The sequence below is a fragment of the Ambystoma mexicanum genome, chromosome 1p, assembly GCF_040938575.1.
Source record: "Ambystoma mexicanum isolate Mex_15411 chromosome 1p, UKY_AmexF1_1, whole genome shotgun sequence".
NCBI classification, from domain to species: Eukaryota; Metazoa; Chordata; class Amphibia; order Caudata; family Ambystomatidae; genus Ambystoma; species Ambystoma mexicanum.
Window position 1 is genome coordinate 758,634,249 of NC_090921.1, and position 72,089 is coordinate 758,706,337.

Below are 72,089 nucleotides of genomic sequence, written 5' to 3' on the forward strand. Positions count from 1 at the left end.
ATAACATGTACACGTCTGGCCTGCTCATAGAAACACCTGTGCAGTCCCTCTACACTCGCTCAGGCCCAGAGATATTTAGCCTCACCTTGTCCTCACTGGTCACCTCTGAACCCCAGCAGTCCTTTATGACGCCGGTGGCCCTGCCTTTCTCTTGTGACGTCACTGGCCGCAGGCCTATATATCCTGGGCACTGAGACAGGGCCTTGAACACCAGCCGAGATGAAGCAACGACTCAACGGAGTGGGCCTCTGTGTATGGGGCAGAAGGAGGTGGCAGACAGAGAGGTGGATCCCGCAGGCCCCGCACCGCACTCATTATACACATTGCTCTAACAACAAGCTTGTGTCTAGAGGGACAGATTGGACCATCGGGCATAGCTCCCTGCGCTGCTCCTGAGATCCCCAATCCACCCTGTGGAACCCTCCTCCTGACGCTGCACTGTGGTTGGCGTCACCATGTCACTAGGCCATGTGTGTGCGCCACCCACTGGCCTGCACAAGCTCCTCACAACATCGTAGGGAACGTGTACCATGTGCAAATGGTGGATTTTTAGGGGTCATTACGAGTTGAGTGTATTTTTTTTTTGTAGAGTTACTGCGGTGGTAAATACCACCTCAGCTTGTGCTATATCTGCACATCTACCTCTACATCAATCCTACAATAACACTACTACCAGTGGTACATTTTGAATGTAGTGTTATTGTAGGATTGATGCCACAATAGCACCACTGCCAGTAATGGGTCATTCCTGACCCTTTGTGCATTACATGGGAAAGGTGGTGAACGGGTGGGACATAGGAGATTCTATACAGTTGGGTAAAGTCACACAAAAGGTAGGTGAGCAGCCTGGCTTTCAACTGCAACTCTGAATCTTCTATCTTACAAACTTAATACAACCCAACTCGTCTTAACCCCAGTGTGGGCCATGAATGGTGTGAATGAGGAGTGACTGCACCTGGAATTACTCAAGAATCCAGCAGGATGTCTGCCCGAGACCGTTCTTTTCTTTCTCTGACGTAATCAGTGGTCTTCTAGTAGTTGTGCGTCGGGTTAGATTATACCAAGACCTCTGCATTGCGGTCAGTGCTTGAGAACTGAGCTGGACTCGTCTTTCAGTGCACGGGAAGCCTGGCCGGCATCCCTGATGAGTGAGGTGTGAATGGTGTGAATGTCCAGTAGCAGATGGTCAAACCTTGTCGTGGTGCTACTGCTCACAAGGGATATCCTTGTGCCAATTGACCAGTGTGCATGCATGAAGGAAAGAATGTGTGTTTCTGGGTACTCTTTCACATCAGGGGCTTGGTTAACCCTAAGAGGGTGCACTGGGCTATCACCCTCTCAGTAGTGGCAGCAGAGTTGTGTCCCAAAGGTGAGTAGTCTAATAAGATCCTACACCAGAGACCAAACAGCTATTCTGTAGTAAGTGCCTCAATAAAGATTACTTTCTTATCCACTTGGTCAGATCTTGCTTTGCCAGATGAGCGTCTGCACCATATGAGGGTTCTACCTGCAAAACGAAGCTCCCTGTGCCTACAATACCCAGGACTCTGCAAGTGTTGAATCCATCTGGAGCACTGGATTGGCTCTGCAATATCCTACTCATTGCTTGGGTGAAGCAGGCAGGTGACATCACAGAACTCCCAGGCTGTGACTACTTAACGAGTGTTCCATGATACTCCAGCCAAACCTACAGCCATCCACCCTGGCCTGGGGAGAGGACTTCTCAGTCAGGAGAGCCCATCAGCTACCAGGGAAAGGAGATCAACCTGAAAGGGGCAGACCAGAAGGAGCCAGAGAGCAAGTGACGGAAAAAGCTGAAAATATGAAGCTAGTTACCATCACCTGCAGTGAACCTAAAGCAAGGAGAGGAGCCTGAAGGTACAGCGCTGCACAACTCTACAAAAGGCATTAGTACAAAGATAGCAAGAGGGTTCATCGCATGGCAAGTAGATGTAATTGAGATGTCATTGGGTTGGCTCTTGTTATGTGCTCACCCTAAGCATGTGGAAGTTGTGCCAATCTCACCTGTTGAACATCTTTCAAAATGAGCAGGCAACATGTAACCCAGAGCGTGGAAAATTAGTCTGAAACTCCCCGAACAAGTGAAAGCTTATTATGGGGAGGGGTCACATGAGTAGCTGAACCATGCCCAAGTCCTGGTAACTCTTTAAAAGACATGGATCTTAGGCGCAGGAAGAGTAAAACCTCACGCCTCACGCCTCTAGTCTTCAAAACAAAGGGTATCACAAATAAGACTATGCAGACCGCATAGGAGGTCAGAGACAAAGAGGCAGATTGATGGGACTAAACCATGAGATTGGATCATATGATTGAGTTTATCCCCTTGATACACATTGACAGATTACTTTAAAATTACCACACTGGAGGCAAATGTTAAGTCATGTAGTAATTTTGAGGGACTCGAGCAGTGTGTACTTACAGTGGCTTTGATATTTGCAAGGCTGGCTAAGTAAAGTCTGCATATGCTCCTGCGAATGCATGGTAAGTAAAGCCTTTACATGGGTTATCAAAGTAAACCAGAGACAGCAATTCAATTCATATAGAAATGGACAAGTCTTGTCCTGTTAATTCTATATCAATTGTCTCTTTGGATTACTTTTGATAACCCATGTAGAGGCACTACTTACCAAGCATTGACGTTAGCATATGCAGATACAGTGTATGAGCTTGCAAGCCAAGTATGGTCCTGTTTATTAGCTTGCAAGCCAAAGATCTTTAGCATCCCATCCAAACCTGCTACTCGAGCCAACCCCACCCAACAACTCACCTTCCCTTATACAATCCACTGCCCCATGACGCAGTTCCACTAAGAGTGCCTCGTTGAGGGGTCCAGTTCAATCCGAAGATGGCAGGAAGGTGGCATTCACCCAACGGCCCAGAGAGTCCCAAAAACAGCTAATCCTTGCACTTTGTATGGCATGTCGCTCCATTGACTCTTGGGGACAAGTATTGGTTCAAGCAGTAGTTCATGGAATACCTTAACAAATGTCAGGAGTTAAAGGAAAAGAATACAAATCTCGGGATCTTGAATATACTGATCGTGCAGGTATCCAACACCTGGGACATCGATCTGTAATAGATTCCCATTATTCCAGCTCATGTCCCTTGCCCTCAAACGTTCGATGCAGACTGTGTGACCTCACATATGTACAATCTTGTCATTGCCCAGGGGCTGTTGCGGTTTAGACCCCCTTTTGTGCTCACTACGCAACTAACTTTCTCTGCCCATCTCTTTTCCCCAATATTGCCATAGAATTCTACTCTCTTTGTCCTCACTATCTGCCTGTTTTTCCTTCCTGCTGGATAATCAACTGCATCTACGTGTTATCAATTATTAGTGGACTTCTTAGTACAGTATGAACAAACCTCAGTGGTGCCTCCTGCGTTTCAGTGACTGATTCAGTTCTTGCTCCAGCATCCCGGTCTCCTGCCGGACTTTAGCAATGTGAATGAGGTATAGTTATCTGGGGCTGAGCAAAGGGGAGGTGAGGTGGAGGGTCCAGTCTTAAATAACTACGGATTCTTGTCTGTTACTGCACCGCCTGCAGCAGGACTGTAGGAGTAGGGGCTCTGAATTTTAGCAGTAGACTCTACATTTCAACAGGTAGGTTCATCTTGTTAGCATGCACATGTTAGTGTGGATTTGAACTGCAATAGGGGCCCACAGGGTGAAATTCATTTCTGGAATCAGGAACGTGATTCTCTGACAGAATTAAATAGATGCCAATGCACAGAGCACATGCTTGAAATTGCACGTCACCTCAGGATGATATTTCTATGGACTGAGCTGTACTAAACATCATACTAATATACATTAACATACTATTCTAACCCAACTCCAATTAACATGTAACTGAATCCCTTAATAATATTTAGTGCAAATTAGTCCATTATGAAATAGGCTGAATGCAGATTGGGAAAATTCATGAACGTGCAGGTTGAAGTTGCGCTGGGTGATAAAATGTGAAGATCTGTTCCACTGAAAACAGGGCATTGTTAGAACAGGCAGCTCAAGGAGAGATGTATCCTTTGCTCTCGCAATGAAATCACATACCATTTCAGTGGAATGATCTGCTCAAGGGGAGGTGTTTCCCTTGAGTGACAGCGATTTGATTAAAAAAAAGGGTTTTGAGATGGAGTACCTCAGTCATCTTCGGGCAATGGGAGATGAAGTAACAAGAGGGCTGGCTAGAGATGGAATTCAGAGCTGACTGATGCTGAAGCGGTCCTTATCTGAGTGACCCTGGGCGAGACAGGCAGAAAGATTGGGAAAGATCTAATTCCGAACTGAATCAGAAATATAGCCAACATATTTAGGTAAATATGAGGTTAATTGAGGGGCTGCTGTTTTGAAAGAGGTCAGGTAGTCGAGATTAAGTAGGTCACTTCACATTAGGTGCTGTCTATTTTTAACGTTCACGTAATTCTGTGATGTTTTGAAAAGCCGTGCTGTGTTTTTGTTTTTAAGTGTATTTCTCTTGCCAAGTTCCATGTTGCCAAAGGCAGTTGACAAGACTTGGCACAGACAAAACACTGAAAGCTATTGAAATGTATTTGCACTGAAATAAAATGTGAGCATAACTTTTATTTTGTGTAATTTGCATATTTCTACTGTATGATAAAATAACAGATTTCAAAGTAACCTTTAGTCTTATTACATTTTCTTCATGTAGTCCATTTTATTTGACATGCATAAAAAGACAGAAGTGTGGTAAGAGATATCTCAAAGTAGCTGCCGTGAGCTATTTAGTTAGCGAGATTGAATGAATGCAAAGTATTTCCATTGCATGCTTTACAATTGTTAACTCAGCCAAAAGGGCGTAGTGTGGTATTGTACATAAGGTACCACAAAGGGCATGAACCATTCATCCAGAGTGTATTAAGTGCAGTAATTTGCTTGTTGTTAGTGACCCTGGTAAAAACAATTAGGCAATATTCTGAAATTAGTCTCACTGCTATAATACCCAGAGTTACCACAATATATTACCAAGAAATATAAAATACCACCATATGAAAAATAGCACAAAATAATAGGTATAACCCAAAATATATCCAACATTTGGTGAGTTGGCCGGTAAAATTTAAAACATTACTGGTCGTGGCATTGCATTCTAAAGCACAACCATCTTGTGCACTCATTAATTGAATTAGTGCTGTGAGGTACTGCAGCACTGTGTGCTCATTTGACTCACACAATAGTGTCACCATGTCCCAAATCCAGGTGGGAGTTTTCTGAATTGGTAAACTATCTTGAGGCAAAGCTTTATGCCCATGCAGTTTGGTCCTCTGATAATGCGACAATATGGAAAGACAGAATTACCACCAATGTAGAACGGGAGGCATTTGAAAACATTTTTGATGAAGGAAGCCTCGTGCAGGTGTGCCTCCTTAGGCTATTCCAAGCACCAGAACGCAAAGAGAAGAAAAACTGCATCAGATTATTTGCAAAATTGTGGTTCCTGCTACATAGGTCCATAAGGATGCAAAGGAATGTGTCACGGTCCATGCCCCTGACCCCCTCAGGTATAACAGCCCCCTGGCAGCAGTGGGGCTAAAGCCCTTCACACTGGCCCCAAGGGCCTTAAAACTCCATCAGAAACATACATGGAGTCAGACCTGGCGCCTTGGCGCCAGGCTCATTATCAGGAATAAGCAATACCAGTTTGGACCTTAATCCAACATGGAGGCCTATTACACAGCTCAGTTCAGTTTTTTAGAACCAAGCCATGCGGTCTAGTGTTTTGGGTGTGGCTGGGCCTGGAAGTACTTGGCCTGTAACTACTTTACCTAGGCTATTTAAAGCACACCCAAACAGCAGAACACGATTTGCGTTATTCTGCACTCCTGCAGCGTAATGCTCACCGTGTCCAGCTCCTCCTCTTCTGCTTCTCCGGCAGCCCGATCCTGAAGCCCTAGATCCGGATTACATTAATAACCTGGAAGAACAAGAACAGCATTAGCGAGCAAGAACACTGACCTGTGAAGTAACCGGTCTTGATTCTATCCTGCACTTTGCCTACCTCGCCCATCTCCGGAGTTCGCTGAAACCTGCAAGAGTAAAGAAACAAGGACAGCATTAATAATAATTCTTACCTGGCAGGCAGCGAGTCCTGGCAGCACCCTGCGCGTCTCTTACCTCACCCATCTCCCGTGTTTCACCACAACCTGCAAGGGAGAAGGAACAAGGTCAGCATTAACAAAGCACTTACCTGGGCAAGCAGCGCTTCAATCGCTCATCACTCCAAAACATCACCGCCACCTGTACAAAGAGTAGAGAACAGGTTAGCAGTTAACACCAATAAACAGTTCAGCGCTCCGCGCATCAATAACTCACTGTGGTCTTGGCCATCGGCGCGGCAACTCCGAGATTGCAACCATCCCTGTGAAAACAAAAAGAAACATTGTTAGGGAACAGCAGAGAGGAGCAAGACGCCGAGAAGACAGAGAAAACGGATCGAAGGAAAGAGACAGAATAAAGACGGAAAAGACATTATAACTCACACTTACCTGGGCAAGCAGCGCTTCAATCGCTCATTACTCCAAAACATCACCGCCACCTGTACAAAGAGTAGAGAACAGGTTAGCAGTTAACACCAATAAACAGTGCAGCGCTCTGCGCATCAATAACTCACCGTGGTCTTGGCCATCGGCGCGGCAACTCCGAGATTGCAACCATCCCTGTGAAAACAAAAAGAGACATTGTTAGGGAACAGCAGAGAGGAGCAAGACCCCGAGAAGACAGAGAAAACGGAGGGAAGGAAAGAGACAGAATAAAGACGGAAAAGATATTATAACTCACCTGAAAGACAGCAAGCAGAGTCGGAGTCACAGCCGGTCTGGACCCGACATAAGGGCACACGGACCAGTGAAGCAACTAGGTCCACGGAATGCCCGCACCAACCACGCGTCCCTGCACAGAGACGCAGGACAGAGAGTTCAACGCACAAAAACCTAAGGTGAGTAATACCCCCAAGGGAGGGAATTTAGAACAGAGGGAGGTGGGAGTCCACCCACCACAGAACCAGTATCTTAACCCTCCATTCTCCTGTTATAGGTGCTACCCAAAGTCTGGCACATAACCAAGCAGAGAGGGGTCCGGGATAGCGCTTAGATCTCCATCCAGTATCGTGTGGCACCCCTGTGGATACCAGGTGAGCGTAACAGAATGACAGTGAAGTTATTGCCAAGTTGCAATGCAGTTTGGACGATGAATGTGATTATGTCAGGAATAAGGGCTGGAGCACACGTGGGGTGCTAAAATTCACTTATTGAAGGACAGGGAGCTGTGGGAGGACAAACAACTACATTTCCCAGCAGCCTTATGGTACATTGTAGTTCTGCTTACACGCACATTGCCAGCTGTCTCTGATTGAGGGCATCTTATTAGCAGGCAACGGCGCGAGGCAGGTGTGGCTTATTTTGAGCATGGAGCAGTTGGCATCAGAGGAAAAAGAAGTTTTCTGCACGTTTCACGGCTTGATGGGTTCCTGACTTTCCAGATCGATCACGCAGGTTGGAGGGGCAAAGTCGCTGCCGGGCTGACTAATTGCAGTGTGCTCTTCGTCCGGTGAAGTCCCGCGGGGCTTCCCGGACTTCATATAAGTACCAGGAGGGCTTGGCTGTACTTGTGCTAGTGGGATTGATTATTACACGGTCCGAGGATCAGGGCCGGCTTTATTTGTTTAATATTATATACTGGAACGCTTTTGCAAACATGAAACGTACAAACTGTTAAGTGCTAAATCATGCAGTTTCAGGCAGATAAATAAGCAATCCGCACTGCAGAGGTGTATGTGTGCTAAAAAGACAAGTGGGCATCGATTCAACTCCAACTAGTGCTGCAAACTAGTTTTTGGTTATTAATGCTATTTATGTTCCTTGTATGTTGTTTATGCCTGCCCAAGGGGCTATGTGTTGTCCTATCATATTGGGAAGTTTGCCATTTGTTTTCATGACGCGTCTTGCAATATATTCATCGTTGTTGTAATGGTCTAGTACACATATTAAGGTGTGCTTCATCAGACACAGGGCAGGGAACAGGTCTATGGTGTACGTTTATCTCTGGATTACATGCATTCCAGTATTTGTGTATAAGCAAGGGTATCAATGCATTCATATGTTTAGACAGGTTAAGGATGTCTTCCCTGTGCTTCCCCTTCCCTATCCAACTTAGGTGTTTCCTTAACCTTATTCCGGTGTTCCTAATTTCCCCAACCCCATCCACAACCTCTCCCGAACCCTTCTTCCCACCATTGGCTGCCACGTGGTGACCTGTTGTGTACTATCATGTACCTGTGCCTACCACGGTGGGAGAGTCGAATTCATTCGGCTTCTGTGGTTCGGGGGGGAGTATTTATCTCTCTCCCCCACCTAGAAGTTGTGATTGTGACAGATCAGGTGCAGCAGTTAGAAGCATAATTGATACAAAGGGAGCTAGACACTGGATTGCAAGCCAAATGCAGCAATATGGCTACTCAATTGGCTCAGAAATAATTTAATGAGAGTGAGCAAGCATTAACCCACTTAAAAGCAGTTTTAGATGAATTAAGACAAGACAAAGATGTTGCTATTTTGGAAATACAAACACTTAGAAAAGATAACAGGGAGAAAGACAGAATTCCATGCTATGGAACAGGAGACATTCAAATTACTGGAAGCAAATGACAAAAAGGACAAAGCGTTTAATCAGTGTCAAACACAAATCAATGCATTGCAAGGAATAATAAGGTCAGGGATGAGAATTCTGATCTCGGTCATGAGAAAAATATTTAGTCTCAAGTCTCAGGAAAGGCGACAAGGCACTACATTAAATGGAACTGAACTCAATCACAGCTGTGGACAAGGAAACAATGTACCAACAGCTGTTCCTGTTGCCAGACCTGGTTATAGCCCAATGTTAGGCAGAATTATATGCCATATCCTTTGGGAACACTACACACAATTAGTACTACAAGTGACAGTACAATTTCATCTTTGGTACAAGCCTGTACTACACTGTTATAGTGGTAGCAGTAGCCGAGCAGCCAAACATAGCAGTACAAATAGTTACACAAAGGACAGCAATCACTATGATTCATGTAAACACTGACTCAAGGTTTCTAAGTAAACGAATATATATTTATTTACTCAACAGTTATATAACATTTCACTATTCTAAGCAAGTTAAGAAATCACAATCATAAATACACCTCACCACTTCCCTTAAATTCCAGACAAGTTAGGCTCACAAAATGAAGTGGGAGCAAAATGGCACTCCAGCAATTTAAAAGGGAGGGAAAGACAAAGGGAGGGAAAGACAACGTTATTAGAAATTAGGCAAAACCAACAGGTAAGTAATAAGAGCAAGGGAACAAGAGGGACTACAAGGTTAAAATCAGGTAGAAAAGGCTTAGGGCCAAAGTCAATGTTTCAAAAGTCTTTTGCTCAAGATAATAGCTTCAATGTAGTTTGCGGTAAAGTTCATGGCACAGATTGGAGGCGAGGTTGGTTGGTACAAAAGTTAGTTCAAAGAGAGGAGAAGGACAAGCCCTCAGATTGGAGAAAGATATGAAACACTTTCACTGCGGCTGAGCGAAACGCACATCCGGATTGGCACAGTACCTTAAAACGGAGAGGGAGCTGTAGCTGAGGCGGACTTCCTGGTGGTTCCTGCAGGCTCACGGTTCCTGAAGCGACTGTCAGACTGACACAAAGTAGGAAGACTGGGGGGTCCTGCAGCACCCAGGGAAGAAACCAGTAGCAGAGCAAAACAACGAATGAAAGGTGCGCTCCTTAAAGCCCAAGCAGTGTCCGATCTTCCTAGCTATCCGGCCCACTGTAGATCTGTACAGCAAATTCGACCAGAGGAGGGGTCCTGGCTTGTAGTTTGGGCGAATTGGTTGGCCCCACCAGCTCAAGGGAAGAAGTTTCCTGGAGGAGCTTCTCTGTCGTCGGATTTGGAGATTCGGACCTGCAGCAGGGCTTCACCGGGCGGTTCAGTCGTTGTAGGGGTCCTCTTCTTCAGTTCCTCGGTGGTTCTTTCGTTCCAGTGGCGAATCTGCTCGTCCAGTCCCAGAGACCTGCTTTTTATGCAGTTTTCCCCCATTCATACAGCCTAGCTGTCAATCACACACCAGGGTGGCTGGCCTGGCAAGGCCAGTCCCCTTAGCCAATCAGACAAGAGTGCGACTTGGGTTACTAAGGCAACCCATGGCAGGGGTCCAAAGATCCCTCCCTCACATCCTTCCTCTCTAGACTATCAGGCGCCTTAAGGAGGGCTTCTGTGCAGAAGCCCGCGAAGAGACAGCGAACAAAGGAATCATCCCCGGTTTGGCGCGCAGAGAAAAACATGAGAAAGACTTTAACAAAAAGAAATGGCGAATAAACCCAGCCGGAACCAAAATAAAATGTATTTGATCAAGCGGGTTTATGTTCGAGGCTACTATAATAGCCTGGAACAATACCACTTTTATATAATATAATCGCAGTAGGAAAGTTAGGGTAGATACCACTGCCAAGAGCCAAGTCTTAAAGTTAAGAGAGCGAAACAAGGCTCCAAGAGGCACAGACAAAAAGGGATAGGAGTTAACCCTTTCCAGTACTCCATGTAAGATGGGGTGTACTGGGTCTGCAGTTTAAAGTGACTATATAAAGTTAATGTTACGCTCACCACAGAGGCGTCGATCTGAACTGGACAGCTGCGGTCCCCTCCAATGTGACGCGTAGGGCCGAGATGATGGACTGGACTGGCCCACCTAGCTTCGTTTGCTTGGCCCATAGGAATATTCTTCTGCAAATGGAGAAAGGGGATTAACCACCTGTGGAGTTGAGCGTAAATCCCCCCACCCCTGCTGTTCTCCCCACAGATCACTTTTGATGTCCCCTCTTATAGTCTCACCTGATGGTTTGAAAAGATGAGCTCTCCATCCTGCATTGAGCGCAGGGGTGCGTTGATAACCAGTTACTTCACTGGCTCGAAGGAATTGGTGAGTTCCAGAACAATATTGACTCGGAAAAGTATGTAGTTCGTAAGAGTTCACATGTCTGACTTTCACTCTTGTCCGATTCCTTGCAGTTTGCAGCTACTTCTTCCTCGTGGTAGCTGACGAAGTTCAGGTAAGGATTTGGCTTATCCTACACAGTTCAGTAAAATAAGGCCAGAATGTAACCTGTTGCTTGCTCCTTTATTCAGGTGTGGAGAGAAAATATGAAGTTCGGGGAATAATACCTTCGGCGGTAAAATTAGGTAAGTCTATTGTGGTGAGAAGAGTTCCCCTTGTTTGTCCCTTTGTCTCACCTTGTTGTCCTTTTGTTCCCCTTACAGGCCGGGGTACGGCGAGGATGCAATGGAGACTGCGCCGACCCGGAAAGAGCAATAGTACCCCCGGCGGTAATCAGGTAAGTCTATGGGGGTAGTTACTATTGCCTCTGTTTATTCCCTTGGCTCACCTTTGCTGTTCTTGTGTTCCCCTTGTGCAGAAGGATGCGATGGATCGTGAGGATGCTGCGAAGGCCGTGAAAGGGGCCCCTAGGGGTCCCTCGCGATATGAAAACAAGGCAATAACCATACACGAAAGGATGCGCCAGACACGAGGTTCAAATTCCCAATGCTAGGGTTTATTGCAAGCAAAAATAGTCCCAATTGGCCAACTGTGGTCTCACGCCCCGCGATGTGTATTTTCTAGACCTCGAGAGACGCAAGAGAGCGAATTACGTACATCAGTTACATATATAAAAAATGCATATCATACAATCAACTATGTCATGTTTAACACCCCCCTTTTATTAAGTTTCTTTGAACTTGGGATGATGATGGACATTTCCGACGAGTATGACAATTATGACACTTTTGATGTCTATTCTAGTAACAATGTGCAATTAAGAAAGTGCGGAGGCATCTTCTAGTTGTTGAACAGAACACGGTGCTTCTGTTCTTGGAAGCATGCTGCACACGGGGGAAGAGCCACATTCCAAGCTTTGCTATCTTTGAGGTGCTATTCGTGTCCTGGGAGCCAACACGCTCTAAAGGGTTTTGTGGGGGGGGGCGTAAGAAGAGCATAATTCAAGCCCTTAGCTGCTTTATACTAACATATTCTACCACAGTACGAGACTGGCTGGCAGCTGTGAAATGATTAAATGTCCTGCAGCTCTCCCTCAAGGCTACAGAGAGGGAGCATGGGCATTCCTTTCTGGGCTACTCATGAGGAGTTTCAACAAACTCCTCAGTCCCGCGACCTTGCCCTTTCATATTCAGACAACAATGTTAACAGAGCAGAGTAAGCAGAATTCGCAAGAATTGCAAGCTGCAAAGCAGTTTAGACAGAAAGCAATGAGCAATGGTTAACAAGCAAAATGGCAATTCTTGCTACGTTTAAAATGGCTGCTTGTTCGTCGAGCATAGCAGTCTGTATTTCTATAATTCTGTGCATAAGACGGTTGGCCTTCGGCCATCAAGATGCGTCTATCATTCAAATGAAGGGTATTCGCTTTTCCAGATTGACAAACCCTCCTTTTGGCCGTATGCCAAACGTCTTATTCATTCATTGTATCCTCCTCTGATGAGGATAAGTCTGGGGTATCTATGTCTGAACCTTTCATGCTATCATGAGCATCATCTTCATCATTAACGTCTATTGCCATGAATTGTTTTACTGTTTTTGTTTCATCACTGTCTCTGTTATTTCGGCCATGCGTTTGTTTTCCTCTCGACACCATGTGCATACATCCCTCAGTTGTCTCAGTGCAAACTATTGGTAGGCATTGTATGCAACAGCAACATGTTATGAATATACCAAGTACCACCATTAGTATCAAAATTAGCTTCCATCCCCAGGACCGCAATAGTCCCCACAACCAGGATCCTATCCCTCAACCCCCTTCTTCAGTATAGAGTGTGGAACTTAGGACATGTAATTTCCGGATTGCTTTAAATATCGTAGGGGAGTAATCATTTATAAACACACAGCATGCAGTTTTCACGAGTTTGCAAACTCCCCCACGATCAACTAATATTATATCCACAGCCATCCTGTTTTGTAGTGACATTAGTCTTATTCCTTTCTCTTCTAACGTCATATTGAATAAAATATCCGTTGTTGAATCTATTGTATTTTTTAAATATTCTAGACAATTTTCTTATATTATAGGAATTTTCTATTTGGGCCAAGAATGGTATAAACGATTTGGCTATATCTATTGCTATCATTCCAGCTTCACTACTCCTTTGAGTTCTACCTTTTGTTCGTCTGGCTACTTCTGCTGTCTCCAAGAGGAACACTCCTGGAAACAGTAGACCTAGGTAGCATGTACCTCCCCAGTTCCTAGGTAACCATGGATATGCTTTTTCCCCACATATAAAGTAAACAGGATCCCCTACGTACACGGGTTCTATTTCATGCTTTAAAACCACTGTGTTCAAGCAGCTGCTAAACGTTCCTTCTTTATAGGAACCTTTTTTCTTTAAACATAGGGGAGCAGTTTTGGGGCTGTGATCCACTGTATAGGCAGGAGGCACAGCATCTTTATTCCATTCATCCCTCATTCGAAATGTCATTACTGATGTTTCTTCTGTTGGCGGGGTCGGTCTATTCTGCCTATGTAATCTATCTAGTCTTGTTGTCTTTCGTGTATTTTTACTCATGGGATCTGGTGAAAACACGCAAGCTTTGTGGAATATGGAACAACCCTCAGGTCTCATGATCACTTCCTCAAATTCATTCATATTGGTCTCATCTAGCTGACCCGTATTACTCTTGTTCCATTTCCCAAAGAACATTGCACTCAACGATACTTTACATGAATAAACCAATGATAACGGTTGTACATACCAGCCTATCCCTTTCCCACCGTGCTGTGGTAAATGGGCACAAACCCAGCAATCTTTTTTCTTAAAAACCGCATGGGTCATGTTCATGATGAGCAAGAATGTATTGTTGCCATATCCTTCTCTATGTCTTTCTACCATTGGGGACAAAGTACCAGTGATTACATGAACCGGGCTTTCAGTAGCTGCTTTTGGCAAAAGTGTTTCTAATGGGTGCGCGGACTCCAGGAACCATAGTGTAATAGCTGTTATTGTTGGTACTACCATACTTAAGAAACACAGGACCAATGTCCAAATCAGTACCTTATTCCTTTTACCATGCTTTTTCCCTAAATTTACAGTCTCTAAAACTAACATCTTTTCAGCAGGGGTGCAGGAGGAGGCTGAAACCGGTCTTGATTTGTTCTTCATCGTCCTTCTTCTTGCTGGCAAAGTTCGTCGCAAATGTCTCTCGTTCTTGATGCCAGAAAAGTTCAACGAAAATGTCACAGTTCAATTCTGCCAACCCTTTCACAGCCTAGATCACTTATCCACTCCGAGCAAGATTAGTTGTTGTTTCTCCCACTGCTAAACTATTTCTGAACAATTCTTTATTGATAGAGTACTATGTGCATCCAGCTTGTCCTGCTCTGGTTTAGGACACATGTACTCTATCAGCCTTAGTACTTATGTGCATCCAGCTTGTCCTGCTCTGGCTCCTGACACATGTACTTTATTATAAGCACACAGAGGAGCCGTGAGTCTTGAATTGTCCGACTTGCACAACTCTCACACTTCTCTCCTCTACGCCCCTGGCTCCTACTCCGTCCGTGAGTGGAACCAAGGGCAAAAGAAAAGCACCAAAGATCTGTGGATCACTTTGCCTGTCGAGGCCGCAAATTATACCGTTTCACTCCTGGTATTGTATGATCCGTGAATAGTGCCGTTGCACTTCCAGTATCAGGCTCAGTGTCAACCTGTGGCACAATGATGGGTAGCGATGAGCGCCATGGCAATGATGTAGTTTCTTTCTTTGGCTTTGGTGCTTTTGCAGAAACTGGTGGGTGCCAAAGGGGTACACACGTTGTTTCTGCTGGTGTTTGCAATGCAGAGTTTGTGTCGCTCGACAGTGATGTTGTTTCTGCTGAGCAACGTTGGGGCACTTTTCGCCCTTTCCCCTTTCTGGCAGCCTCCTCGGGCTCTGTTTTGAGTTTCACTTCTCGCTTAGGCTTTGTTTCAACTTTCACTTCTCGCTCAGGCTGATGCTGTGGCAGTGGACTGGCAACAATTTCTTTGTTTCCGAGACCGTTTCCTTTCTCTGGTCGTCGGGAGTTGTCAGCAGTCCTGGGAATCTTTTGGCATGTGTCGCATGGATCCATGCCTTGCGTCCGTCCACTCGAATGGCCGTTTGCGTCGCCAAAAGTACTTGGTAGGGGCCGCGCCACCTGGGTGCTAATGCTGTCTTCCGCTCAAAGTTCTTAATCAGGACCCAGCTTCCAGGCTCCAGCGAGTGCCCCGGTCCGGTGTATCGCACTGGTAACACCTCCTGCACCTGCTGATGAATCAAACACTACTTCTGCATTAAAAGGCCACAGTACGTGCTTAACACAGGATGCTCGACCTCACATAATCTTTTGGGCTGCGGTGCGCACTATACATTTGCCGGTCTCCCCATTATAATTTCATACGGGGAGAGCCCAGTTTTAGCCTGCACAGACGTGCACATGCACAATAGCGCTAGGGGTAATGCATCCACCCAACTCAACTTGCTCCCAGCACAGATTTTAGCTATCTTTGACTTTAAGATACCGTTATGTCTCTCAACAAGCCCGGCAGAACTGGGATGCCTGGAACTGTGGAATCGTTTCTCTATCTGTAGACCTGCACAGATCTGTAGTACTACTGCGCCCACATAGTGTCGGCCGTTATCTGACCACAGGACACGGGGCAGCCCGAACCGGGAGAAATACTCTTTCAACATTACTTTTGCCGTTGACATGGCAGTACAGTCTTTTAAAGGATATGCCTCCACCCACTTGCTAAATGCACAAATCACCACTGACACATATTTGTAGTTCTGGCACCTTTTCATTTCTATGAAATCAAAATGGATCACCTCGAATGGCATGGAGGGTGGGCCAAAACTACCTACTGGAGTCACTGTTCCCTTCCCTACATTGTGTTGCAGGCATGTAATATAATTCTGCACTAGCCTTTCTGCATTCTTTTTTATGCGCTTATTTTTCCATACTGTGGATAAATGCTGTACCATCTTCTTCGCGCAAATGTGGGTAGGGCTATGCGCCATTGTAACCATTGCGGTTATGTAACAATTTGGCAACATCCAGTTCTTGGTCTCTTTGTCCATCCAACATCCTTCCAAATCTAACTCAGCAGAGCCCTCAACCCACCCCTGAATCTCTTCGGTCGTGGCCTCAGCCTGCATTTCTTTGACTGTGGCAACTCCATTCTCTATCATACAAGGTACTTCCTCTGTTTGTACTGTCATCATTCTAGTACTCAAATCAGTGGCTGTTTGTTTCGCAATCCTGTCTGCAAATGCGCTTCCCTCTCCCACTTTACATGTTACTTTTTTATGCGCCTCGCATTTTACTATAGCTAAGCGCTTTGGAAACGTGAGTGCAGACAACAATCGTACAAACAAAGGGCCATGCTGAATCCTGGCCCCATGTGATGTCAAGAAACCCCTCTCAGCCCAGAGTCGGCCAAAGTTATGAACCACGCTAAAGGCGTACTGGCTGTCAGTATAAATATTCACGTTCAAATTCTCAGAGAGTTCACAAGCTCTAGGCAAGGCTATAATTTCTGCGGCTTGTGCCGAATTGTATGGGATTCTTTTACTCTCCACAACCCTTTCTAGAGTAGTAATTGCGTATGTGGCCGTTGATGTGCCATCAGGTAATTTAATACAAGAGCCGTCACAAAACAACTCCCCATCTGGCTCTTTCTGTGGGATATCGCTCAAATCAACTGTTCCCTTTGTTTCTTCTTCAGTGACCATTAAACAATCATGGGGTGGTGATTCGTTGTCACCAATTTCTGCTATGGGCAGTGGCATTAATTCTGCAGGATTCAATGCGCTACACCTCATAATTTGGATGTGGGGTGCAAACAAGATGAGCTCATATCTTGTCAGTCTAGCAGAGGTGAGGTGTTGCGTCTGTGTTCTGTTTAATAGAACGTCTATGGCATGTGGCACCATCAGAATTAAAGTATGCCCCAATACCATTCCTTCCGTTTGTTTCACTGACGCAGCAGCCGCTGCAACAGATCACAAACATCGTGGTAGTGCGTGCGCTACAGGGTCTAAAGATCTTTTTATAGTTAGGAGTGCCTAAAACTGGCACAGCACACAATGCAGCTTTCAATTGCTCAAACGCTTTCTGACTTTCCTCATCCCACTGTAAAGGCATCACTGCATCCGTTTTAGTTAATTTTATCATTGGCTTCACAATCAACGCAAAATTACTGATCCACTGCCGACAATAAGAGGCCATGCCTATTACAGCTCTCATTCCTTTTTGAGTTTTTGGAATAGGCATACTAGAAATACTTTCTATGTGTTCTGGTGTTAATCTTCTCCTTTCGAAAGTAGGTAACCCAAATAAGACACCTCCTTTTGATTATACTGGAATTTCTTCAAACTCGCCTTGTGACCATGGGTCGCTAGGTGTGTCAATAGTAATATAGTACTTTCTTTGCAGATCTCTTTTGTGTCAGCAGCTAGTAACAAGTCATCTATGTATTGCAAGAGTACGCAACCTTTGGGTAATTCTAACATGTCTAGCTGCTTTTTTAATGCTCTGCTGTAAATACTCGGGCTTTCTGTGTATCCTTGTGGAATGCGTGTGAATGTGAATGATCGACCTCCTAGAGTGAACGCGAACAGATATCTACTGCTTTTATCCACTGGAATGCTAAAGAACGCGTTCTTCAAATCAACTACACTAAAATATTCTGCAGTGGCTGGTATCATTGTCAGTATTGTTGTGACATCTGGGACCAAAGGGAATTGTGGGTCTACCACTTTGTTCAATGTGCGCAGATCAATTATGAAACAATATGGTACTTCATTGCCTCCTTTCTTGTAAACTGGAAGAATCGGGCTGTTGCACGTGCTACCTGCAATTTCTTCAACCACCCCCAATCTCACCAGGTCAGTAACAATACTCTTTAATCCCTTCTCACCTTCAACGGAAATTTTATACTGGGGAATTCGTGGTAATGTAACACCTTCTTTCAAAGTTATTTTTGCTGGCTCTATTTTCAAGCATCCTACATCGTTATCATACATTTCCCACAGACAGGTTAGTACTCTACTTAGCTCTTCTGATAACGCTTTTGACATAAATTCCGTCACTGGTGCATCGTGAGGCCAAATCGTGAGGAACACCCCATCTGCCGTACAATGTATAACTGCCTCCAATTTTCTCAACAAATTTTATCCTAGCAAGTTCTCCCCACAATTTTCTGTCAGAAGAAATGGACACTGTTCCGTAAATGGTCCTATTGTAATTGGGACAGCTTCGGACACGGGGTTAATTACTGGTATACCTGCGAACCCTACAGAAACATTCTTTTGCCCCGACAGTGGGATCTCCGGAACCAAGTGGTGGTCTATCGAACACCTCTGTGCCCCTGTATCTACAAGGAAACGGTGCTCCTTATTCCCGACTCTCATTTCTACGTAGGGTCCTCTCTGATTCACGGGAACAGACACTGGTTCCGACCCCTGCCGTGGGCTGTCCTATTGCGAAAATAACACATCGTCCGATGTGTAGTCACCACTGCTGCTATAATACGTGTTTGGCTGTGTATCAGAAATATTCCCATTTCCCCCTCAGTGTCCTCCACTCTGATAATTTCTCTGTTGGCCCTGCCCGCCCTGATTTTGGTTCAGAACACTTTGGTTCAATGCCTGGTTCTGTTGAGCTTGGTTTTGACCATAGGATTGGTTTTGATTACCTCCATTGGTATATCCCTGTTGCTGCTGCATGCTATTTCTGCTTGGGCCATTTGACCCCTGATGTCCTCTATGAGGCCTTCTCTGGCCAAACCCACCTCTATTCTGTAGGTGTGGGCATTGCGCTCGCCAGTGTCCTTCCTCTTTATAGTACGCACATTGATTTAATCGAAATGACACCCCGGTGCATATTATTCAAATTTCCCCTGCCTTGTGCATTTCCTCTACCTCTATTGTATCCAATTACCTGCTGCAGTAACACCCCTACTATCGTTCGCATCGCTTCTTTTCTCATCTCCAATGGGTACCCATTACATATCTCACTTACTTCCTTCACTGACTTTCTTTTGTTCGACATCCATCGCATTGTTTCCTCCACCCATGCCTGTAATCTTTGTTTATCACCTATTTGTCCCGGTGCCGGCAAATGCTTTGCACCACTTGGAAAAACTGTCGGCCACGATTTTTGCATATACAACCTCGACGCCTCCTTCCTACCTTCCTTAATACACTCACGACTATATTCAGGTGTAGCAAACATTTCAGTATATCTATCTTCCATTTCATTTTTCAGTTCAATGAGTTTGTACACATGTTTTCTTACATCCTCATCTCTTTGCTCACTGCGTGCTAACTTATTCAAATCTAACAATCTTTGTGGCGGTAAATTCCCAAGTTTCTTTTTCCATTCTCCCACCAAAAATTCCCCCATGCATTCCAACACTACCTGTCTCTCTTTGCTTCTTCAGTACCCATATAATGAGGCCAATGCTGCCGTCCTATCATTTCCTTCTATGTACATTTCTGCCTCTTGCTGTAATTCAATCTTTCTTTCTTTGCTGATCGCGCTGTGAGTTACCCGTCCAAATCCTGTTCATTCAGCCCCGCCTCTTGCCTCCCCGGTCTCAATTTCGACTTCGGGTGGGGTGGATGGTGCTGAATCTGTCTCTGGAGCGGGAGGTGCGGAGGGGACAAGTGACACAGGTGGCATCTGTGAAGGGCCTTCCTGGGTGCTGGGAAATTGTGCGTCTGCGGTCTGCGCTTGTGGGAGGGCTTGAGCTGTGGTTGGGGCGTGGGTTAATGCTTGTGTGAGGGGAAGTGCTTGAGCTTTGGGAGGGGGTATGAGAGCTACTGGTTGGACCTGCGCAGACACTACTGGCGTGTTTGGTTTCGATCCTGGTTTTGGACCTCGACCCATATGGGTTAGCAAATGTTCCATTAATTTGTCTGCTATGTGTAGTTCCTGCTGCGGGTATATTCCTTCTATGTTCATTTGCTCATGTCTCCCTTTCCGTCTTAGACTTGCCCGTCCGCTCCTCCTCCTCTTTTTCTTCCGCTACCTCAAGCTTTGATTTGTGCCTACGCACATGCTTCTCTCTACTCTTAAGTCGGAGCATTGCTTCCCTCCTCCAATCTTTGATAGTCTCAAAAGCTGCGAGTCGTGCTTTTTTCCTTATCAACACCCTTTCTAGGTTATCTATCCTCGCAATCTCAAAGCTACCATTCGGCCACTAATGGTCCTGTTGCTTTGTAGTTTGCCTATGCCAAATTTCACAAAATATTATCGCATCCACACAATACAATCAGCTATGTCATGTTTAACACCCCCCTTTTATTAAGTTTCTTTGAACTCGGGATGATGATGGACATTTCCGACGAGTATGACAATTATGACACTTTCGATGTCTATTCTAGTAACAATGTGCAATTAAGAAAGTGCGGAGGCATCTTCTAGTTGTTGAACAGAACACGCCGCTTCGGTTCTTGGAAGCAAGCTGCACACGGGGGAAGAGCCACATTCCAAGCTTTGCTACCTTTTGAGATGCTATTCGTGTCCTGGGAGCCGACACGCTCTAAAGGGTTTTGTGAGGGGGGGCAGTAAGAAGAGCATAATTCAAGCCTTTAGCTGCTTTATTCTAACATATTCTACCACAGTACGAGACTGGCTGGCAGCTGTGAAATGATTAAATGCCCTGCAGCTCTCCCTCAAGGCTACAAAGAGAGAGCGTGAGCATTCCTTTCTGGGCTACTCATGAGGAGTTTCAACGAACTCCTCAGTCCCGCGACCTTGCCCTTTCATATTCAGACAACAATGTTAACAGTAGAGCAGAGCAATGTTCCCTCTAAATATTTTTCTCTATGTGCGCAACTGGTTTGCTGTTGTGCGCACATTATTTTCCATGTGCGCAACTGACTAATGAGGTAAGCCACTTTGTGACCATGCGTATTTAGTGAGCTACTGTCGCAGAAGAGAGTTTGCAAAGGAATTTCCTCTTCCCAGCCACTGCAATTCTTGACAAATCTTACAACACGTTTCCCAAACACAAAGACTAAAATAAAATGTCATATGTGATTAAACAGAAAACTCATCAACCAGTCCAAGTCTTCAACATCTGCCACAGTACCTTGCAAATGTTTTATGCCACTGGAAAATCACTAATATGTACTAAAAAACACAAATATATATGGCTGTCAAGAAATTCTGACAGAATACATTTGCCAATGAATTAATGGCGATTAAAAGCAATGTGTCAAAAAACATACTGATAGGAGTTCAAGTGCCACTTTAATGAAGTAATTCAAGGACCAGGAGAACATGCTTCTAATAATGTGTGTAAGGATGATTATTGCATCAGAATAACTGCACCTCAGAATATGATGATAAACAATTCCTGTGCCCTTGCTTACTATCCACATTACGTGTCCTGTGGGTATTGATAAAACCAGCCTTACAGCTAAGAGACATATACACCATCGGATTTTACTCCCTAAAAAACAAAATGTGCCCAACAAAAACGAGAAACCATGAAAATGTTGTTGCTTCGACCCACAACGTTACACTGATCTTTTTTCGAATTAGTGACCAGTAGAGCAGTGGCATAGGAAGGACCTCTAATAATATTAACGCCTGATCTCAACTGAAATTCTAAGGGAAAGAACATCTTTTATTAAGCAGAAAGTATACCTATTGGCAAAGCGAATTACCTTTTGACTCCCTGAAAAATCGTTTGATTCCAAGTAGGGAGCAAAATCTGATTACAGACCTGCTTATACCCCTGACGTAAGAAGTTAAATGACAGGGCACATAATAAAGTCTATAGTTCTGCCCATCCTTCCACACCACAGCCTAGATAAAATTAAATAAGTGCCTTACTGAGGTTTATTATGGAGCCCTGCTGAACAAAGTCACATATATATGCCTTTTAAGTTAATAGCATCAATTCATCAGAGATACAACTGATTGAGTGCCTTCTTCTATAACTATGGATCCCTCTTCTGTAATTCTTTGTTATCAGTTAAATAAAATGCAGGGGGATGCTAGAGACGATACACACAGGGCACATGGTTATATTGAAAAGCCCTCAGCCACTGATCATAGAAAGAAAAAGAAGGAGCTTTTGTCTAGACGGGTACTAAAATGTCCTATCCTTTAGCAAACAAGCAACACATTTCCTTCAGTGTACTGCCGAAACGTCTGATTTGGCTTTTGAAATGTGCTGCTTTGTTCATCACCCGTAAGGAGTGATGACCTGCGCTCTTCCACCCATACCCTTCCCCGGCGCTAGCCTCCAATACTAGTTGATAGAGCACTGTAAAAAGTGAGGGATTGTAGCAGTAAACACTCACTGGGATATTTGCAGACCCACAATACTTTGCAAGCAAGGCATATTTAATGCCTCAACATATTATGTACATTTTAAGAAAGTCATGACTCTGCATGTACGCAATTCTTTTGCAGCCCATACAAGATATCAATTTGTAGGATTACACAGTGCTTCATGAAACCGTTTTTGTATAGCAGCAAGTTACCATAGAATGTGTGAAGGTCTATGCCCAAAGGAACTCTGAACACTTGGAAACGAGGCAGATTGTGTGAAAAGCATTCCCCTGTCTGAATATCCACTGCCCTGATACTATGGACGAGCCATCCCAGGCATAGTCCATACCCATAAGTAAATTATATTGCAATGTTGTTCTCCATGTATAGGGTAATGTTAGTAATGCAACAGTAGGAGACAATGAGCATCACATTTGTCTTCTCAAAATCCTTACAGGGCAAATTCATATGAGTTTTATAATGTGTTAACTTGCAAGGGGGCCGCTTCAAAACACTTGCTTGACATATGTACAAAGAAGAGGAAGTATGGGATATGATATGATATGATATGGAATTTGTAACGCGCCTATACACAATTGTTTCAAGGCGCGACGAGGCAGGGAGGGGGGAACAGGGGGGAAAGACAGACAACGATCCTGCTAGGCCAGGTGTCTTTCAGATCGCGCAAGTGCAGGGGGAGGGGCAAGGGAAAAAGTGCAAGGGGAAGGGGAGAGGGGGAAGTGCTGAACAGGGTAAGTAAAATAGAAAATAAATAAATAAATAGGGCCAGCTGGTGGCAAGTGCAAGGTAAGTGCAGACAAGTGCTGGGAGGGGGGGCTGTAGGGATGCAGAGACAGTACCGCAGTGCAGGGGTTGCCAGGGAGGCAGTGCAAGTGTAGAGTGGCTGGGCCATGGACCGAGGTTGGTGAGAGTGGCCCAGGTGCAGGTTCAGTGCAGTTTCAATGAAGAATTTAGCAGGGGAGAGGGAGAGAGAAAGCAGAAGCAAAGAGGAAGGTTTTGAGGTGCTTCCGAAACAGAAGATGGTTCTCCTCAAGTTTCAGGGAGGCAGGAAGGCTGTTCCAGACGGAGGCCCCTGCCGCAGAGAGAGATCTACCACCAGCTCGTTGCTTCGAGAAGCGGCTGACCCCGAGGGAGTTGGAGACAGATGACCGAAGGGCTCGGGAAGGAAGATATTTAGGAAGAGAGAGTTGAAGGTATTTAGGCCCCAGAAGGCCTTGTGGACAATGCAAAGGGTTTTGAACTTAATCCTCGCAGCTACAGGGAGCCAGTGTAGAAATTTCAGTCCTGGAGAGATACGGTCCCTGGGTTTGAGGCCAAGGACAAGTCTCGCAGTCCTGTTCTGGATGAGTTGCAGAGGGCGGAGAGTGGAGGCAGGCAGATTAAGTAGTCCAGCTTCGAGAGAACCAGGGCTCTGGAGACCGTGAGCTTCTGGGGGAAGGAGAGGAAGGGAAGAATACCTCTGAGGAGGTGCAGCTGGTAGTGTGACTTCTTAGAGACGTCAGATATATGAGGAGAGAAGGAGAGTGTGGAGTCGAAGATGACCCCGAGGTTTTTTACCTTGCAAGTAGGAGCAGGAAGCGGGCCAAGAGAGGCTGGCCAGAGCGCTGCAGAGAAGGAGGGAGTGGGTGTGCCGATGAGTAGAATCTCAGTCTTACTGGCATTAAGGCAGAGGTCATTGGCGGCACACCATTCCTGGATAGCAGACAGACAGTCTGAGATGAGGGAAGGAGAGGAGGAGGCAGAGGGTAGCCTGAAAATGAGCTGGGTATCGTCCGCATAGCACTGAAAGTTGGGGCAGAGAGTGGCGATGCGGTGGGCAAGGAGTGCCAGATACTGGTTGAACAGCCAGGGAGAGAGATTAGATCCCTGGGGGACACCACAGGTAGAGAAGAAGATGTCAGAGAGGAAGGACCCCAGTTGGACCTGGGAGGGTCGATTGGAAAGGAAAGAGGTCAGCCACGCCAGAGCCTGACCAGTGATACCCAGGTTATCACGGAGACGGTTGAGCAGGATGGCATGGTTGACAGTGTCAAAGGCAGAAGAGAGATCGAGCAGAATAAGAACACACGGAGTGTGGGAGTCGAGGTTCGAGAGCAGGTCCTCACGGATGTTCAGGAGAGCAGTTTCCGTGCTTCTGGCAGCTCTGAAGCCAGATTGATGGTCATGAAGACTACCAACAGATTCAGCATGGAGGTTGAGCTGGGAGATGGCCAGTTTCTCCAGGAGCTTGCCCAGGAAGGGAGTGATGGAGATTGGGCGATAGTTAGCCGGGCAGGCGGGGTCGGAAGAGGGTTTCTTAAGAAGAGGGTGCACAAGGGAGTGCTTAAGGGGGGATGGGAAGACTCCAGAGGCGAAGGAGTGGTTGCAAAAGTCAGCCAGGGCAGGAGCCAGGGAGTCGATGTGGCCCTTGATAGTTTTGGAGGAGCAGGGGTAAACCTGTTTAGACGAGACTTTCATAGATCAGACTTGTCTGGAAATCTCGTCAGCAGAAAAAAGGGGAAAGGCAGAGAAGGAGGGAGGAGGGGTGGCTGCAGAAGGGCCAGAGGAAGAGCCAGGAAGAGATGGAGGGAGGTGATAGGAGGAGAGTGTGGACAGGATGTCCTGAGTTTTAGAGATGAAGTGAGAGGCCAGTGCAGTGCAGAGGGCCTGGGAGGGGACAGGAGAGGTAGAGACTGCAGCAGGTTTGGCAAGCTCCTTGCAGATTTTAAAGAGTTCGGCCGAGTTGTTAGATGCAGCAGAGATGCAGGCTTGGATAAGGGCTCTCTTCTTGGTGAGAACGGAGAGACGGTATTGCCTTTGGAGCAGGCGGCAGGCCAGTTTGTCAGAGGATGTACATGAAGCACGCCATTTCCTCTCTGCCACCCTGCACTTGCGTTTTAGGGTGATTAGATCTGAGTCATACCAGGAGTTGCATTTGGCTTTGGGCTTCAGGCGGATTCTCATGACAGGGGCAAGGATATCAAGACTATCAGATATAGCAGAGTGGAGTGTGGAGAAGGCTGTGTCAGGGTGGGAGTCAGCCGAACGGGGAGGGGGGGCAAGAAGGTGGCAGCGAAAGCCTCAATTGACACGCGCTTCATGGGTCGGTTGACCGAGAAGGTGGGTGGCAGTGATGAGGGTGGCTTTGCCTGTGGGGTAGGGAGGGTGAGGTGGGAGGATAGGTGAAAGTGATCACTCCAGGTGAGAGGAGTGGAGAGAGGGACGGAGAGGGGAAGGTCAGAAGAGATCAGAGCATCAAGAGTGTGCCCTGCAGAATGGGTAGGCCCAGACGGGAGAATAAAGAGTGAGAGAGAGTCGCAGAGGTCACGAAAGAGTCCAGAGGGGGGACAGGAGGCATCCAGGTGGATGTTGAAGTCACCAAGGAAGAGGAGTTGAGTGGTTGAGGCCAGGAGTGAGGAGGAGAGGTCAGCCCACTCAGAGAGGAAGGAGGACATTTGACCAGGTGGCCGATAGATAGTAGCCACTTTAAGGGAATGGCTAGGAGAGAGAGAGAGTCAGCAGACAAGACACTCAAAAGAGGAGTAGGTCTGCGTAGGAGTGACAGTGGCAGGAATCCACTCAGGGAAGATAAGGTCCACACCCCCCCTCAAGAAGGTGACAGATATCAGGGGAATGTTTGATGGCAGAGCGAGAGTTAAGAGTGGCAATGTGGAGAAGGTTGTCATCCTTGAAGGACTTCCGGGGAGGGGTACAGATCAGAGGTACGCCCTGCGGAGGTGTAGAAGAAGGAGGTGAAGAAGGAGCAAGAGAGGGGGCAGGGAGGGAGGGTAGAGGCAAGGTAGCCAAGGACAGAGGAGGGGGCACAGCAGGAGAGGAAAGGAAGTTGATGAGGCGTGGGAAGCCTCTATCAAAGAGGTGAAGGTTGGCCTGAGGGCCTTGGACCAAGACGGTCCCATTAGCGTAGACATTAATTATGGCCTTAGAGGAGCGGAAGGGGGCCAAGAGGGCATCCCAACGGGTGCCACCATTAATGGGAGAAGAGGAGAAAGGAGAGAGCACAGAGACCATATGAAGGGTCCATAGGTCAGGCGAAGGCACAGAAAAGAGGATGTCAGTAAGAGTTTCCTTGGAGCAGGCACTAGTGTAGGTGTCAGCGATAGGGAGGCCTGGGTTGGAGACCAGGATGTCCTTTTTAAACTTTTTCCTACCAGATTTAGTGAGGAGAGCAGGATAGTCAATAGAGAAGCAGTTATAGAAGATAGGCGAGATAGAGAGCACCATGGAGTAGGAGGGAGTGGGGGGGAAGACAGACGATATGAAAGCACGAAGACAGGAAGTGAGCGGCAAGGCCAAGTTTACCACTTTTCAGAAAAACAACTGTAAATGCGTATTAGGTACACCCAGTGGAGAGGCCACCTAAGTTTGAGAAACCTGCGAGGAGAGAAGAAACCCTAGTTTACCACATTTTAGAGAACAACAGTAAATGCGTATTAGGTACACCCAGTGGAGAGGCCATCTAAGTTTGAGAAACCTGCGAGGGGAGAAAAACCCTAGTTTACCACATTTTAGAGAACAACAGTAAATGCGTATTAGGTACACCCAGTGGAGAGGCCACCTACGTTTGAGAAACCTGCGAGGGGAGACGAAACCCAAGTAGCCACAACTGTGGAAGACAGTGAGGTGAAGGCACCATGCGCATGAGGTGAACAGGTGTAGGTGGGGTGGGCCGGCAGAAGCTAGAGATAGAAGGCGAAACTGGCGCTTGGCGTCCCCTGCGGACACCTGCAGACACACAGGGAGCTGAAGATGTAGGAGCCGCCCTTTGCCTAAGGGGCCCTTAGCCGAGGGGGCTGCCGGGCAGGGGGGCTGCCCAGGGGGGGTGTGGGCGTTCAGGGAGGCGGGAAGGGAGAGGGGAAGGAGGACCAGGAAGTGAGGAGGGGGGAGGGGGCAGGGGGCAGCACAAACGCGCACGGAGCGCAGGCAAAAAGCAAAACAAAGAAAACAGAAGGAGGCTTACTGGAGCCCAACGGGGCTAGGAAGGCGGCCTCAGCAGCAGGCTACACGGGGCTACGGGCGACCGCTCGAACCCGCTCTGGCTCAACAAAGAAGCGAGTATGGTGAGCGGTCGTTCCATAGTCCCAGAGCGGCTGCGAGGACAACCAATCAGAGGGGGGGTGGGCGGGCAGGGAGGCGGGAATAGAGAGGGGAAGGAAGACCAGGAATTGAGGAGGGAGCAGGGGGCAGCACAAACGCGCACGGAGCTCAGGCAAAAAGCAAAACAAAGAAAACAGGAGGCTTACTGGAGCCCAACGGGGCTAGGAAGGCAGCCTCAGCAGCAGGCCACACGGGGCTCCTGGATAAGGTTATACATTCAGGTAGCCTGCTTACCTACAGTCAGTATCCAATATTAGAGCAGGTAGTTCGAGTGTATTGTATGGTTGATGCTTTTTGTAATGCACAATGAGTAATAGAAATTCTGGCATGTGAATGTTATTCATATTATTCAAATTACAACAAACATAAAACAAGTGGATGTAGGTACACATCTGCTAATCTTTCGCAGAGCCAAGAGAGGAAGAGTCAAGGTTGTCCGGTACCATCTTAATGTGTTCTGAGGCAGAAGTTAGAGTCATATGGTAAAAATGTGGTAGAATCAAGCTTAGGAGTCATGGGTGGGGAGGGAACATTATCAGGTTAATGTGTAAAGGAATATCTTGGTTAGATACTTCTGTTCATGGAGCCAGTTTTTCATATTCGTTTTTAACCTCTTATGTGTGTATTTTGCTGTTAGGGATTTTGGGTGTTTACAGTCTCTCTTACATAGTAGTGTAATGCAAATGAGCAGAATATCAAGACTAGTTGCTTATTTTAAGAGAAAGAAAGTTTCAAGTAATTGCTGTGACTTGTGCCTTATTAAATGTTCTCTTAATAGGTGAAAATTGTCTGTGTGCGCTGCTAAAAATCTTCTGAGCGGCACCCAAAAGGAAGCTGGGCAAGCGCACATGTGCACAGCTTAGAGGGAACACTGGAGCAGAGTAAGCAGAATTCGCAAGAATTGCAAGCTGCAAAGCAGTTTAGACAGAAAGCAATGAGCAATGGTTAACAAGCAAAATGGCGATTCTTGCTACGTTTAAAATGGCCGCTTGTTCGTCAAGCATAGCAGTCTGTATTTCTATAATTCTGTGCATAAGACGGCTGGCCTTAGGCCATCAAGATGCGTCTATCATTCAAATGAAGGGTATTCGCTTTTCCAGATTGACAGCCGGTGAGTTCAGCGCGGCGCTGCAGCAGGCGAGGCGGCGCGCGTAAAATGCTTCTTTCTTCCAGCTCGAAGGTGCGGTGGATCCGGAATTCAGGTAAGGATCGAAGGTTTTGCTCTTATTCTAACCTCTTCTCCTTCTGTTCCTCCCTTTTTCTAGGAGCTGCAGACTCGAGGCGGGCGTGGCAGAAGACTGGATGCAGGCTTGCAGACACGGTGAGCGTTACGATGCTGGATGCAGAATAACACGAAGCGTGTGCTGCTCTTCGGGCGTGGTTTAAATAGCCTCCAAAGTAGTCCCAGGTAAGTATTCCTCCCCAGCCCCACCCGGGTAAAAAATAGTACCTAGGTAAAATAGTCCCTTCCAAGCCTCATTTGGCTTGGAGCTCTGCAGCATGGTCTGCATCTGGTAAGCTTGCAGCAAGGTCTGCATCAGGTAAGTTTTACTCTATGATCCTGGCGCCATAGGCACCAGGACTCACTCTCCATATGAGCCTGGTGCCAGGACCGCACCCAAACAGCCCCTAGCAGGGGTTTTTGGGCTTGCTCAAAATAACGTGATGCCTGCTTCGGGGGTTGCTGGACCTGGTCTGGTTCCCCAGGGGTAGGGATCATGACAGCACTCCCCCCCCCAAGGCGCCTCCTAAAGTCGTTCTTCCCCGTGGTTTTGGTTTGTCTGGGAAATTTCAGTGGAATCTTTTCACCAATCGAGGTGCATGCACGTGGTCACTAAGTTCCCAAGACCTTTCCTGTGGTCCGTAACCTTTCCAGTCGATTAAATAGAAAAGTTTTGACTTCACCATCTTGGAGTCCAGGATGTTCTTAACTTCAAATTCGGGTTCCCCGTCTAAGAGGATGGGGTCTGGTGGCTTGGTTAGTCTTGTCCCTGGTTGCACTAGCTTCAAAAGTGACACATGAAAGACGGGGTGAATTTACATATTAGCAGGTAATTCCAACTTGACGGCCACCGGGTTGATAATGGCCTTAATAGAGTAAGGTCCCAAATATCTAGGGTTAAAGGTCCGCGTTCCCTTGAGAGGTATGTGTTTTGTGGCCAACCATACTTGGTCCCCTATCTGGTACTGTGGAGTATCACTTCCATGCCGATCAGCATCTTTCTTATATTTCTCCTTCGCCTGTTTTAAATGTGCAGTTGCCTCCTTAAAGGCTTGTGTAATCGTAGAGTGTAGATGGTCCACTGCGGGCATTTCTAAGTGTTGGGGTGAGTCAAGGTCTGAGGTTCGAGGGTGGTGCCCATATAGGGTATAAAAGGGGCTTTGTCCAGTTCCAGAATGTACTGAATTATTGTATGCATATTCGGCGATCCAAAGAATGTCCTTCCAATTACTCTCAGTCTGATGTAGCATACAACGCAGGTATTGTTCAAGAGTCTGGTTGGTCCTCTCCGTTTGACCATCGATCTGGGGGTGGTGACTGGTCGATAATCTCACGTCGATTTGCGCCAATTGACAACATTTCTTCCAAAAATGTGAAATGAATTGACTGCCCTGGTCAGAGACCAACACGGACGGAAATCCATGTATGCGAACAATGTTTTCGAGGAATTCTTTGGCCAGGATTGAGGCTGAAGGTAGTCCTTTTAAAGGAATAAAGTGGGCCATCTTGGAAAAAAGATCCACAATAACTAGAATGGTGTTAAACCCATTACAAGGAGGTAGATCGGTAATAAAGTCTAACAATAAGGTGTGCCATGGTGTAGGTGGAATGTCTAAAGGTTGTAAGAGTCCAGCTGTTTTTTTCTTTTGACTTTTGTTTTGGACGCAAATGCCACAAGACATCACAAATGATTTAATAACCTTTCGCCAGGTGGGCCACCAGAATTGTCTTTTAATTTTAGCTTCAGTTTTTGCAATACCTGGGTGCCCCTCCATTAGGTTATCATGATAACGGGAAATGACTAGCTCTTGTAGTTCCTTGTGTGGCAGAAATAGCCGCCCTTGGTAATAAGGCAGATCATTGGTGACAGAGTAGTCCGGGCCTTTCTTTACCCAGTCCTGCAGGGCTGTAGGATCAAAGAGTTGCTGGATCTTTACCTGAATGTCCTCTAGTGTCTGTAGAGTAGTCATGCCAAGAATCCTTTGTTCGGAAATTATAGGTACTGGTTCTGGGTTCACTTCTGCCTCTCCCATCCTTATTCGGGATAAGCCGTCTGCTTTACCATTCTTACAACCTGGTCGATAGGTTATCACGAAATCGAACTGGGCAAAGAACAATGCCCATCGGAGTTGACGTGACGATTGGGCCTTGGCTGTTTTTAAATACTGTAAGTTCCGGTGATCGGTGATCACAGTAATGGTATGCCTGGCACCGAGAAGATAATGCTGCAAAGCCTTGAAGGCGGATTTAATGGCTAATAACTCCGTGTCGGTAACTGCATAGTTTAACTCGGGTGCCGAGAACTTTCTGGACCAAAATGCTACTGGGTGAAGCTGGCCAGTTTCAGGGTCCCTTTGAGACAGGACAGCTCCCATGGCTAGACTGGATACATCAGTTTCCACTATGTATGGAAGTTCAGGGTGCGGGTGCTTTAACACAGGTGCAGACTTGAATTTCGCTTTCAGCTCTTGGAAGGCTTTTTCAGCTTCTTCAGTCCACATAAAGCATTTATTTTTTCGTAAGAGTGCTGTGATGGGATGTACGATATGTGAAAAATCTGGGATGAATCTGCGGTAGAAATTGGCAAAGCCGAGCTTGCTTTGTACTCCTTTAACTGAACTTGGTGATGGCCACTTAAGGATTGCATCCACCTTTCGTGAGTCCATTCGGACTCCCTTTGGGGTCAGGATAAACCCAAGGAATTCAACTTCTGTGGCATGAAAAATGCATTTTTCTAGTTTTGCATATAGTTTGTGCTGGCGCAATTCCTCAAGGACTGCTTGAACGTGCTTGACATGGTCAGATTCTGAAGAGGAGTATACTAGAATATCATCAATATACACGACAACACAAACGTCAATGAGTTCACGAAGGACATCATTCATGAAGTATTGGAAGGCTGCTGGTGCATTGCACAACCCGAAAGGCATCACCTGGTATTCGAATAACCCATACTTAGTGCGGAAAGCAGTCTTCCATTCGTAGCCCTCTTTTACACGTACCAGATGGTATGCCCCCCGGAGATCTAATTTAGTGTATATACAAGCATCCTTCACTTGGCCTAGTAGTTCAGGGATCAGAGGCAATGGGTATCGGTTCTTAACAGTTATCTGGTTCAATGCATGGTAGTCTATGCACGTTCTGAGGTCACCTTCCTTTTTGGGCACGAAGAACAAAGCTGAAGATGCAGGGGACTTGGATGGGCGAATAAAGCCATTGGCAAGGTACTGGTCTAAGTATTGTCGTAGGTGAAGGTTCTCAGGTTCCGTAAGGGCATAGATCCTGCTACAAGGGGGTTGTGCACCGGGTATGAGATCGATTTGACAATCGTACGATCTGTGAGGAGGTAAGGTGTTTGCTTGTTCCTTTTGGAAAATCCTGGAATTTTTGGTATTCTGGAGGTAGTTTCATGACTGCTGTGGTTACTGTGGCCAGGCCTGCGTTCTGATTTTTCTTTGGTTAACAGGTTTGTGCACAATCCGGGAAGGTTATTCTCTTCTCTCGCCAATCAATACAAGGATTATGTGTTTCCAACCAAGGTATCCCCAGTATTATTTGGAACTGTGGGGCTTTGATTAAATCAAACACAATAGTCTCTCGATGCCCATCCTGACCCAATAGTGTCATCTCTGCGGTGGAATGAGTTACAGGCCCAGAGGCAATTTCAGTTCCATCGACCGTGGTGATGACATCTGAGGTGGTTTTTCGGCAGAGAGGTGGATTCATCCTGGAAGCCAATTCATAGTCCACATAGTTTCCTATGGCCCGCTATCAATGTATGCCCTTACTGCGTGCATACGCGATGGCTGCCCTGGATCTACGAGGACCATTGGTATGATGAAATGCGAGGTCTGAGTATCCTTCTTCAAGCTCGGCAAGCAGACCTCTGCGCTTGTCGGGTGTGGTCGTTTCCCGAGTCTGACTCCATATGGCTTTTATCAGCAGCTCCTACCACCTTCTTGGGTGGTTTTACAGGGCAATCCCGTAGAAAATGCTCAGAAGTTCCACAATATAGACACAATTGCATTTGCTTACTTCTTTCTCTTTCCTTCTGGGTTAAGGGTCCTTTAACCCCTCCGATTTGCATGGGTTCTGAAGCATCTGCTCCTTTGGGGTTAGCCTGGGTTTTGACCAAGACCCGATTCTCAAACTTGGCTCGATCAGCCTTTCTGTTCTGAAGTCTGTGATCTAACTGGACCACTAAGTCTATATATTCAGCGCAGTCTTGAGGTGGGTTCACGACTTGAGCAAGACATCCTTGAGTTCTCCTCGAAGCCCTCGATGAAATAACGTGATTTGTTTTACCTCAGGCCATCCAGTTTCCACTATCAACCTATTATGGTCGTAGGGACAAAAGTGCGTTATCCAGGGCCTGTCCTTGGGAGTGCCGGGCAAATAGTCTTTCCATGCTAGTTTGAAAGCCCTGAAAATCCCGAAGAATTGGGTCATCCTGAGTAACTAGTGGAATTGACCAATCAGCTGCACTGCCGCTGAGATATGACAATACAAAGGCTACCTTGGCTTGATCGTTTGGGAAGGCTCCAGGTCTGCATAAAAAGTGCAAGCGGCATTGGTTCATAAACACGGCGAACCTTTTGGGATCTCCAGCAAAGCGTTCGGGTGGAGCTAATGGAATATTTCCTAGTAGGTTTATTTGCACAGGGTTACTCGATAACACAGGAGCTGGATTTCTCCCGGAACCAGGTAGGGGTGCTTGTCCAGCCTGGCTTTGCAATAGTTGCGTAGCAAGGTCATCAGTTCGCTCCTTTGACAAAATCAGTTCTCTCCTAAGAGCATTTGTTTCTTGACGGGCGGAATGCACTTCAGCCCTCAGTTCCCCTAGTAATTGGGCCAATTGGTCAGTGTCTGAGGTATCCATAACTTCCGGGTGGGAATTTGTGGGTAGGCTTCGCGTCCTGTTTTGCTCACCTGGCTCCCACAGAGGCGTCGATCTGAACTGGACAGCTGCAGTCTCCACCAATGTGATGCGTAGGGCCGAGATGACAGACTGGACTGGCCCACCTAGCTTCTTTTGCTTGGCCCGTAGGAATATTCTTCTGCAAATGGAGAAAAGGGATTAACCACCCGTGGAGTTGAGCGTAAATCCCCCCCACCCCTGCTGTTCTCCCCACAGATCACCTTTGATGTCCCCTCTTATAGTCTCACCTGATGGTTTGAAAAGATGAGCTCTCCATCCTGCATTGAGCGCAGGGGCGCGTTGATAACCAGTTGCTTCACTGGCTCGAAGGAATTGGTGAGTTTCAGAACAATGTTGACTCGGAAAAGTATGTAGTTCATAAGAGTTCACATGTCTGACTTTCACTCTTGTCCGATTCCTTGCAGTTTGCAGCTTGACCCCAGCGAAGAGTTCCTCGTGGTAGCTGACGAAGTTCAGGTAAGGATTTGGTTTATCCTACACAGTTCAATAAAATAAGGCCAGAATGTAACGTGTTGCTTTCTCCCTTATTCAGGTGTGGAGAGAAAATATGAAGTTCGGGGAATAATGCCTCCGGTGGTAAAATTAGGTAAGTCTATTGTGGTGAGAAGAGTTCCCCTTGTTTGTCCCTTTATCTCACCTTGTTGTCCTTTTGTTCCCCTTAGGGGCCGGGGTACGGCGAGGATGCAATGGAGACTGCGCCGACCCGTGAAGAGGAATAGTACCCCAGGCGGTAATCAGGTATGTCTATGGGGGTAGTCACTATTGCCTCTGTTTATTCCCTTGGCTCAGCTTTGCTGTTCTTGTGTTCCCCTTAGGTGCCAGAGTGCGGCGGGAACATGCAGAAGGATTCGGTGGATCGTGAGGATGCTGCGAAGGCCGGTGAGTTCAGCGCGGCGCTGCAGCAGGCGAGGCGGCGCACGTAAAATGCTTCTTTCTTCCAGCTCGAAGGCGCGGTGGATCCGGAATTCAGGTAAGGATCGAAGGTTTTGCTCTTATTCTAACCTCTTCTCCTTCTGTTCCTCCCTTTTTCTAGGAGCTGCAGACTCGAGGCGGGCGTGGCACAAGACTGGATGCAGGCTTGCAGACACGGTGAGCGTTACGCTGCTGGATGCAGAATAATGCAAAGCATGTGCTGCTCTTCGGGCGTGGTTTAAATAGCCTCCAAAGTAGTCCCAGGTAAGTATTCCTCCCCAGCCCCACCCAAGTAAAAAATAGTCCCTAGGTAAAATAGTCCCTTCCAAGCCTCATTTGGCTTGGGGCTCTGCAGCATGGTCTGCATCTGGTAAGTTCTACTCTATGAGCCTGGCGCCTATGGCGCCAGGACTGAATCTCCATATGAGCCTGGTGCCATAGGCGCCAGGACCGCACCCAAACAGCCCCTAGCAGTGGTTTTTGGGCTTGCTCAAAATAACGTGATGCCTGCTTCCGGCGTTGCTGGACCTGGTCTGGTTCCCCAGGGGTAGGGATCATGACAGTTAATGGCAACTTCACCTGTTTCTGGGGGACAGTAGTTAGCCCTAGAAAAATTGAGTCCTTACAAAGTCTCAAAGACAACCCTGTGTAACACTCCCCCCTCCCCCCCAGACTAAGGGACAGGAGGATTTAATCTACTCCTGGATGAATCTCTACCTCTAGTCGGTTATAAACATCCTAGAGAGACCATCAGCATTTTGGTGGTGACATTCTTTATTTGCAGACTATATGACCTACAAACCTGTTGAGGTACATCACTCTTTTTTAATGTATAGGGGATCTGATCTAACAGTCCCTCAGAAGTTGTAACAAACTCTGAACCTACAATAGACCCTTATAAAGGAATCCCTTAGATCTAGAGGGGCCTCCATGGTTCCTCACCACCTCTCTCACAAGAGCAGGTTGGGTCTCAGGTATCTTGGTCGGAGAGGTTGTGGTCAAGCAAGGTGCATGCTGCCACTTCCTCTGAGATGTGACCTTACCTATTTTAGAAGTTTCTCTCCTAATACTAGGATTTTCATTGGGGTCTTCAGTAGAAGCTCCAATAGTCATAGGGTTTTTAGCCTTAGACCTATTTTTCCTGGTTTTCCACCAGCTTTGAGAATTACCAGTTCTCACAGGCCTAGAGAGGGGTCCAATTTGTCTATCCACCTCTTCCTCAGAAGCAGGGGGGGTCAAGGAATTTACAATTGGATGGGCAATGATGGAGCTTGGTTGGGGCTCCCATTTCCCTACTATAGTAACCTCAGATTTGCCTGGGTGTGACGTTCTGATGTAAGTTTGTCAAAGTAATGACATTCTGATAAGTTTGTCAAAGTAAATCATAACGAATAATGAAGTAGCGAAGACCAGGAAGTACCCACTGTATGGCCTTTCCTCTAATGCATGCCAATCTGTTTTTGGTCGCCTAGGAGACGAGGGAGCGTGAGGACGAAAACGAAAAGGACGGTTTATCCTGGGCGTACTGAAGAGCGGAGCGAAGAGACCAGGGGAGGAGAGTTGGAAGCAGGCCTGTGGGGCGCGTATGAGAAAAATCCCAGAGAGTGAAGCTGCTCGTAGCATGTTATCATCATTTGGTTCGGAAACACTGTCACCCGACAACCAAAGCCGTATGTAAACGAGAAAAGGGAAAGTGACAAGGAAAACAGTCAGCCGAAGCTGATGCGACGTCAGTTACAGCCGTCAGCTGTGTAACCGAGTCTGACGGAACCTACGCCGTCGGAGGTGAGTGAAAGAAAGAGAGAGAGAGAGAGAGGAGAACTATACCGTTTTAATCAGATACCGATTGAGTACAGAAAAGGCGAACGTTGTCGATCGACAGCACATAAGGAAGTTAGCGCCGAACGAAAGAGAGAGAGAGGAAAAGGAGAACTCTACCGTTTTAATCAGATGCAAATTGAGTACAGAAAAGGCGAACGTTGTCGCTCGATAATACATAAGGAAGTTAGCGCCGTTGCGCTTTTGCTTAAGACATTAGTATGAGCAACCAAGTTGAAAGGAGTGTATAATTTTAAGTACGCGCCGTTGCGCAATCAACGTTTAGGAACTGTTAAGAAAAGAAAAGGTTTATGTCTATACCAGTTTGGGAAACATTAGCATCAAGGCACTACCAGGTTTACTAGAAGAGCATACATTTAAAATATAACATGATTCGTTATGAAAGCGAGAAAGAACATTCCCATTTGAGGAACGCTGTGTAACAGAAGGAAGCTGAATCATATTACAGTCAAAGGCAACATCAGAGTTCACGAACAAGAAGGGAAGTATACAAATAAAAGAGTGTGAAGTTGAGGAAGAAAGAAAAAGAAAGATAAATAGTTAGAAACCAAGAAAGAGAAAGGAGAGAAGAATGATTCAATAGTAGAGATCATAAAGAGAAAGAAGACAGGAGGAACCTTGAGAAGCAGAATTATCTGTTTATGACTGAAGTTTTAAAACTTTATAAGGAAGAAAACTATAATCTCTTACCTGACCTGCTGACAAAGAAACCATCCCTATACATGAAGCTGGAAGACATCAAAAGAAGTTGTATCCTTTTCAGTATTTAAAAGAAAAAAGTAAATATTACATTAATAAAAGAATTGGATTCTCGTTGTAATCCAAACAACCTACGTATTGGCTCTGAGTATTATTCATCTCTTAAAGGTCATTCCTCACAATTGGTGTCAGAAGTGGGATAAGAGAACGCTATGGAGGACCTTATTAAAACCCTAAGTGAGGGACAGCAATTATTACAACAGGCCTTACAATTACAGACTCAGCAGGCCCAAGCGGACAGACTAGCATTTCAACAAGCATTACAAATGCAGCAAGCGCAACTGCTTGAGGTTACGAATACCAGGAACAACACTCCAGTACCTACCTCTGTGTTACAAAAATATTCAACAGGAGAAGACCCTGCACATTTTTTTGTGAATTTTGAAAGAGTTGCTCGAAATGCACAGTGGCCAGCCGAGAGATGGTGCCATTACATCGCACCATTGATGACCGGGGAAATGCAATCAGCTTATCAAACCGCCAACCCAACAGGAGACACCACGTATGGAGATATGAAGAAAGTAGTGTTAGAGAGGATGGGGCACGATGAAGAAACATATCGCATCAAATTCAGAGACATCAAGTTGGGTGGGGAGGAAACTCCTAGACAGCTGTACTACCGAGTTAAAGAACTGGCCGAGAAATGGTTACAGCCCACTGTGTCCTCTACAAATGAAATAACGGAGAAAGTGATATTAGAACAATTTATTGAAGCTCTTCCCGGACCTGTTCAGAGATGGGTTAAACAACACCATAGACTATCTTTAGAGGAAGCCGTAGATGTGGCTTCAGCATATCAAAAAGCTGGACAGGGTCGGATAATGACATATCCGATAGCTAACAAGTTACATCACCCTGTGAACAAAGCGATGCCCCAATCGAGATGGCCACACTCTATGTTAAAGAAACCTGAAGGAGAAGTTTTACGGTCTCGACCAAACAGTGAAGGCCCTAGCAATTATCGTCCTTTTCCATCCTCCGTTCGAGGCCCTCAATGTTTTGATTGCGGGGAATGGGGTCATCTTGCTAGGTTCTGTCCAAAGAAAGCAAAAACAGAACCAATGGATGTAGGGGTCTTCGACTCCTTGAAAGAAAATGAATATCTGGAATACCTACCTGGAAAACAACATCAATACCTGTATACTTGTGATGCAGAAGTCGATGGAAAAACCACAACTGCATTGATCGACTCAGGGAGCCTACAGACCGCTGTAACACAAGAGTTGGTAGGTGAACCTTATCGTTCTTCTGGGGAAATTCCAATACGTTGTGTGCATGGAGATGTAAAATCTTACCCATCAAAGAATATTCAGATTAAACTAGGAGGGGAGACCATGGGGGTGAAAGCAGCTGTTCTCCCCAAGCTACCAAAGCCATTATTAGTTGGGTCCGATATACCTGAGTTGCCTAAATTAATACATAAAATTGAGAAGAGCTGGTGGGAAACTGCCCCTTTCTTTGAAGAAGAAATCGACCCTCCAACCAATAAAGCGGTTAAGAGTAAAAAGTTAAAGAAACTTCAGAAAGAAGAATGGAAGAGTAAGAATGTACTTCCCATAGCAGTGGACTGGAAGATAGAGGAAGATGGTGATAGTTTCAGGACAGCTCAGGATCTAGACCCCTTACTTCAGTATGCCAGGGAACGAGCTTTGGAAGATCCTAAGGGTCAAGGTCCACATTTCATCAAAGAGAAAGGGTTGTTATACCGAGTGAGCAAATCCCGGACGGGAGATGAGTTGAAGCAACTTGTAGTACCTCAGAAATATTATCCAACAGTATTAGAAGTCGCCCATGTACAAGTTGGGGAAGGACACCTGGGAACGGAGAAGACGACTAAGAAAATTTTGGACAGATTTTACTGGCCAGGGGTTTATCAACAAGTATTTAGATTTTGTCAAGCCTGTGAGGAATGCCAGAAGAAGAATAGGGCCAACGTAAAGAAAGCTCCCCTACAACCAATGCCACTGGTACAAGAGCCATTCAGCAGAATTGGTATCGATATTGTCGGACCTATTGACCCCACGAGAAGAGGTCATAAATACATCCTCGTGGTGGTAGACTATGCCACTCGCTACCCAGAAGCTTTCCCCTTAAAGGCCACTAATATACAACAGATATGTGACGTATTAATCCCTTTTATAGGTCGAGTGGGGATTCCCCGAGAAATTGTTACGGACCGAGGAACAAACTTTATGTCCAATGTGATGAAACAAGTCTGTGATACGTTAAAGATAGAGCATCTGAAGACAGCAGTATACCATCCACAAACGGATGGGTTAGTAGAACGATATAACCAGACTATCAAGCAGATGATACGAAAAACCACCACACCAGAAGACAAAGACTGGGACCGAATACTACCGTGGATACTAATGACACTCAGAAATACTCCACAATCTTCCACAGGCTTCTCACCCTTCGAATTGTTATTTGGAAGACCCGTGAGGGGTTTGTTAGACGTGTTGAAAGAGAATTGGGAGGAACAACCAGAACAGGAGTTGTCCCTAACTGAATATGCCTCACAACTGCAGGAACGAATAGAACGACTACGAGTTGTAGCAAGAGATAATCTTCTCCAAGCCCAGTTGAACCAAGAGAAATATTACAACCAGAAAGCCCAACTTCGTACCTTTAAGAAAGGAGATCAGGTTCTAATCTTAATGCCAACCTCAGACAATAAGATGTTAGCCAGTTGGAAGGGGCCTTTCGAGATCCAAGAAGTTTTGGGACCCTTAACATATAAAGTGAAACAACCCGGTAGTAGACTTATATGTCAGACGTATCATGTGAATTTGATTAAGAAGTGGATTCCACCAATACAGAACATCGCTATGATCACTAATGATGTACCATTAGAAGGAAACTTTCCACAGATAAAAGAGAAAATAGGTATCGAAGGGTTGAATATCAACATGGAATTAACAGTACTACAGAAATCGGAGCTATCTCATCTTTTACAAGAATTTGATGACGTATTCTCTTCTCTTCCAGGAAGAACTAGTCTAACCTACCATCGTATAGAAACTAAACCAGGATCTATAGTAAGACTCAGACCCTATCGGATACCTGAGTCAAAAGTAAAAGCTATAAATCAGGAAGTTCAAGAAATGCTAGATTTAGGAATCATCGAACCATCATTTAGCGACTGGAGTTCCCCAGTAGTCCTGGTCCCGAAGCCAGATGGCAGTGTCAGGTTCTGCATGGACTTTCGGAAATTAAATGAAATCTCTAAATTTGACGCTTATCCGATGCCACGCATCGAGGATCTCTTGAATAATCTAGGAAAGGCCAAGTTCTTGACTACCATCGATCTGACCAAGGGCTATTGGCAGATACCATTATCAGCAGCCGACAAAGAGAAAACAGCCTTCGCTACTCCGACCGGACTCTACCAGTTTACAGTATTACCCTTTGGCCTCCATGGCGCGCCAGCAACCTTTCAGAGGTTGATGAATCATTTGATAAAAGGGCATGAAGGATATGTCGGTGCATATCTAGACGATATCATTGTATATAGTAAAACTTGGCAAGAACATATGGTTCATCTGCGAAAATTACTAGTAAAACTGAAAGAGGCTGGTTTACATGTAAACCCGAAGAAAACCCATATAGCTGAGTTCCACACGAAGTATTTAGGGTATTATGTTGGACAAGGGATTATTAGACCCCAAGAGGAGAAAGTAAAAGCCATCAAAGAGCTTAAGTTCCCGGAAAATCCAAAACAAATACGGGCCTTCCTTGGTTTTGTGGGATATTACAGAAGATTTATTCCACACTTTTCTACTTTGGCTTCTCCACTAACAAATCTGTTGAGGAAACCCTCCTTACCTAAGAAGAACTGGCAGAGTCCTGAAGCTATTGAAGCCTTTAATGCTTTAAAAGAAGCTCTCACCGGTAAGGCGATGTTACAATGCCCTGATTTTGAATCCCCATTTGTTCTTCAGACGGATGCTTCAGGAACGGGACTTGGGGCAGTCCTCCTTCAGGATCAAGGGAACGGCGAAAGACCAGTGCTGTTCATCAGTCGTAAATTACTACCTCACGAACTCAACTACCCGACAATAGAAAAGGAGTGTTTAGCTGTTAAGTGGGCCATTGATGCCCTCAGATACTATCTGTTGGGACGTGAATTTACACTAATGACGGATCATGCACCGTTGGTATGGTTAGCACGCAACAAGGACTCAAATCAAAGAGTACTAAGGTGGTTCCTTTCCCTCCAGCCCTTCTCTTTTAAAACCGTTCACAAACCTGGGAAGCTGCTGTCACAAGCTGATTATTTGTCCAGGGCCCAAACCCTTCCCGAACGTAAGGGTTTAGTAGAGGGGGTGTGACGTTCTGATGTAAGTTTGTCAAAGTAATGACATTCTGATAAGTTTGTCAAAGTAAATCATAACGAATAATGAAGTAGCGAAGACCAGGAAGTACCCACTGTATGGCCTTTCCTCTAATGCATGCCAATCTGTTTTTGGTCGCCTAGGAGACGAGGGAGCGTGAGGACGAAAACGAAAAGGACGGTTTATCCTGGGCGTACTGAAGAGCGGAGCGAAGAGACCAGGGGAGGAGAGTTGGAAGCAGGCCTGTGGGGCGCGTATGAGAAAAATCCCAGAGAGTGAAGCTGCTCGTAGCATGTTATCATCATTTGGTTCGGAAACACTGTCACCCGACAACCAAAGCCGTATGTAAACGAGAAAAGGGAAAGTGACAAGGAAAACAGTCAGCCGAAGCTGATGCGACGTCAGTTACAGCCGTCAGCTGTGTAACCGAGTCTGACGGAACCTACGCCGTCGGAGGTGAGTGAAAGAAAGAGAGAGAGAGAGAGAGGAGAACTATACCGTTTTAATCAGATACCGATTGAGTACAGAAAAGGCGAACGTTGTCGATCGACAGCACATAAGGAAGTTAGCGCCGAACGAAAGAGAGAGAGAGGAAAAGGAGAACTCTACCGTTTTAATCAGATGCAAATTGAGTACAGAAAAGGCGAACGTTGTCGCTCGATAATACATAAGGAAGTTAGCGCCGTTGCGCTTTTGCTTAAGACATTAGTATGAGCAACCAAGTTGAAAGGAGTGTATAATTTTAAGTACGCGCCGTTGCGCAATCAACGTTTAGGAACTGTTAAGAAAAGAAAAGGTTTATGTCTATACCAGTTTGGGAAACATTAGCATCAAGGCACTACCAGGTTTACTAGAAGAGCATACATTTAAAATATAACATGATTCGTTATGAAAGCGAGAAAGAAAATTCCCATTTGAGGAACGCTGTGTAACAGAAGGAAGCTGAATCATATTACAGTCAAAGGCAACATCAGAGTTCACGAACAAGAAGGGAAGTATACAAATAAAAGAGTGTGAAGTTGAGGAAGAAAGAAAAAGAAAGATAAATAGTTAGAAACCAAGAAAGAGAAAGGAGAGAAGAATGATTCAATAGTAGAGATCATAAAGAGAAAGAAGACAGGAGGAACCTTGAGAAGGAGAATTATCTGTTTATGACTGAAGTTTTAAAACTTTATAAGGAAGAAAACTATAATCTCTTACCTGACCTGCTGACAAAGAAACCATCCCTATACATGAAGCTGGAAGACATCAAAAGAAGTTGTATCCTTTTCAGTATTTAAAAGAAAAAAGTAAATATTACATTAATAAAAGAATTGGATTCTCGTTGTAATCCAAACAACCTACGTATTGGCTCTGAGTATTATTCATCTCTTAAAGGTCATTCCTCACACTGGGTTAGAGGTCAACTTACTAACACCAGGGCTTGTAGTGGGGTTCTCTGTAGAGGTTCCCACAGGCTTAAAGGGGCCTCTTAAGATTGCCTCGCTAGCTAATTTGGTTTGGTTCTGTTTTCTCTCACCGGCAGGCCTGGGGCTACTGGATACTACTCCTAGAGTTTTTAGATCATTCCCCAACAGGACTCTCCCAGGCACCTCATTCTGGATGCTGACAGGGATCCTCACTGTCATATTATTACCCCGAATGAGAGCTGGCAGAATTGGAACCAACTGGACAGGGCCTCCAGAAAATGTAGTGGGACTTTTGGGTGCCTTAGCAACATCCTCAGGCTTGAAAAAGCTGTCATCCACTACTGTTCTGCTGGCACCAGTGTCTCTCCTGGCAGGAGTATCCTGGACATTGACAAGAACACTGTCCATATAATATTCTCTAGAGTTTTCTGGAATGGAGTTATAGACATCTAACTTCTGTTTCTTACCCAGACCCATGGACTCTAAGGAATCAAGGGTGCTTCAGCAAATAGTTCAAAGTGAGCACTGCCATTTGTACTGCTTCCTCTGGGGAGAAGGCTAAGGAGGCAGTGCTGATCCCTGCAGGCTTACCCTTGCACCTGGGATCTTCTTTGATATGGTCAGTTGACCCACAGACATAGCATTTACCAAATGCTCTCTGGAATGGGGGCTTCTGCTGACCTTCCTCTGGTTGAACACCCAAGGATTCACTAGCCCTATTTGGTTTCCCATGTGGCTTACCCTGGTTATGTTTGGGGACCTCTTCTGGATGGGAAGTATTAGAATTCTCTTTGTTGTCTTTCTTTGGCTGTTTCCCCTCATCTTTTTTCTGAGTTGCCCTAGAATCCTTGTGAGTATCCCTGTTGGCAACCCACAAGTCAGCAGCCTTAGCTAACTTCCTAGGATCCATCTCCTTAGAATCAGCCAAGTGCTGTCTGAGGTCAGGAGAGCAGACATCAAAAATAGACTCCAACATTACAAGATTTCTCATTCCTTCATAAGTGTTTACTCTGTAACCATTAATCCACCCATCTACGTTTTTCAAACACTCACATACCCAGGTAGCCCAAGGAGTACCATCATGCCTTTTGAGGGTCCTAATCCTCTTAAGGTACTGGAAAGGGATCTTCCCAAATCTAGCAATTAAAGCTAGCTTCACACACTCATAATCCAGCCTATTAACCTCCCCCAACTCCATTACAACATCGGATGCAACAGTGGGTAGCCTAGAGAAGAGCCAGGGAAGCAATTGATTCCCTGTGAGACCTTGAATACCATGTTTATATTCAAACATTGCCAACCAATCTAAAATATCAAGCTTAACCTCATACATACCCACAATTTCTTTAGGCATATGGGGTCTCTTAGGACTTTGAAGACCTAGAAGACTCTGGGAGAGAAGCATTTTCAAGAGACAATCTTTTCATTTCAAGTTCATGATTCAACTCTATTTCTCTGAGTTTCAGTTCTTGATTTTTGTGTTCAGTTTGAGCATTTAACTGTTTGAATTCCAGTTCAAGCCTCATTTTCTCTAGAGCAATGAATTCAGGACTGAGTGTAGGACTTGTGGGGGTCCCAGTGGGCAAGGGTTGAGGTTGCTGGACAGGCAAGGGAGCAGAGAGACATACATTAGGAGACACATCTACTTCTTTCAACTCATCACTAACAGACATAGCATCATCCTCAATACTTTCCACATTTGCTAAGGAGTCAGGCATTTCAGGCCCACTCCCTAGACTTGGGTTCTTAAACAACTTTTCAACTAATTCAATCTTTTTGCCTTTGGCAGAGAGATTCCTTTCTTCACACATGTTTCTTAAATAATCAGCAGTGTAACTCAGGAGCGTCTCCTGACTGTGGCTTTCCATATCAGACATGATCAATGTTGCTTTTTAGTGATGTTAGCCTTGTGGTTAGTTGATCCAAGGTAACAGCAGTACTCTGAGAGTAGTTAGTATACTTTTAGCCTCACCGCTGTACACCAGTGTTAGGCAGAATTATATGCAGTACCCTTTGGGAACACTACACACAATTAGGACTACAAGTGACAGTACAATTTCACCTTTGGTACAAGCCTGTACTACACAGTTATAGTGGTAGCAGTAGCGGAGCAGCCAGACTTATCTCAAGAGTAAGTGAGCAGTACAAATAGTTACACAAAGGACAGCAATCACTATGATTCAGGAAAACACTGACTCAAGGTTTCTAAGTAAAAGAATATATATATATTTACTCAACAGTTATATAAAATTTCACTATTCTAAGCAAGTTAAGAAATCACAATAATAAATACAGCACACCACTTCCCTTAAATTCCAGACAAGTTAGGCTCACAAAATGAAGTGGGAGCAAAATGGCACTCCAGCAATTTAAAAGGGAGGGAAAGACAAAGTTATTAGAAATTAGGCAAAACCAACAGGTAAGTAATCAGAGCAAGGGAACAAGAGGGACTACAAGGTTAAAATCATATAGAAAAGGCTTAGGGCCAAAGTCAATGGATCAAAAGTTTTTTGCTCAAGATAATAGGTTCAATGTAGTTTGCAGTAAAGTTTGTGGCACAGATTCTGGACGAGGTTGGTTGGTACAAAAGTTAGTTCAAAGAGAGGAGAAGGACAAGCCCTCGGATTGTAGAAAGATTTCAAACACTTTCACCGCAGCTGAATGAAACGCACAACCGGATTCGCACAGTCCCTTAAAACGGAGAGGGAGCTGTAGCTGAGGCGGACTTCCTGGTGGTTCCTGCAGGCTCACGGTTCCTGAAGCGACTGTCGGACTGACACGAAGTAGGGAGACTGGAGGGTCCTGCGCCGCCCAGGGAAGAAACCAGCAGCATAGCAAAACAACAAATAAAAGGTGCGCTCTTTAAAGCCCAAGCAGGGTCCGACCTTCCTGGCTATCCGGCCCACTGTAGCTCTGTACATCGAATTCGACCAGAGGAGGGTTCCTGGCTTGTAGTTTGGGTGAACTGGTTGGTCCCACGAGCTCAAGGGAAGAAGTTTCCTGTAGGATCTTCTCTGTCGTCGAATTTGGAGATTCGGACCTGCAGCAGGGCTTCACCGGGCGGTTCAGTTGTTGTAGGGGTCCTCTTCTTCCAGTTCCTCGTTGGTTCTTTCGTTCCAGTGGCGACTCTGCTCTTCCAGTCCCAGGGACCTGCCTTTTATGCAGTTTTCCCCCATTCATACAGCCTGGCTGTCAATCACACAGCAGGGTGGCTGGCCTGGCAAGGCCAGTCCCCTTAGCCAATCAGACAAGAGTGCGACTTGGGTTACTAAGGCAACCCATGGCAGGGGTCCAAAGATCCCTCCCTCACATCCTGCCTCTCTAGACTATCAGGCGCCTTAAGGAGGGCTTCTGTGCAGAAGCCCGCGGAGAGACAGCGAACAAAGGAATCATCCCCGGTTTGGCGCGCAGAGAAAAACATGAGAAAGACTTTAACAAAAAGAAATGGCAAATAAACCCAGCCGGAACCAAAATAAAATGTATTTGGTCAAGCGGGTTTATGTTCAAGGCTACTATAATAGCCTGGATCAATACCACGTTTATATAATATAATCGCGGTAGGAAAGTTAGGGTAGATACCACTGCCACCAGCCAAGTCTTAAAGTTAAGGGAGCGAAACAAGGCTCCAAGAGGCACAGACAAAAAGGGATAGGAGTTAACCCTTTCCAGTACTCCATGTAAGAAGGGGTGTACTGGGTGTGCAGTTTAAAGTGACTATGGGCCTCATTACACGGAATGCGGTAAGGGTTTACCGGTACCGGTAAGGGCACTGGTACCGGTAAACCCTTACCGCCTTACTATGAGGTCTCTTTGCGGGACCTGACCTCAACGGCTGGTTTTACCAGCCGTTAAGGAACAGGCCCGCAAAGGGACCTTGGTGCTAATTACGGTACCGCAATTTGCGGTACCGTAATTAGCTCCTTCCCCATTCCCATTGAGCCCTATGGGGGCAAAAATGGGAATGGGGACAAAAATGGGAATGGGGAAGTGCCTTGGTGAATGGGGAATTACTGCCCCCGCTCACCTTGGAGTAAGGCGGTAATTCTGCCATCCACCAAGGTGGACACAGTAAAATACCGGCAAGGTTACTGCATACTGTGTAATGAGGCCCTATATAAAGTTAATGGCAACTTTACCTGTTTCTGGAGGACAGTAGTCAGCCCTAGAAAAATTGAGTAATGGGGAAGTCTCAAAGACCACCCTGTGTCACTGCACTGAAAGTGCTGTGTAACACACAAAGAAAGTGGTGCTCAGGAGTAGGTGAGGCTCCAGTACCCAAGATCACACAAACAGTGAAAACACACACAGCAAAACACATGTAAGAGTGGGAAAAAGGCTCACACTCTTACCAGGTGAAAAGAATAAACCCTAGAAATCCAGCAACGTAGCTGAGGGACTCATTAGGTAAGGGGAATCAGCCATTTATTGAGAATTCTCCCTAACACCCAATAGTGGGGTATGACTCACCAGCAAATATGCAGTCATTCCTGCCCACGAGAGAACAGAAATACGCGACGGAATGACACACACCAGAATACAGCATGTAGTCCTATGAAAATGATGGTTAAGAATTAGTGACAAGGCGCACACTCTGTTGCCAGTCAGGTTTTCCTCCATTGACTTCTCCTCCAAACGAACGTTTTCATGACTCCATCAATCTTCAGGGAGGCTATATTTCTTTACCTTTTCAGGCGTGTCTTCATTTCCTTTTCAGGTGTTGCAGGTTAATTGACAAAATGTCTCTGAGGATTCTGGTACTTGTATTTTTCTCACTTTGTTTCGCTTGCAGGTGACTGGAAACAACTCCCTCCATAGTACAAATCTTACCCTGGATAGGGGAGGGGGAAAGCCATGTTTATTGCTCTCCATTGTAAAGCATGATGGCCCTGGTGCTGCAGCCTTTTGAGCCTGGGGCTCCTGGAACATAATGGTTAAGAATTTGTGGATTACCTATCCAGGGTAAGATTTGTACTATAGAGGGAGTTGTTTAAGAATAAGGAGACAAAACTAAAGTCTAAAGAACCCACGCCACCGATTTTGGGGGTAAAACCTGTAAAGATGTTGCTAGGGATGTTGCTAGGGATAGCAGCATTGCATAGGAGTTTGGGGTGATGTCCTCTCTGGAGGTACGCCTCCACAGAGGACATCACCCCAAACTCCTTTGTTTCAAACCATTGATCCCAGCAATGGGGATTCTTAAATTAGCCCTAGATATGTGGGTAATTCTCCCAGATTGGGATTTCACCACAATATGTCAGGCCTAAATAACAATCAAAATCAAATGTACAATGACCCATACCAGACACTAGGGACTCAGTGTAGATTTCACCCTACTCTGAGTCCCTAGTGTCTGGTATGGGCCATGGTACATTTGATTTAGTATATGGCCACCAAGAAAGACCAAGATATGTGGATAGATTCATTGAAAATGAAACCAGCATAGGGGACAATTACCACTAAATGAAAGACAAAATATGAATTATGTCCCTTGCCAGTATAACCAATCGCCACCACCAGTCGACCATGGTCATAGGATGGTCACTCTGCGTTCTCCACCTGCTGTGTCACATGAATTCAGAGGTAACACAAATAGATATCAATCTCCGGCGAGGTACCAGGATAGGCCTAATCAGGGTGGGTTTAACCATTACCGGCCCAGGCCCCAAAGAGAAGAATTCAGAGACATGGGCAGGTTTCAATGCTTAGAGGCCCAAGTCAAAATGTTGCCTGAACAGATAGGAAAGTTATGTGCATTTCAAAAGCAATAGCCAAGTGAAGGTGCAGAATGTCATAGGAGTGATCTTGTGCGTTTTGACAATAAGTGACAAGTTAATCTCTGCACTGATGAAAACACAGATGTCTGTGAACCACCTTTGAATAACAGTTCTGAATTGCTTACTGATTTAAAAATAAGAAAACAAACAAATGTAAGTGAGACAGGGAATTTCGACACAGACAAAAAGGGAGTGTGGTTCAATTTAGAGTTGAACCAGACTATTGAAGTATGTGAAAATGAAGAACAAAAGGGGGAAAATGAAAACGAAAAAACCCAAAGAACAGCGAAACCGATTTAAAAAGAGCATCCAATGTGAATATAAAACACAAGGTGAAGAGTTAGGATCAACATATAGATTATCTTCACTTGATAGTCAGAATACTGTTGCTACCCATACAGAGGAAACAGTAGCTCAAAAGGAGGGTGCAGGTCAGTCACCTGAACAATATTTTGAGCCACTGATATAAGGAACAGAAATGACAGGCTCTTTGCAAAACACAGATAAGCATCATGTGCCAGAAGTTGACAGGCTGTCGCGTGACACTTGTGAAAATATCCAGTCAAAAGTTTGCAGTGTAGAGAATCCAGACAATGAGAAAAGTACAATAAGAAAATGGGGTGTCAACACTAGTGGTCCCAAGTCAGAGGGGCAGTCAGTTGCTACACTCCAAATGGGTTCTGAGCCCAGGAGAGTAGACAAAGAAATTCAAAATGAAGTGGGCAAAAAGGAGGGAAAGATGTCATTTCATGTGCCCATTTGCCTAGCAAGAGTAAAAAAGAGCTAAGGAAATTAAGGCCTGATATCAGCAAAAATGCACACTTTTTATGTGTACTAGAAGAGGTTGAAGATAGGTACTATGCTCCTATTACTATTGAAGAAAAATGTAATGCATTTGCAATGATTGATACAGGTGTCCAAGCAACAATAATGTCAAAAGAATAAGTGAAGGGAGATCCCCACAAAATCACACAAAGGTGAGGCAACACAAAGGCCCTATGCACAACTTCAATGGGAAAGAAATACCTATCGAAGGTGTCACTGAGGTTGACATAAAGATAGGGCAGCATTGTATGAGACAGGAAGTGTTGATTACATCCATTAATGAAATACCTTTCCTCAAGGGACGAATTGCCTGAAAAGGTTGTCGCCCCTCATTGATGTGGTAAATTAAGTAATGTGGTCCTTAGCTAAAAAACCATTGAGACCTAAGAAAATAATTAAACAAAGCAACAGTGTAAAAGAATGCCATACCGTTGCTAAATCAGAAAGTGCAGTGGAAGTATATCTTCAGAATGGCTTTGTGTCCAGCGTCACTTTCATTCTCATATGTCAGGATGAAATGCAATGAGAAAAAGCAAAGAAGTCTTTTGAGATTTATTTAGACCCCAAGAAAAAATGGAGAACAGAAATAGATGAAAACATGCAGTGTTTTTATCTAAATGAAGAAAAAACACAAACCAAATGTCACGCCAGAGATAAATAAAGACAAGCACATTTTAACCATCTCAGAAATACAAATCGGAGATGGACAGTCCTGGATTCCTATCCATGTGAATGGGCATCCTGAAATTATTGAAGCCACTTAAGCGCTTTAACATTAAAGAAGTTTCATTAATGATAAGGTAATCCAGCAAATAATTGACAGGGAGGAGATCCCAAAGTTCAGAATAAAAAACCAACACATTTTTGACAACAGATAAAAGGTTCTGATGCATTTGCATGCCTGAATGAATACATGAGGCAGCAAGGGTTAGAAAGCGGATATACACCACTGATAGAGATTGGAAATGGACCCATTCAAATCCTGGTGGACAATAAAGGGTGTCAAGACATTCATTTGGAAGAGAATTCAGTCACAGGAATGGCAATACAGAAGTCGTATTACACTGCCGATTTCAGTAACCCAGTAATAGGGAACATTCCTGAAAGCTATTTAACTTCACAGGGTGAGTTATCAGAATCTTTGGATTCCAAGCCTAATTAGGAATCTTTAAAGATCTGTCTATGTACCCTTATGAGCCATGTGAAATAGTGTGCTGTCATCAAGACGATTGTATTCTATTCAAATTAAGTGATCCTAAAAAGAGAAAAGCGGCATATTGAAATGGAGGTCAATGTTCCAAAAATTCTGAGTGTAGCGACCCTCCAAAGAGATACTGCCACATGATTAGAGGAAAGTACAGAGGTGTTACGCTCACCTGGTCTCTGCGGAGGCATTGGGGCACGGTTGCAGCCCTCCCGGGGGTGCGGTCGCTCAGGTCCGACGTCGCCCTCTGTGCTTATGTGGTGACTGGTGGTAATAGGTGATGCTGCTCGGGACTGCTCCTGCGTGGAGAATAGGGGGTGTGAGTATGCCAGCTTGTGCGCCTAATCCTTTCCTTGTATGTTTTTGTTGTATTGGAAAGTTAGTTGTCTTGTATTGCTGCCCGTTCCACTTTTGATGTTTGCTCTTTTGCTTTCTTCCCTTGCAGGTGATGTTGCCGGCCCAGCAGAGGCTGCGGAGCTCGAGGCGGCAACCGAAGGGAATGAGGAACGAAGCTTCAGTGGTACAGTAGCTGGTAAATTGTTAACTAGGGGGCGCACAGGGTTCAAATGCGGCGCGGCCCTAGGACGGATGTTCTAACCTTGTCTTTCTTCTTCACAGGGTCCGAGTTCGTGGATGCGTAGTGCGGTGCTGTGGCGTCGGGATCAAGATCACTGGATGTCAGGAGATGAGTCTGCAGATGAAGCGATGAAGCACCAGTTTCCTGGAGGTGAGTATGCTGAAGAACACCTGGTTTCAAAGGTAAGTAAACTGGTCCAAGCAGCAGTGAGCGTCACGTTGCATGCGAGTGCACAGTAACGCGAAGCACCAGCCTTAAGGATGGAGCAGCTTATATAGCTGAGCTTCTGAAGCCACGCCCACCAGGTTCAGCCTGCCTGCCACACCCTGCCACACCTGATGAGTCAGCACATGAACACCAGGCCTAGGGAGCCACACCCGATGAGTCAGCACATGAGGATTTTCTCTGGAATAAAGGCTTTCAGCTTCTAGAAAGTTCTTGTAAAATAAAAGCACTCCTGCACTGAAATAAAGTAAAAGCACTCCTGTACTGAAACAAAGTGTTCCTCCTCACATCGCGAGTCCAGCCAGGGCCCCTGTGTTTATGGGACCAAAGGGACATAAGTAAGTCAAGTGACCCATTGCCCCCATCACTAGATGGTGTGGTTTTTGTGTTCTGGGGCCTATGGCTATGACAAGAGGTTTTTCCTTTGATGAGCAAATTGAAGCTGCAGATGCTTGCACAAGTGATCATGGCTGGGGGTGTTGCCAGCTTCATGGAATCTGGTTTAGGCCCCCATAGAACTGGGGTTTCCTTGTCCTTGTGGTCTTTGCTTGCACTTTTCCTGGTTGGCTTGCCCCCACCTCCAGTATCCAATTTGGGGTTGGATTATAACCCGTGCTCACCGGCACTAACACAGGCACAAACAGTGATTCCTTACTGTCCATAGCAGCGGGGATGTCTGAAGGGAAATTGAAGGACTCATTGATGGATTATTTTTAAAAGTCCTAGCCTCAATGACCGGCGTGATTAAGGCTTTTCCATATCCACCCCATACCCTCTTCAAGGGCGTTGTGCCCGCCCGGGATCCCGGACGGGTCCTCAGTCAGTGATGGATCAAGTGAAGCGTACAGGTCCAGGTCAGGGTGTTCAAGTCACACTGTGGAAGGGACACTAGTGGAATAATCATCCGGGAAGGTTCCTGCTGGGAGGGAACACCCTGTGGGAGAAAACCACCCACACATCCCCCTGCAGGCTTCACCCTTGCGTAGGGTACCAGGAAAATTGAAGGAAATGCTATGGTGGGAGGGTGGGACTTGTTGGTGGATTGCTACAAAGACGCTCCTCAAATGTCCAGATCATGTGGGAGCAAACCCCTGCGCCCTGTCCTCCCGCAGGTTTCACCCTGGTGGGGGGAGCCGGGAAAATGTAAGGAAATGCTGTGGTGGGTTTCTGGGACTTGTCGGCGGCTGTGGATTGCTGCAAAGGAGCTTCTCAGATGTCCAGCTCCTGGGGGAGCAAACCCCTGCACTCCTTTCCCCCCACAGGCTTCACCCTTGTGTGGGGGTCGGGAAAATGTAAGGAAATGCTGTGGCGGGTGGTTGAGGCTTGGCGGCGGGTGTGGATTGCAGCAAAAAAACTTCTTGGATGTCCAGCTCCTGGGGGAGCAAACCCCTGTACACTTTACCCCCACAGGGAATATTGTTGCACTGTTACTAGCACTTTACAGGTGTTTAATAAACCTTTTTGATCTGTAACAAATTCTGATTTCTTGACCAGAGTTTTATTTTAATTGGAATTAACTGTGATGCGATTGAATGTTTACTGTTTTTGATATGTGTACTTTATAACTAAAAGGATAATTATATGAATTGTAACATTTGTATTTTAGATGTTGAATATATTTTTGCAAGGTTTAAATGAATAAACCAATTCACAATAGATACATTTTTTAAAAGCCTTCACAGCACTGAGAGCCTCACTTTTTTGTGTAATATTTTGAGCATTGTGCAGCACAAAGACTGGTGTATATGAAACAGCAGTTCGCTCCATGTCAGCAGAGTACTACGAAGGGAGCAGGGTACTAATGGCAGGGACTGTTGTACTTTAGGATGTGCAATGATGGGTGATCAGAAATTGCAGGGGTGCATAAGGCTGCATGACTAACCTTTTGAAACTCTAGAAAGAGTTGCTTATGCTCTCATTACTTTGCCTGATATTACTGTAATTTTCCATTCAAGTTGGAGAAAAAAAGCTAAAACCATTTCCACAAGAGGTTTTCAAAATGATTTATATTTTGCCAGGTTCATTTATGATGTGATCTCTGTAGTTTTCAAGGCTTGGCTACAAAACCAAGTATTTATATAAGCTTATGAAACTCCAATCTTGACAAATATTTCTATGAATGAAAGATAGGACAGACTGGGCACATATCTTGGTTTCTCCACTTAACCAAAGGGTGCCATTCTGGACAGTTTATTTAATCTCAGAGTGTGTTATTCGGAGTCCCTGGAAGTGATTCAGTTTGCAGCTAATGTTATTATAAAAATGTCCCATTCACGGTTTACCTGAGTATAGAGTTGCTCCATATACATATATATATAATAATATTGACCATTCATATATTATACACCACAAAGTTATTTATCTTGTCTTGGCTTACAAATAGCAACTTCTTGTAATGTCACTTCCCATGATGTCGTTAAGTATAAAAAGACTGATGGAACTAATTGTAATGTCCTTTTCTGTGGCATCATCTCTCATGATGTCAGCACATATGCAAATTAGGAGGCTGTGTGTCTTTTGTTGCACAGAGCTGGGAAATCCCAGGACCGGCCCTGCAGAGAAATATAACAGGTCAGTGCCCTAGTATGCATAATGGTCGTACAGCTCTGTTCTTTTTATTTTGGGCTGGCGACACCTCTAAGCCAAAAATATTGCATTAGAGTAGATAGGGATGAATGGCATATGTGGAGGGACACACAGCCTGTAGGTGTTGTTTGGTTATGTGCTTGGTTATGTGCCCAACCATTGACTGCCCATGGTCTTTCTAAACCCTACGGTCATTTGCACCCAGTTCCTGCCCCTCTCTGCCCAAAACACCTCATCTTGGGAACTCTTTCAGCTCGACTTAATCAAGCTTTACCATCAAACTTTGCACTCAAAGAGCCTGCCGGTGTTTTTCCAAAGCAGTCTTCTGAGAGTTAATGACTTAATTGGAGTTGCAACCCCGCTACTGGTGTACAAAATGTCTTACCCAGTCTGCCTAAAGCCACTTGATTTAGCACTCTCTGTGACCGTCACTGGAGTCCTGTTAAAAGCAAGCACTGGCAAAACCAACTGTTTTGTCTTGTGTATAAGTATGAGGCATTTGCCAAGCAGTGCTAGTAGATACCCAGGTACTCTCAGCACTTTGCAGCTGCTACCATTAATGGCCAGTTAATACCACAATGGCTGTGCCTGGCAAGTGCCATTCCCATGCCTACACAAGATGCCAAACTGCTGGCATTGCCAATGCCTGTTTTTGTGTGGTAAAAGTACTTATTTTTTTCAGATTCTCTACGTCACTGATATTATATCCACTCTGATACCGAGAGCAACTGTGGCAGGCAACAAAAATAATCAAAAAAACATGCCTACTACAAAAGACTCCAATCTCTCTTCTACTCATTTGAAAAGACCAAAAAGGTAACTCACCACCAACGCTTAGCATTTATGATCCTGCCATAGAGGCAATCCTATTAGAAATGAGAGCACTGAAGCCCTTTATTGAAACAACGAATCAAAAGGTCCCACAGTTGGATGACCAATGGAAGGGCTTTGAAAACCGAGTGGAGGAGGTGGAGAGACGGGTCGGACTTGTGGAAGACATATTCCCCAGGGTGGTGCTGCTGGAAAAATCTATTAAGGATCTCCAGAAACACAATAAGGTTTTAGAGAACAGGAGCAGACGTAATAATCTTCGAATATCAGGCCTGCCAGAGAGTTGTGAAGGGTCAGACCCTATTGCTTTTCTGCAGAATTTACTACCAGCTAGTCTTCATTTACCTGTGGACATGCCATTTAACATACAACAAGCTCATCGCATTGGTCAACTAAGAGTATCGGTTTCCTCTCATCCTCCTTCTAGAACATTCATTTTCTATTTGCTTGAATATAGCTCCAACTCATTGTGTCTACATTCAAGGAAATAAAATCTCTGACTTGGCATCGAAGCAAATTATACATCTCACAATATGCTGCTAGAAGTACGGCCTTACGCAGAAAACAGTTCTTATCTTTTCGCTTGGCTCTGAAGCAATTCAATATTCGCTATGGTTTGTATCACCTATGCTCTTTGAAGGTTACACACAATGGTCATTCTAACATGTTTGACGATCCAGCGGACTCAAGAGCTTTTATACATTCTATCAAGACTGAAAGCGTGGACACAACCTCTCCAGTGAATCCTTCTGCCTCTTCTCGAACTTGAGATTTTCTTTTCTTTACTTATCTGATGAACCTCACTTAATGCGGTTTTTATCCTGTTATTTTAGCTTAGGTGGGATGGCCGCTGTTGTAGCATCCTTCTCCCGCTGTGTGCCGTCTTTCTCTTTTTGACGGCCCTGCAGGTGTCACCTGCCCCTGTTTCATTTTTCCTCCTATTTTGTCCACATCGTGGTCTGATCCCCCTTTGTACACTGCAATCACATATGCTGAGATCCTTGTTTTATCTGATTTTGAGATTTTTTCTTAATTTTCTACCTCGGCATAAGCAGTTCAGGATCAGACCCCACTTCCCCTCTCCCTGATTCCTCATGTGTTTTCCTTTTGTTCTCCTGGTCAATGGGATAATAACTGTATCTTGACCTCATTGAATGTATTGTTCTTTGGAGGCATCTCCCCTCGAGGATTTATTTTCGCTTTCCACTTACTGAGGTTTTATATTATATGCCTAAAATACCTAATTGTGCAAAAGATATTTAAGTGTGTTACTTGGAACATCAAGGGCTGTAACAACCCCATCAAAAGATCTAAGATTCTATCTCATCTAAATAAACTTAAACCTTCTGTAGCCTGCATAAAAGAAACTCATTTATCTACCAAGGAGGCAATGAAGCTTAAATCCCTCTGGGTTAAAGAGGTTGTTGCAAGCCCTGCTGTTGCCAAGAAGAAAGAAGTCACTATACTAATTAGCTAAAAACTACCCTTTAAAATTTTCGATCAGGATGTTGATTCTGAGGGACGCTGGGTATGGGTCAAGCTCCAGATTGATTCCATACAGGTATCTATTCTTAACATTTATGGCCCCACCCTACCCGACCCTAATTTCTGGATCTCTATCAAGCAAATGATTCTCAAAAACAGCTTCACTAATCTTCTAGTGTGTGGTGATGTAAATCAGGTCCTTGACCCGTTTTTGGATAGGAAATCTAACTGTGTATTCAAATCCACCAAATCTCATAGTTCTTTTCTAGATTGTCTGTCTGAAACTGGTTTAGTCGACTCTTGGAGGCTCTCGCATCCCACACAATTTGATTACACATTTCACTCATCTCCACATAACACGCTGTCCCGCTTAGACTACATATTCTCCTCCAAAACCCTCACTGGCACTATTATTGATTCTACTATCTCCAACATTATTATCTCTGATCACGCTCCAGTTAGCACCTCCTTTAACTTAGAAGACATTAATAGACCTTCTTCCCGATGGAAATTCAATAACCACTTATTACAAGACCATCAGTTTATTCTATCCGTCCAATCATTTATACAAGAATTCTATGCTGAAAACCATGATAATGAAACCACCGGGGAAAAGAAAAAGTAAAAAACATCTCGACGATCTATGCTCCCAGTTCACATCTGCTGAGCAGCATTATTACCAAAATTCCAACACAATGAATCTTCGTCTGGTCATGGCCTTACGCATTCAAATTAACAATGAGCTCACTGATTTGGCTGCCGGAACCATTCTAAAATATAAAACCAAGATATACCAAACATCCAATAAGGCCGGTAAGACACTTGCTTCATAGCTACAGTCGAAAAAAGAAAAATTATATATATATATATATATATATATATATATATATATATTCACTGAAAAAACTTTGTTAAAGGGATGTTATGGTTAAGTTGGACTAATAAAATTGTATTAACAACAACACTCCAATACAATGTAGTTCATGATAGGTCTCCCGATCACTCCTGACATTTTGTTATCAACAATATAAACACAACTCTTTGTAGAGACTTTTCATCAAAATGTATTTCACGTGTGATGTCATCAGTGATGTCATCAATGACATTTGTGATGTCATCTTTGATGTCCTGGGTGTTAGTCTTAGCAGTGCACGGTGGTGGCGCGAATTATAGTTACTTAGCTTACCATAACTTGCAAATTTCAGGGGTTTTTCAGTTTTACTTGGAACCATAACGTCCGTTTAACAAAGTTTTTTCTTTGAATTTCATAGGTGCAACTTAACCATAACGTCCCTTTAACAATGTTTTTTCATTGAATTTCATAGGTTTTTACCAGTGCATGTTATTTTCCTACAACTTACTAATATCATACTTACCCAATATAGCAATATTTGTGTCCAATTTCCAAAGTTTCACCTTAAAACTGCCATTTCACACCATCTGAAATAATTTTTAACACTTCTATACACTTCTTGCAACTATTTCAAATAGTTTTGCATCCATAGACGTCTACGAACATCTGACTTCATAGTGGACCTTCCGGACAGTGCCACATGACCATACAGTGGCGTGGGGCATGATGATGTGTCTGAGAACCCGTCCGCACTTCACGATAAGATCTCTGCTTGGCGGACAGTTTCGGAACTGCATTTTCTACTGATCTAGGAACTTCCAACTTCAAAATTTCCCTTGCACAGCTCCAACACCTATTCCTACTCATTATCCATTAACAAGCTAGTACACAGTACATACTTTTAGCAAAACTGATATTTATCTCAAAATGGCATCAGCTAATGCCATCCTCCTCCCCAAGAGCCACCACCACTGCTGTAATCAAGGAGCATAAGAAACAGTGCCTCCTTAGAAATAACACACACGCAACATTTTCCCTTGTCCACCTACCCTTCCATATTAGTGTCTGGTTGCTCTTCCCTCATTTCCCTCCCCACCTTTCGTTCTCAGCTCTCCTGCCAAAAAAAATACATCCAAAAACAACAAACGACATATTCCTTTAGGAACCACCTTTCACAGTTAAAAAAATAGAACTAAAGAAAATGTATAGACTCCATCTACTCTATATTTCTCAGTAAAGTACATAGACAAAATAAGATTTTCCAACATTTCCATTTGCATTTTGTGCTATGCTAATAGGAATATTGTGGCGTTCATCCTCTGTTCCAGGGACTGGAACGGTGGATACCGACCCAGCAGCCCAAGTTAACAGCCCAAGCGAAGTGAGGGTTGATAACGAGGTCTCTGGACCATTATCCTCCCATTCCAGCCCCTGAAATGGGGGATGAAGGCCATTAGCGCCCTAGGTTCCCAAAGCAGGGTGCTAAAAAATAGGATTTTTCTTCCAACACCGGGACGCCTGTGGTGTCCCGGTGTAGGAAGGAAAATCTTTTTCCAGGATGGCCACCATGGAAAGGGAAGGTGAGGGTTCCATACAGGGCCCCTCTTTGCTTTCCATAGCAACCTTCAGAAGGCAAAAAGAGAACCCTATGACCATATTACCACGAGCAAATTTTTCTTCCCTTTCAAATCTATCCTAATTTCGAATACCTTTACCACAAAGCCAGACCCAGGTGGACATGGTCATTTTAATCCTATGTTTTGTCCCTTGTGGTCATGGCCAGTAGCCAGATTGTCTGGATCATGACCTTATTCCATGACCTGGACCATCTGGCCACTGCCCATGGCCACAGGCTACCCCTCAGTAACTAAAGGTATACCGCTATTTTTTGTAGCTACATTATGACACTTGTCAAATAATAAAACACTGGCACATTTGCAAAACCATGCTTGTAGGTCCTTGTCAATGCTCCTTACGCAAGTTTGCTGGAAATCCACCCATGCTTTATTTTTTCAAAAGTGTCAAATGTATGCACATACAATCGCCATATAACCTAGCTCCCACTTGACAAAATCCATTCAGGCTTTACGAAAACATCTAAATCTAGATCTATAATCTTTTTGCAAACCTTTGTGTAGATTTGTCAAATGGCACCACATTTATAAGCCTTTACAATATTTTGGGACCCCCACTCTAATTGTGCTCCCTCTCGACAGAATCCCATCAAACTTCGCAAAAACATGTATATATTGTTCTATTATCAGTTTGCCAAATTAAGTGTAGATTCATCAAATGGCACCTCATTTATAAGCCTTTACATTATTTTGGGACCTCCCCTCTAATTTTGCCCCCTCTTCACAAAATCCTACCAAACTTCGGAAAAACATTCCTACCTAAATGTATTATCAGTTTCCCAAATTAAGTGAGGATTCGTCAAATGGCACCTCATTTATAAGCCTTTACCTTATTTTGGAACCCCCCTCTAATTTTTCTCCTCATGACAGAATCCCACCAAACTTTGCATACTCATTCAGAATCATCCCGGGTTATACATGCAAAATTAAATGCAGTTCCATTAAGTGGAGCCAATGTTATAAGCCATCCAAGAACTGCATTTCACCAACCCTGTAATGCTGAGGTGTTTGTGAACTTTTCAGGACTGTTCATGCACTTTTGTGGAAAAACCACCCGTTTTTTTTGCTTCTTGCAGCCATGTTCCATCCCATCCTCATTACCCCTCACCTCCCCAGAGATTATTTGATAAACTTGACAAGTGCAATGTTGTGTTTTTTAATATGTTTTTACTGCGATGTCCGCGGACACCGGCCGATGTCCCAAGATAGCAGGCGTTTCGAAAAATCTGACGCACCTCACGCTTCACGCCATCAATCAGCGAACACGTTGGGTGTCCGCGGACATGATGCAAGTCAATTAGCCAATCGGTGTCCTGTCCGCGGAGCGAACAGGGAAGTGTGTCCGCGGAGCAGACATAGATATCACTAATTGTTTTGCTTTATGTTTTGGTCATTTTAAAAAATAGTACTGGACGGATTTACACCAAGTTAACAAAAGCACGCTTTCGGGACCAAGCGACCGCTCCTGCCACAAATTTGGTGAAAATCCATCCAGCGGTTTGGGCTGTAGGTGTGAGCAAAGTTTTTTCCCATTATGTCTATGGGAAAAAGAATTCGGGACCCCCCCTATAACTTTGCACCCCCTGGACCAAACCTCACCAAACTTTGCAGAAAAATTCAGAGTGGGCCATATACTTTTTTGGAGTGAGGATTCGTCCAGGGGGAACAGAGTTATAAGCCGCCCAAAAAGTGCTCCTCCTATGGAAACAGCAACTTCACCATAACTACACGGCCACTACCGTGGCCGTGTAATATATATGTATATATATATATATATATATATATCACACATTAAAGATGTATCTGACACTTTACATAAAGACATTTTGAATTGCTTTAAAAAGATTTATGAAAAGCTATATACCCCTGATACCTCGGTCCCTTCTGAGAATACTGAATAATTTCTCAACAATATTAACAGATCAACTTATCCTCAAATTGACCTCTCTCATCTGGATAAGGATATTATACCTACTGAGATCTCTCACACCATTAAGAGTTTGGACTGTGGAAAGACCCCTGGTCCGGACGCCCTCTCTGCCGAATTTTTTCACACTCTTGCTCAATCCCTTACACCCAAACTCAAGTCTTTATTTTCTTATTTCATCTCTCAAAAATCCTCTTATGGCTCATTCTCTGAGGCTCTGCTCATATTATTCCCCAAATCTGACAAAGACTACACACTTCCCTGTAATTATCGCCCTATATCTCTCATAAATGTAGAGAGTAAGATCTTTGCTAAAATCCTCGCCAATAGAGTCGAGTCTTCCCTCCCTGTTTTGATTAAATCTGACCAGGTAGGTTATGTGAAAGGATGCAACATCTCCTCTAATACAAGACTGTTACTGGATGCCCTTCATATTGTCTCTAGAGACAAGAAAGACAGACAAGGTTATGCGGCTATTGCACTTGATGCAGAAAAAGCCATCGACCGTGTCAGTTGGGACTATATGTTTCAATCCCTCCAATGGCACGTTTTTGGTGAAAATTAATTTCCCTTGTTAAACTTCTCTACTCCTGCCCCAAATAATGTATCAATATTAATGGTCAATCCTCATCCTATTTCCCTTTACTTAGAGGCACGCGACAGGGCTGCCCTCTCTACCCTATTCTGTACATCCTCTCTTTGGAACCCTTGTTAGAGCTCATTAGATCTGACAGAAACACCAGGAATTCCGGGAGGTATATCACATAATAAATCCGCAGCATATGCTGATGATATCCTCATCTTCATCAAAAATCCGAAACTTCACCTTCCTCATTTGCTCAACGCTCTCCATCAATTCGGGCTGGTTTCTGGTTACAAACTCAATAAAGACAAATCGAAATTCTACCCCCTTAACTCCTTTTGTCTCAAGCATGATCTAGATGTCTTTGGTTTTAAATGGTGTTATGACTCTATCAAATATCTAGTTATTCGTTTTGCCCCAACAATTCATGACACTATTAAACTCAATACGCAAATACTGCTGGACAAACTTAAAGACATAACGACCAAGTGGTCCACCCTTTATCTGTCATGGTGGGGTCGGCTGGACACAATCAAAATGATGCTCTCCCCTATTATCCTATATTACCTGCAGCTCCTTCCTGTACCACTACCTCTCTCTTTTTTTAAAATCCATCTATTCTATCCTACTTAACTTCCTCTGGGGCTTTGGTAAATGCAAAGGAATCGCTGCTGCAAAATTAAAGGCTCCGTACAACATGGGGGGGTTAGGTTTCAAATGATATCACTCTGCATTCCTTATTAAACAATCCGGCTGCTGGTTTACCTCTTCACATACGTTTGACACTCCTTCTTGGTTTACTTTGGAGAAACATCTGGTTTACCCATATGAATTAGCTGATCTCATTTATCTTTTTAACTATACCTCTATAGCCACATCAGACCCCATTAAAGCCTCTACTTCTGCCTTGAAGATCTCTTCTTCCTCATACTAAAACTCCTAACAAAAACCTCTCCCTTTTGCTTTGGCACAATAAAAACATGGGTAACAATAGAACCCTGAGTCGGAAATCCTGGCAAAAAAAGGCATTAGATTAATCCAACAGATTATGAACGGCCCTTCTATTCTGCCCTTCCAACAATTAAGGCATTTATTCTCCATTCCAAATGCGGATTTAAATTTTTTAAATAAATTAGTCAACTCTTGTCTTGATGCACTCCACCTCTTTTCAAACAATATCCTTTCACCTGATGTCCTTAGGCTATTACAGCTAACCATGTTCTCCGACCTAAAACCTCTAAATTTTATGAGGCTCTCACTTCTAAGTCCGTTGTTCAGCCTGTTAGTTTACTAAGGGAAATTGACTTTGGTCGAGCTCTAGATGATTGCACATGGTCTTTAATATTCTCCAAAATCAAAAGCATTTCGGTATCTGCCAGTATAACGCAACACTTCCTCTTCTTCATTCATAGAGAATTTATTACTCCTGTAAAATTATCCAGATCGAAGAATGTTACAGATGACAAATGTTGGTTGAATATTGTTTTAGGTAGCTTAGCGGTTAAATCCAGTTATTGGCATACCTCAAACAAACTTTTATTTATTATCATTGCTTTAAAACTCATTATCGCTAATTGGAAGAATTCACGCTCCCTTTCTGTCAGAGGTTGGAACTATGTATGGCCAACTATCAAGACTATTGCTATATGCTATATGCTATTCCCAAATATAATGCAAAATGGTATTCTTTCATTCGGTTTTTAGACTGTTTCAATGCCTCTGCACATGGTACCTGAACCCACGTTTGTCTAATTCACATATTTGGTTCATCTAATGCTGTTATTATTATGTCAAAATTGCACTAAATACTATATGGCTTTTTCTACTTTTCCCCCTCCCGCCCTTTCTCAATCCTTCAGTTCTCATGTTTGTATTCTGTCTGTCTCCCCTTGTTCGTCTCGATAATATCATTATCTGTATTCCCCTTGCAGATCTCATTGATTTTGTACCATTTGTTTTCTCTCACATTGTTTACTATTGCCTATTTGTCTTTGTTATTACCCTGTTCCGGTAAGTTAATTAGCTTAGGCCTGAACTTTACTTAATGGTATTGTCTGATTGTTATCTCTTGGTTCTCATGGATTTCTGTTGTTACTATTAAGTTGTATTATAGTTATAATTCTAATAAAAATGATTAAACATGAAAACATTACATTTTTTACTAATTTTGCCAAGAGAATAGATATAGGGCAAAAAAGAGGCGCAAATGATGTCATAAAGACCCATGAGTACCACCGACTGCTTCTGATGCAATTCCATTTTTATAAAATTGCCCACTCTAATTACATGTTATCATTGATGTTGCTTGACAGAATGCTATGACGACTCTTCTTGGGTACTATATTATTGTGGGTGGAATGAACCATTATTCATAGTTTGGGGGTTTTCCATCCTTAATTGTTCACAGCCAATGCTCTTTTGATGGCCAATGGAGGCTAGTAACCATTCGGTAGGGGAATTCGCTGTCGCCTGCCTCTTCCTTTCACTGGGTGGACCCGCTCACGAGTTAGTACATTAATAAAAGGAGTTAATGCACTCTACACATGTGCCGCGAGAAACGCACTCTCGTAAGAGCCTCCTCCCTATGCAATTGTTGTAAAGTTCTTGGATACTTCGAGTGGAGCATCCTCGGCATTAATCCCAATGACGCTGCGTACGCAAAAGTGCATTCATTTCCGTTCACGTATAATATTACTCTGTTTTATATTTACCCCCCCCGCCCCCTCTGGGGGATTCGCCTTCATGCCTGGTGATGCGGCCCAGAAGCTGCAGAGCACAGATCTAACAGTTGATGTTGGGGTCTGACTGCGCAAGGCTGGCCGTGCCCATCGCCTCACCAACAACTGCACAACACGACAATCATATATCGTTGGACAGAGACATTTTTGTACCCGTCCACAAAAGTGTTGCACATTTGTGTCCCCAGGGGTCCCTTTCTTTTGGCTAGAAGTCATTCAGAACTCTTAATGCCCACGCCCTCAATAAACTCGCACAGTTCGTCCTCGACACCCATTTCAAAGGCGAGGCTAAACCGTATGCTGAGCCAATACCCCAAGAATTCAGCAATCTTTCAGAGTTCCGGGCCGAGGATCCTTGTGGACTCTACAACCTGTGGCTCTAAATATATTTTGCACTACGACTCCCATGTTCCCCCATTGTTAATGATGGTTCGGTGGGAACTGTAGTCCAAAACATCTTGCAAAGGTTGCAGACGCCAAACGCCTGGATACTGTCCACAGTCGGAGGGCGGCCACTTTCCCAGTTCTTGGAAGTGGAAAGGGATTATACTATTTGGATCCATGGAACTGGTCTCGGTGGAATTGGAAGCGCAAGGTGAAAGGTGGTTACTCTTTGCTATTCCATTCCTAGGCTGGAAGTAGAAGGCTCACCTCAGCCCGTACCTTCCACGTGAACTCGATTTCGGCCGTTAGAGAACAGCACAATATTTACTCGGAATCAGGCTCTGGTGGTGGAGTGCTGCTAGGCCGCTGACTTCATTCAAGGGGTCGCCTGGACATGATTCTCCACACTCACACATCCATATTAAATATCCCGTTAAATATCCACACGCAAGTCCTAAACGCCAGTGATTACAGAGCCATCACGGTCCCGGGCCTTTCCCATAAGCCCCAGTGCGTCCCAAAGCACACAGAACAGGAGTATAGGGTCCGGATATGGGAGAGGTATGGGTGCCGAGGAAAGGGAACTATAGCAGCGAAGTGGAAGAGAAAAGCTGAAACACAAATCAAATAGAGACGCTGGGGAAAGGTTGGTGGGGAGAATATACCACAAGGAGAGAAGCTTGGAATTACAAGTGTCAGCTGCAGGAAGCAGCGGGGAATTAGAGAGGTTGATCTGAGCAGGGGATGGGTTTAATGAAGATGAGAGGGGGTGGGCAGAATTGTCAGAAAATATACTACAGTTCAGTGCCAGGCTTCTCTTCTGTGCCTTCTAGAATTCTCGCGTATAACACGTACACGTCTGGCCTGCTCATAGAAACACCTGTGAAGTCCCTCTACACTCGCTCAGGCCCAGAGATATTTAGCCTCACCTTGTCCTCACTGGTCACCTCTGAACCCCAGCAGTCCTTTATGACGCCGGTGGCCCTGCCTTTCTCTTGTGACGTCACTGGCCGCAGGCCTATATATCCTGGGCACTGAGACAGGGCCATCACTGCGAAGACCCAGTGAAACCAGCCCTACTGTGACAAGACCACACAGACCAAGAAGAATACAAACCCACGACTACACACTCAACCCGAGAAGATGGAGTAATGAGGCTCAAGCCTCGGTATCCAAAAATCACCGCTGATGGATAAAAATCTATCGGCAAGAAGAAGAACAAGCCGGAGAGGGCCTTGAACACCAGCCGAGATGAAGCAACGACTCAACGGAGTGGGCCTCTGTGTATGGGGCAGAAGGAGGAGGCAGACAGAGAGGTGGATCCTGCAGGCCCCGCACCGCACTCATTATACACATTGCTCTAACAGCAAGCTTGTGTATAGAGGGACAGATTGGACCATCGGGCATAGCTCCCTGCGCTGCTCCTGAGATCCCCAATCCACCCTCTGGAACCCTCCTCCTGACGCTGCACTGTGGTTGGCGTCACCATGTCACTAGGCCATGTGTGTGCGCCACCCACTGGCCTGCACAAGCTCCTCACAACATCGTAGGGAACGTGTACCATGTGCAAATGGTGGATTTTTAGGGGTCATTACGAGTTGAGTGTATTTTTTTGTAGAGTTACTGCGGTGGTAAATACCACCTCAGCTTGTGCTATATCTGCACATCTACATCTACATCAACCCTACAATAACACTACTACCACTGGTACATTTTGAATGTAGTGTTATTGTAGGATTGATGCCACAATAGCACCACTGCCAGTGATGGGTCATTCCTGACCCTTTGTGCATTACATGGGAAAGGTGGTGAACTGGTGGGACATAGGAGATTCTATACAGTTGGGTAAAGTCACACAAAAGGTAGGTGAGCAGCCTGGCTTTCAACTGCAACTTTGAATCTTCTATCTTACAAACTTAATACAACCCAACTCGTCTTAACCCCAGTGTGGGCCATGAATGGTGTGAATGAGGAGTGACTGCACCTGGAATTACTCAGAATCCAGCAGGATGTCTGCCCGAGACGGTTCTTTTCTTTCTCTGACGTAATCAGTGGTCTTCTAGTAGTTGTGCGTCGGGTTAGATTATACCAAGACCTCTGCATTGCGGTCAGTGCTTGAGAACTGAGCTGGACTCGTCTTTCAGTGCACGGGAAGCCTGGCCGGCATCCCTGATGAGTGAGGTGTGAATGGTGTGAATGTCCAGTAGCAGATGGTCAAACCTTGTCGTGGTGCTACTGCTCACAAAGGATATCCTTGTGCCAATTGACCAGTGTGCATGCATGAAGGAAAGAATGTGTGTTTCTGGGTACTCTTTCACATCAGGGGCTTGGGTAACCCTAAGAGGGTGCACTGGGCTATCACCCTCTCGGTAGTGGCAGCAGAGTTGTGTCCCAAAGGTGAGTAGTCTAATAAGATCCTACACCAGAGACCAAACGGCTATTCTGTAGTAAGTGCCTCAATAAAGATTACTTTCTTATCCACTTGGTCAGATCTTGCTTTGCCAGATGAGCGTCTGCACCATATGAGGGTTCTACCTGCAAAACGAAGCTCCCTGTGCCTACAATACCCAGGACTCTGCAAGTGTTGAATCCATCTGGAGCACTGGATTGGCTCTGCAATATCCTACTCATTGCTTGGGTGAAGCAGGCAGGTGACATCACAGAACTCCCAGGCTGTGACTACTTAACGAGTGTTCCATGATACTCCAGCCAAACCTACAGCCATCCACCCTGGCCTGGGGAGAGGACTTCTCAGTCAGGAGAGCCCATCAGCTACCAGGGAAAGGAGATCAACCTGAAAGGGGCAGACCAGAAGGAGCCAGCGAGCTAGTGACGGAAAAAGAGGAAAACATAAAGCCAGTGAACCTAAAGGATGGAGGGGAGCCTGAAAGGTACAGCGCTGCATAACTCTACAAAGGCATATTAGTACAAAGATAGTTTGTTTTGGGTAGCAGGAGGGTTCAGATGCAATTGAGATGTAATTGGGTTGACTCTTGTTATGCCCAAGAGTCAACCCAATTACATCTCAATTGCATCTATTAACCCTAAGCATGTGGAAGGTACTAGTGGTAAGTGTGTGCCAATCTCAGCTGTTAAATATTTTTCAAAATGAGCAGGCAACATGTAACTCTAGAGCGTGGCAAATGAGTCTGAACCTCCCCGAACATGTGAAAGGTAATCATTATGGACCTCACGCCTCAGTCTTCAAAACGAAGGGTATCACAAATAAGACTATGCAGACCGCATAGAAGGTCAGAGACAAAGAAGCAGATTGATGGGACTAAACCATGAGATTGGATCATATGATTGAGTTTATCCCCTTAATGCACATTGACAGATTACTTTAAAATGACCACACGGGAGGCAATGTCTACATCAGTGGCTTTTGTATTTGAAGGGCTGGCTAAGTAAGCTCTTTCATATGCTCCTGTGAACACTTGGTAATTAATGCCTCTACATGGGTTATCAAAGTAAACCAAAGAGACTACCAATTCAATTCATATAGAAATGGACAAGTCTTGTCCTGTTAATTCTATATCAATTGTCTCTTTGATTACTTTTGATAACCCATGTAGAGGCACTACTTACCAAGCACTGACGTGAGCATATGCAGATACAGTGTATGAGCTTGCAAGCCAAGTATGGTCCTGTTTATTAGCTTGCAAGCCAAAGATCTTTAGCATCCCATCGAAACCTGCTACCCGAGCCAACAACTCACCTTCCCTGCCCCACGACGCAGTTCCACTTTAGAGAAAATGCCTCATTGAAGGGTCCAGTTCAATCCGAAGATGGCGGGAAGGTGGCCTTCACCCACGGCCCAGAGCGTCCCAAAAACAGCTGATCCTTGCACTTTGTATGGAATGTCGCTCCATTGACTCTCGGACAAGTATTGGTTCAACCAGTAGATCATGGAATACCCTAACAAATGTCAGGAGTTAAAGGAAAAGAATACAAATCTCTGGATCTTAAATATACCGATCGTGCAGGTATCCAACACCTGGGACATCGATCTGTAATAGATTCCCATTATTCCAGCTCATTTCTCTTGCCCTCACACGTTTGGTGCAGACTGTGTGACCTCACATATGTACAATCTTGTCATTGCCCAGGGGCTGTTGCCGTTTAGACCCCCTTTTGTGCTCACTGCGCAACTAACTTTCTCTGCACATCTCTTCCCCAATATTGCCATAGAATTCTACTCTTTCTCTTTCTCACTATCTGCTGTTTTTCCTTTCGGTTGGATAATCAACTGCATCTATGTTATCAATTATTAGTGGACTTCTTAGTACAGTATGAACAAACCTCAGTGGTGCCTGTTGCGTTTCAGTAACTGATTCAGTTCTTGCTCGAGCATCTATGTCTCCTGCTGGACTTCTAGCAATGTGAATGAGGTAATAGTCGTCTGGGGCCAAGCAAAGAGGAGGTAAGGTGGAGGGTCCAGTCTTAAATAACTACAAATTCTTATCTTTTACTGCACCGCCTGCAGCAGGACTGTAGGAGTAGGGGCTCTGAATTTTAGCAGTCAGACTCTACATTTCAACCGGTAGGTTAATCATGTTAGCATGCGCATGTTAGCGTGGATTTGAACTGCAATAGGGGCACAGGGGGTGAAACTCATTTCTGGACTCAAGAATGTGAGTCTCAGACATAATTAAATATATGCCAATGCAGAGCACATGCTTGAAATTGCACGTCGCTTCAGGATGATATTTTGATGGACTGAGCTGCTCTAAACATAATACTAATATACATTAACATACTATTCTAACCCAACTCCAATTAACATGGAACTGAATCCCTCAATGACATTTAGTGCAAATGAGTCCATGATAAAATAGGCTGAATGCAGATTGGGAAAATTCATGATGCTCTTTAAATGAGAAATTCAATGTGCAGGTTGAATTTGCGCTGAAAACGCCTCCCTCTGGAACAGCCTCCCTGTGACTCTGAAGCTTGAGGAGAACAATCTCTGGTTCCCGAAGCACCTCAAAACCTTCCTCTTTGCTTCTGCCTTCTTCCCTCTTCTCCCCTGCTGATCTTCTCTCTTTCGGCATCGTGCACCTGGCATACCCTCTGACTTCGGGCCCAGGTACCTGCTCACCCTGCCCACCCACCCACACTGCCTCCTGGCAATCCCTTGCAGTGGGGACTGTATCTGTAACCATACAGCCCCTAGCCCCCTTTTTTCCTACACTTATCAGACATTCCCTGTCTGCTGCCTTAAACCCAGCACTTGCCACTCACTGACTGCTCTACCACTGTTTGGTGCCTTTTATTATTTATTTTATTATTTGTTTTTCCTTTGCTCCGCACTTTCCCACTTCTCCCACCTTCCATGCACTTTTCCCCTTCCCTCTCTTATGCACTTGTGCGTTCTCAATGCCACTGGGCCTAGTAAGATCGATGTTTTTGTTCTCCCTTGTTCCCCTCCCTTGCCTTGTCGCGCTCTGAAACACTTGTGCTCGAGCACGATACAAATAAAATATCATATCATAACATACTAATCTAACCCAACCCCAGTTAACATGTAACTGAATCCCTAATTAACATTTAGTGCAACTAAGTCCATGATGAAATAGGCTGAATGCAGATTGGGAAAATGCATGATGCTCTTTAAATGAGAAATTAAACGTGCTGGCTGAATTTGCGCTGGCTGATAAAAAATGTGAAGATCTGTTCCACTGAAAACAGGGCATTGTTAGAGCAGGAAGCTCAAGGAGAGATGTGTCTTTGCTCTCCATCAATGAAATCACATACCATTTCAGTGGAATGATGTGCTCAAGGGGAGGTGTTTCCCTTGAGTGACAGGGATTTGATAAAAAGGGTTTTGAGAGGGAGTAGCTCAGTCATCTTCGGGCACTGGGAGATGAAGTAACAGAGGGCTGGCTAGAGATGGAATTCAGAGCTGACTGAGGCTGTCTGATGCTCAAACGGTCCTTCTCTGAGTGACCCTGGGCGAGGCAGGCGGAAAGATTGGGGAAGATCTCCATGCCAAACTGAATCAGAAATATCGCCAACATATCTAGGCAAATATGAAGTTAAGCAGGGGCTGCTGTTTTGAATGAGGTCAGGTAGTCCAGATTAAGTAGGTCACTTCACATTAGGTGCTGTCTATTTTTAACGTGCATGTAATTCTGCGTTGATGTTTTGAAAAGCCTGGCTGTGGTTTTTTTTTAAGTGTATTTCTCTTGCCAAGTTCCACGTTTCCAAGGACAGTTGACAAGACTTGGCACAGACAAAACACTGAAAGCTAGTGAAATGTATCCACACTGTGAAATACAACGTGCGCATAACTTTTATTTTGTGTAACTTGCATATTTCAACTATATGATAAAAAACAGATTTCAAAGTAACCTTTAGTCTTATTACATTTTCTGCATTTAGTCCATTTTATTTGACATGCATTAAAAGGCAGAAGTGTGGTAAGATATCTCAAAATAAAGTAGCTGCCGTGAGCTATTTAACTAGAGAGATTGAATGAATGCACTGTATTTCAATTGCAAGCTTTAAAATTGTTGAAACTCAGCCAAAAGGGCATAGTGTGGTAGTGTGGACTTGGGTCCATGAGCCATTCATCCAGAGTGTATTAAGTCCTGTGATTTGCTTGTTGTTAGTGACTCTGGTAAAAACAATTAGGCAATATTCTGAAATAAGTCTCACCACTATAAAAATACCCCAACGAGTTACCACAAACTATTACCAAGAATGATAAAATACCACCAAATACCACCATATGAAAAATACCACAAAATAATAGATATAACCCCAAAATATATCAAACAAGGACATTACCCCTGCCAGAACAAGAAAGAAGTTATTGGTGCTAATAAAGATTACCCCCGCTATAGCGCAGGGAGTTTTGGCTCTATTAAAGACACAGTGACAAGCATTATGCTTTAACTCTTTAATACCACTCTTCAAAGCAGCCTTTTTTCAATCTTTCATGGGTTTTTTTCAGTAAAAACAACGAAACTTCACTACATGAGACTACAAATCCCCAGAAGTCCCTGCTATCCTGCAGTTTTGTGCTCCTTCATATTAGGCAATCCTTCTCCAACCTCCCTTCCTATGTTACTTCCTGTCCAACTCTCTTCCTATTTTTTTGATCCGACAAACCATAAAAACAGTCCAACCAAAAACATCCACCTGGAAAAAGGTAACACAGTCCAAATTGTAATGTCCCTCGGGACCCCTGCAAGCTGTCCTCCGCGCCGACTCCGGGCTTCGCCTCTGGTTTCTGAACATCAACTCCTGCGGTTCTCCCTCTGCAATTAGCCTGCCTTTAGCTCAAGATGTCTTGAAATCCTCACCTAGGGGTAATCAAAAAACAGATTATCAGGGAGGGAATACATTCACAATCGAACATCATATCACTTAATCTTCAGACAGACTGCTATGACAATCGAATATTACATTTCACCGTCTGACTGTTATTACATAGTCATGCAAGTAACCAATCCCCCCTTGCGTATCTTGGGCGGGATAATTCTCGCCTCTGTGTATTTAATAGAATCAAGACTCCCTGCACTATAGCAGGGGTAATCTTTA